Raw genomic sequence first — 72,089 nt, 5'->3', positions numbered from 1 at the left:
AAGGTTTCTGCATTTGCAAGGTTGTTCTTTCAAATACAGAGGTGGTTTTAAGGCAATAATTCATTCACAGGGTTCAATGGACACCATAATTCATGAAAATTTAGAAATGCCAGGTGCTTGTGAGATGAATTGCTGCCTTACGGCAATCTCTAATTATATGTTATAGATAACCTAAATGAAAGAAAACCACAATTAAGAGTAAAGAAAAAAAAAAGTGATTAGTGTGGATCCCATTCTATTTATGATACTGAATCCTGTACAAATTTCATATGCACACACATTAATTAGTATAGGAAAACGTGTTTCTTTTAACTAGTATGAAACTACTCAATCATAAGTTTCTTTTTCAAGTCCAGATTTCAGGACACTGCCTCTGTCTACTGTTTTCAGTCATGGATTTAATTTTCATGGATATTCTGCAACTCTGGCAAAATAGAGGGGCACTGAAGTGGGGGTTAAATATATTAATTTTCCTTAAAGATTTTTTTTTTTTTAATGTAGTGAGACTGATGTAAAGCAGTCTTTGTGTTAATATGTATCAGACCTCACACACAGACCTTTGTAACTTACTGAAAGCTTTCCACACATAGGATTCTTATGGAACTCTATAACACAGAGAATGTATGGACTGTAGACAATTACATGCAGAAAGTTTGGTTTTCAGAAGAGACTATGAAATTAAATGAAAAAAAAAAATCACAGATTTCAGAACAAGTAGTTTATTTGCTTTTAGTTGTTTCTCAACAGAGAGTAGAGGTATAAGGCCTTATGTTATGTGCTTACATACCTCTGATGCACTCTGCGGGGTTGTCTGTGATTCAGACTTGTCACCAACTGTTTATTAGGTTTTGACTGAAAGACTTTTGAAGGAGCTTGTGTATCCCCTGACACCCAAGAGGATATCTGGGAATCAGATGAAAGCCTGATCTAACCATCTGGAGGTGTTGTTCCTCTCTGCTAGCCCTCAGCCAGCAATGCTGTCTTTCCTGGCAGTTTACCCCCAAGAACTACACTACCATAACAAGTGATTATGTTTATACTGTTGTGTAGAACAGGGGCTGCTGTAGTACAGCTTTAATCTTTTTTTTTTTTTCCTCAAAATTGGACACAAGGCAGATTATGAACAATATATGTTCTGTATTTAAAATAATAATAATAATTATTATTATTATTATTATCACTTTTCTTCTTTCAGTGATGCAGTACCAAGAGATAAAGAAAGAATGTTAGAGTCAGCATATATCCCCCACTCTTAAAGACTTTCCCCTCCTCTATTATGTATTCCCGTGGAAAAAAATTATATCTGCCTAAATCAGGAGTATTATTTCACATATCTAAAACACAATATGAGAGAAATTCCATACGTGGTCTGAAAATTTTATAAAATCTTTACTAGTTGTTGTTGTTTTTTAATGGCTGAAGTGTATTTTGAAATGTCCCTTATCCAGTTGGTTACTTGGTCGCATTACTTTGACCTGAACAATCTTTTCATTATTAGAATGTTAATTAGATTATTTTTACCCTCCTAGTTTTCAAACAAACAAACAAATCCTCTTGAAAATTACTGCTGTTGACAGAATTTGGGATAAACAAGAAAGATACTTTTTAATAATGAAATTCTGCACTTTCTTCTGAAAATCTGCTCATTGCAGCATGATTATATTTTATGTCTTATTTTTATTTTTTATACTGTCAAAAAGAAAAACAGGAGTTAAGGTGGCTTTAAGGTTTTCTCACGTTCCAAGAGACAGGAGGAAATGCATAGGTTTTATAAATAAATTTTGATTTCTGATCTTGTATTACAATATTGTTGAAAATTGCCATAGTAACTTGAACGATATTTATATTTCAATGTGATTAAGTGCTTCCTACATTTAAAACAAATATTTTTATTTTTTTTATGATGAACTAAACAACATCAGTGAACCATTTGTACCCTTATTCCATGTTCAGAAATAAGACATAGAATAGCTTTTGTTGTATTAGATAACATTAGTCAGAGTGGCTACTCTTCATTTGTTAGGAACCCAGTCATTTTTATCAATATTCATTTATTCAATTGAAAAGTTCACCAAACACATCATCAAATCCAATCATGATTGCTCCCCTGAAGACATATATAAAGCCAAGCATTGAATTTGTTGCACCCAAATGTATGCGTTTGATTTAGCATCTGTGAGGCTGTTGGCCCTCCTGGTAATCTTGGGTCTCAGGTGTTCTTTGGAAGGCCATTGTAGCCTAAGTGGATCTTACTCCTAATGTTAATGCCTCACATCTCTAAAGTTTGGTGGGATGAATCAGGACCTCAGATTTTACAGGTGGAGTTGTCAGTATTGACAGAATTGTGAAGGATCAGGCTCTCAAATTTACTCTATGTAGAAGTCAATGGAGCTCCATATGGTTATAACAGTTTGCCTACAGGCTGCCGGTTTAAAACTGGGGCCTGAATGTTATCCTATCTCAAATCAGTGTGACTCTGTGCTGGTTCATTAGCTCACAACATGCTGCCAATTTGAAGATTAGGGTTTTAATTGGAATTTATTTACAAGCTAAATTGCTGCTACAGCTATTATTTTTTTTTTTCTTTTTGTACTGGTTGGGTGGACTTAAGGAATAAGGTTGAGAAAGAACATAGGTCATCTAAAGAAAAGAACGTGTTAAAAAGGAAGAAGAGTAATTCTTTTCTTCTTTTCTGTTCTTGTAATGGTCCTTCCCATGTATACACCCCTGCCTTCCTTATATACCTCTTCGTTTAGGTCATGAATTTGGGGCAAAAGAATTTTTACCAGATAAGCTAAGAAAAAAAAAAAAAAAAAGATGCTGCAGTTCATGCTATAGTAGCTGTTTTTCCTTATACTACATAAACCACCAACTCAGTTTAATTTTTCTTGATTCAAGAGGTTCAACATCTCACACTTAAGTAGTCTACCAGCATAAGGCATATTCAAATAACTCATTAAAGTAATTTCTGTCAAGGAGCTTCGGTGTACTTAGCCATGTATCATCAATCAAGTGCTGTCAGTCTGAGTCAGGTTCAGCTCCTGTGCTGACTCATGATACTGACACTAAATGGAGTGAGGATGCCACAAACACATATTGGGCAAGTCAAGGGACAGAGCTGTCAAAGAAAAATATTTCCATCCTGACATTGAAAAGAAAGGGAGTTGAGTGGATTTGATAATCTGGTAGCGACCTATTGTGTGTAGTTGAAGTAGTTCAGGATTTTGACTCACGCAGAAACACTGGGAGCTGTAATGAGGTAAAAAAAGCACAACCCCCAAATTTGTTGTTGTTCTATTTTTTGTTGTTACCCATGAACAACTAGAAATGCAAGAGTTGCAGAGCCAAAAGAGATGTGAATAGAGGCATACGTGTCAAACATATCTAGCAGGAGAACTAATTTGAAACATATGGCCTTTCCCCCTTTTCCATTTTATGTATGATGGTTATTGAGTCGAAAAAAAAAAAAAAAGCGGGGTGAGGGGGGTAAGGGGATAAAAAAGTGAAAAGTTAGACATATTCCCACCAGGTTGCTACAGAGCTCAGCCCTGATTGTGAAAAACACTGCAGCTACAGAGTTACAGTGTTAAATATGCATATGCTTGCTTGTCTTCTCATTACACAACTCATGTTTTTGACTGCAGTGTTATGGCTTTGAGAGAGATGAAGAACTTTTTACTTTCCTCCTCTTCAGGCCATAGGTAAACCAATGAAGAAAGTTCTTGCCAGAAAGGGAAGCGAAAGGCAATTTGGGATTGGATATCCTTAGAATAAGAAAGGTGGTGAAGTTTGGCCTTTACATTGTTTACAACAGCTTCAACCCCTGGCTGGTTATAAGTTGAATCACTACAGCTTTCACAAAAAAAGATTTTAAGCTTCAGATTTCTTGAGTTACAGGTCAGGACAGTTACCTACCTTCTTCAGACACATCCAGCAGAAAACATATTCCAACCTTTCTGACAATGGAAGCAAAGAAGTATTATTTTAATATTAAAAATATTTTATATTATTTGATGACTATAATTGAATAATATGAAAAGTATAATAATGTTGTTTAATTATTTAAACAAAATCAACAAGCTTGCATGAAAAACAACAACAACAGCAACAACACCATAACAGTATTGACATAAAGTACAAATACTATATAGAAGGGCACTAAAAGACCTACAAAATTAATGTTTTGTTTTGTTTTGTTTTGTTTTTCATTCCGTCACTTTTTAGTTACACACTCTTTTTTATTTAGGCCTGGATCCTCTCTTGTTCTTAGGTTTTGTTCTGGTGTTCTGATTATCTAACCAGATTAACGTACAATGAGCTCTAATCAATACCAAACAGCTGCACTCCCCAAAGAATTGTTTGTCAAGTAAGGATGACAGGATCACAATGTTTTCTGAGCATGTCTTTCCTTAACACTAGAGAATGAAAAAAAAAAAAAAAAAAAAAAAAGGAGAGGAGAGAGGAGAGGAGAGGAGAGGAGAGGAGAGGAGAGGAGAGGAGAGGAGAGGAGAGGAGAGGAGAGGAGAGGAGAGGAGAGGAGAGGAGAGGAGAGGAGAGGAGAGGAGAGGAGAGGAGAGGAGAGGAGAGGAGAGGAAAGGAAAGGAAAGGAAAGGAAAGGAAAGGAAAGGAAAGGAAAGGAAAGGAAAGGAAAGGAAAGGAAAGGAAAGGAAAGGAAAGGAAAGGAAAGGAAAGGAAAGGAAAGGAAAGGAAAGAAGAGAGAAGAGAGAAGAGAAGAGAAGAGAAGAGAAGAGAAGAGAAGAGAAGAGAAGAGAAGAGAAGAGAAGAGAAGAGAAGAGAAGAGAAGAGAAGAGAAGAGAAGAGAAGAGAAGAGAAGAGAAGAGAAGAGAAGAGAAGAGAAGAGAAGAAAAAAAAAATGGAGGCAAAGTCACAGTATTGTTACTGTGCTTTCTATTATGATATCTTTTTGGATAAATCATCATAAAAGTGGAAAGGGCCTTTTTTCATCTCTTTTACATTGTCATAATAGTGCCTTGGAGATAATTCAAGATTCTCTCCCTGTATTTAGGTACTGTATTTACGATTTTGTAGAGCTGGTTAATAAGCTAGGCATCTTTCCCTTGGAAAATCACAAATACAGGCCAAGTTAATTAAGTGTTATAAGGCATCAAGCCAAGGGTGGTGAGTTCTGCTGAACTTAATGAATGAGATTAGGAGTGCTGGCAAATCTGCTAACACCATTCTCTCATATCTACTTACTCAAATGTAGAATATCTTATGACCCATTTCCAAATAAGTCCAGCAACTGAAGTCAGGGGTATGTGTAGATTTTTAGGAACTTTATTTTACACATGTATTTGTCTTTATGTATTTCTGGATATTCATGATAGGTTCCTCTATTTTAAAATGGAGCTGTGTGTGATGTTTGACAGTGTTTACCAGATGTATCACATTCTGGTAACTTAGTTGATTATTTTGATTATTTTATTGGACTCAACATATATAACTGTTATTTTACAGCTGTCACAGCTCTTTCCAAGATGGTTGCTTGTGATCTTTTTTTTTTTTCTTTTGATGTATAACATTGAAATTATAATTATTATTCAGTGTTTTTTTTAAGACTTTTTAAAATTTGAATATTTATCATTTACATGTTCAATGATTTTCCAATTAACAACAAAGTGGCAATTATTAGTTTCCATAGTTAACGGCTCTGCAGTTATTTCTGACAGCAGCGATACTGTGTACACACAGGAACCAATTAACAAGACACTTAAAATACTTGCCAATTGAAGATATTTTGCAGCAGATATTGCAGGTTAATGTACATACATGAAATATATCTTCTGATTATTTGGAAGTTGAGAGATAAGTGATAACATGGAATTAATCAGGGGTGGGAGATCCTGCTGGGATTTGGGTACAGGAACTGTGACACACCACTGCCCCTTTCTATCAAGTGACACAGCTTTTGACAGGGCTTCATGGTGACAAAAATTTTGTTGTTATAGTAGAAGTATAGATACTTAAAAGTAGGATAAGATGACTTCTATTTATTTCATCTGTTACGAGTCCCAGTGTAAAAACTATTTCAATAAGGATGAAGGACTTTTTTTTTTTCTTTTTAAAATTGAATACAAAATTAGAATTTTCATTGCAGTGTAATGTTGTAGACCAAGAGCAACTTCACTGAGTTCAGAGATCCTGAGTCCCTTTTCACTGACACTTACTTGATATGAGGGTCACAGTCAGATCATAATTATGGCCATGTGACCATGCTCTGGTTGAATTCGTGATCTTGAGGAATATAGGCCTGGCAAAGAGAAAAGTCAGGACTGTGAACTTCCAAAGACTGAACTCCCGGTGGTTTAAAAACCTAGTGGACAGGATCCCCTGGAACACTGTCTTTAGGGACAAAGGAGCTGAACAGAGCTGGCAACTCTTTAAGGTTGCTTTTCTTAGAGCACAAGAACTCTCCATCCTCCTATGTAAGATAGCAAACAGGGAGGGCAGGAAATCAGGATGACTGAGCAAGGACCTGCTGGTCAAACTGAGGCACAGGAAGAAAATGCACAAGCAGCAGAAGCAGGGACTTGTGGTCTGGGAAGAGTACAGGGATGATGTCTGTCTGTGCAGGGATGGGGGCAGGAAAGCCAAGGCACAGACAGAATTGATCTTGGCAAGGGGTATAAATAACAAGAAGGGATTCTATAGGTGCATTGGCCAGAAAACAAAGGCCAAGGAGAATGTGTCCCCTCTGATAAACAAGAAGGGAGAACTGGTGACAGACATGGAGAAGGCTGAGGTACTCAGCAACTTCCTTGCCTCACTCTTCACTGCCAGTCAGCCTTCCCACATCTCTCAAGTCCCTGAACTTCTGGGCAAGGGCTGGAGGAGCAAAGTCTCTCCCAGTGTAAGCAAAGAGCATGTCTGAGACCACCTGATAAAACTGAACGGGATTAAGTCTATGGGGCCCAATGACATGCATCCCAGGGTCTCACGTGGAGTGTTGTGTCCAGGTCTGGAGCCCCCAGCACAAGAAGGATGTTGATCTGTTAGAGCAAGTCCAGAGGAGGGCCACCAAGATGACTGAGGAGCTGAAGCACCTCTCCCATGAAGAAAGGCTGAGAGAGCTGGGGATGTTCAGTCTGAAGAAGAGAAGTCTCTGGGGTGACCTCACTGCGGCCTTTCAGTACTTAAAGGTGACATAAAAAGATGGAGAGCGACTCTTTGCTCAGTCAGATAATGACAAGACAAGGGTGACCGATTTTAAACTAAAAGTGAGGAGATTTAGATTAGAGGTTAGGAGGAAATTTTTGACTCAGAGGGTGGTGAGGCACTGGAAGAGGTTTCCCAGAGAGGTTGTGGATGCCCCATCCTTGGAGGTGTTCAAGGCCAGGCTGGATGGGGCCCTGGCCAACCTGATGTAGTGGGTGGCATCCCTGTCCATGGCAGGTGGATTGGAACTAGATGATGTTTAAAATCCCTTCCAACCCAATCTATTGTATGATTCTGTGTTCATGATTCAATTATCATGATCACTGTTCCACAAGTAGCGCAATGCACCTTCAGTCTAGTAGATGAATGACTGGTGTATTTTATTGAAGGAACAGGAGTACAGGTTATTTTGGATTGCTGGTGATAAATGAACTGTCTGCAAAGTATATGCAAGTACCAGGAATATGACAAACACAATCAACTACATATAAACTACCTTATGAAACAGCTCTACAGAGGATCTTAGATTTCCCAGGGAAGCACTCAGTATAACCGAAGGTTCAAAACTCACCCAATAGTGGGGAAAGAGAGATTCAGCCTGTCAACTGATCCCAGAAGGTAGAGATGTCCTCCTGACTTGTCTGCAATATCTTCCCTAACATTTTTCCTCTCTTGACTCATTCTTATATTATTCTCTTACTTTTAGGTGGAGCTTGAAGTACTCTAGTCATACGTATCTTTAATATGATTGGTATAAATTTTCTCACTTTTGCTTTAAATATATAGGCCTAGAGAAATTCAGAGCACATGCTCACCCAGAGGACATTATTTGGTTATCAGTTAGACACAGGTCTGGCCATGAGTTCCATAGTATCATCAGGTTCCCTTCCTGTCAGTGATATCACAGAGCCTGGCCACGGTGTCTTTACTCTGCTCCACCCTCCATGCTATTACCCTTAGAGTCAGAACACCAAGCTCCTCTGGTGTTGCCAATATTGAAGGTTGCAGGTTATTTTCCCAAGGGGATTAACATGGATCAAATTCCTTTCATATCTGCTACATCCCACCCTGGAAGTTTCCTCAGTGATGAACCTTCTGTTAAGATGTAGACATACTTTTAGTCTCAATAAGTCACCTCCAGCAATTATTCCACAGTATTCTACTATACAATACAGTGTTGAATTAGATCTGTTACTACTGTTAGTTAACATCAAGCAACTTTTATAGTTCATAATATCTCTGGAAACTCTTAAAAATGTGAAATAGTTCATCCCATTTGTCTGGAAATATTCAAGTATTTATGAAACAGAGTCATATTTGTTGATTACACAGACCAAATAAAATGGCTTTGTTTCAGTGTCCCATGACACCATCCCCAGACTATTTTTGACAGCCAGTCAATGGAAGTTAAGATTGAAATGAATCACTTATCAACAATAAACTGTGAATGGTATTCATTTGGCCTGAGTTCATTCAGCTGTAGGCTAGATGTCTACTATGTCTACTCTTAAGATCTGCTCTGCTCTTAAGGTACATATTAAGGTTACTATTCTTTTACTGTGCCATTTTCCTCCTTTGACTAAAAGGAAATGAAAATAGTTAAAATATGTAAATAGTTTTAATATGGCCAAATATAGGCAAAATTAATACTCCCCCCTTTTTTTTCAATATGTAGTTTTACTTTTCCACATATTCAGAGACAATTCCAGTTTGAGAGACAATTCTAGCCTGAAAGAGAGAAAACTGATTACCTAGTCAATAGTTGTTCATATTAGACACTTACCTATGCTATGAAATTTAATATATTGAATTTAGAAAGGGAAAAGATAGTGAATACTGTTGGTTGGCTCAGAAGTCAGTGACATGATCTTTCTCAACTTCCTTTAGTGCCTGTCATTTCAACGTATTTCAAAGCAGAGAACACTGTGCACACTTCCCAATAGATAAGAGTGAGTGGAAGCTGAACAACTATAAAAACCTATAAAATCTACTTATATTTTAATGCTTTTTCAAGGGTGAAAGGTTTCTGTACATTTCCATCAAAAGAAAAAAAAAAATCTTTAAAAGTAAAACAATCGGGAAGGGAAGGGAAGGGAAGGGAAGGGAAGGGAAGGGAAGGGAAGGGAAGGGAAGGGGAAGGGGAAGGGGAAGGGGAAGGGGAAGGGGAAGGGGAAGGGGAAGGGGAAGGGGAAGGGGAAGGGGAAGGGGAAGGGGAAGGGGAAGGGGAAGGGAAGGGAAGGGAAGGGAAGGGAAGGGAAGGGAAGGGAAGGGAAGGGAAGGGAAGGGAAGGGAAGGGAAGGGAAGGGAAGGGAAGGGAAGGGAAGGGAAGGGAAGGGAAGGGAAGGGAAGGGAAGGGAAGGGGAAGGAAGGGAAGGGAAGGGAAGGGAAGGGAAGGGAAGGGAAGGGAAGGGAAGGGAAGGGAAGGGAAGGGAAGGGAAGGGAAGGGAAGGGAAGGGAAGGGAAGGGAAGGGAAGAGGCAAGGCAAGGGAAAACTCAAAAACTTAAAGCAGACTGCTTTTCCTTCTCCTTGGAATTCTGTTAAATGCCTAATCTGATCCATTAGAAAAAAATAAATAATAAAGGTGGAGTTTTAGGCAAATATTTTCCAGGTCATTTGGGTGAAGTTTACTGAAAGAACTTCAGCAGCAGGATCCAGACAAAATTAGACACAATATCAGACAAGTGGCTTTGAGTATGACTGTGCAAAGAGGTGGCAGTTTTGTTTAGCTAATGATGTAAGAAAAACTCGGAAATGCATTTTAAACCAAACAAAAAATATGTTCATGATTTCTTAACAAAAATGAGAAAGGAAAATAGGAAAAAAAAATTATTATCATCTCATCTCATCATGCTCATCTCATTTCTATGTATGTATTTCGAAAATTGTGAAGTATATATTGAACAAAAACATTCACACACACACACAAAACAAGCAAACAACAACAACAACAACCAAACAGTGAAACAAACAACAACAACAAAACAGGGAGAAGGAGGCATTTTCATCTTCTGTTCTTCCAGCCAGGACTACTGCTTAGGGTACTTCTCTAGGAGGTAGAATACCTACATTCATATTCCTCCTTAATTTTAAATCTTTAAAGATTTAATAAGTTCAAAAAAGGAAAATACTCGATGTCTAACAGTGTTATGTTTTCAGAGAAGAGAGGAAATGTTTTTTTTCTTACTTCATTGGTCGTTGTAGTTACATAAGAATTATTATTAGTAGTATTTCTTTAAACTATTGTGTATGGTTTTGTTGTTGTTGTTTCACCATTACAACTGGGGTGGTGAATTGGTAGGGGCGTGACTCTATAAAGTTTATTTACACTGTAAAAATCTGAGCAAGGGTTCCTTAGAAATCAGTGACTAATCCTGAGTCACTGATACTCAAATTATGTTTTACTAAAGGGATATGTGTGAGATAAGTTTTCTTCAGATAGTCAAGAATCTGGTTCAGCCTTACATTCTTATAATCTTGTGGAAACCAAATAATGATTTTGGAAAAGAGTCTGTTATTACTGTTTTATGTATTAATCCTGAGAAACATTTCCAGCAATATTTGTATAGTAGTTTTGACTTGAATTTGAATGCATTTTCAGGTAGGAGACCATAAATACATCTGTATCAAATAAACAAATAATAATTATTATTTTAATTAGAAAATAATCACAATCCTTACTATATGCTAGAAATTAAAAAAAAAATAAATGAAAAAAAAATACAGCAGTTGAATTTGGAAGACAGAGGAATTCCTAACAAATGTGCACAGAACGTTTCACCTGAATAAGGAATCAAAGAGAGAACAAACCATATATCACAAATGCTAGTCGCATTGCTTAAAGGACTCCTAAAAGGTACTCAGAAACTACACAGATGAAGCTGTTTTGAGAAAATATCTAGAACTACATACATCATTTAAACTGAGCAAGTAAAGAGCGGTAGACACTTCTATCCAGTTAAGAGGAACAAATATTATAATTAAGAAATAATTAAAATGAAAACTAGAAAGGAAGAAACTAGAAACAGATGCAAAGAGAGAGGTACTCAGGGAACATAAAATCTGAGAGGACAATGGGAAGACAATGAAAAGGTAATTAGAAATGTTGACTACATTTTCTCTTCTGCCTAAAGCAAGGAATATTTTCACTAACTAACAAGTCTTGCAATGGTCCTACTAGTGATCTCCAGCATAATGTCACCATTTTGCTGTCTGGCAATTACATAAAAATAAATATATATATATATATATATTCTCTTTAAAATCAATTGACTTAAGTCAAATCTTGACATGAATTTCTTCTTGACTTAATGGTGATCTGTATTTCTGCACTATAAAGAAAGTGGTAATAATAATAAAAAAAAAAAAGCTGAAAAAATCTTAAAAAAAATATCTGGTAATTTCTGAACTATATTTGACAGAAAAATATATATATATACTTATATACATATAACATATATATGTAAGTATATATAAGTATGTATAAGTATATATATATACTTTCCAAGCTTTGTTACAAGCCAGAAAATGTGTAATAAAGACTGATTCTGGTAGTTATTTAGCGAGCAGTCCACAAAGGAATTTTCTTGATAACCTCATGTTAGTATGACATTTGAGTCTTCAAGGTATCTGTATCTTCCAGAACCTTGGAAATATTTACTGTGTTGAAATTTATACAACCCAGCCATATATTGAAAAAAAACACAGCAATCTTGGACACAACAATGCAGTCATTAGCAATAAATAAATGAATAAATAAAAATTAGCAAATGAAAGCAAGCAAGCAAGCAAACAAACAAAACCAACCAACCAAAAAACTCACAATTCACATTTTTGTCTATTGCAGTCAGCACTTCCAAAGATATTTTGTCAAACAAAATTACTTTGCTGTACATGATCAGGAATATCCTGGGCTATACCCAGAATGCATTCTGAAACAACTCACAATTTCATTCTACTTTGGAAAACTTTTGAACTCCCTCCTACATCTCACCAAATATCTCATTTGTTCTCACAGAGATAAAAAAAAAAAAAAAAAAAAAAAAAAAAAGACATCCTGATTTTATATTCTCAGGAAGAAAAGGAAGAAAAGACTTGGCTGATTAACGTCTAGAATGGAACTAAAGTCATCGCGTCTGTGACCCAGGTCAGGATTATTCTTAATAATCACAGTTAATTTCTAGAGAGCAGCTTGTCTACAGCAACAACAGCTGTTCCTTTGACTAACTATCTACACTTTGGTAAGCAAGTGTAAACAGAACTGACTAATTTTTTCATTACATTTCATTTGAGTTACAGCATGAAAACTAAGAGCTGAAGTCAGTCCTAATCAGCATCTTTTGTGTTGTTTTTCTCTGTAGACAGATCTTTTGCTTTAATTTATGTTGTCCTCTTTTCTCTTTGAAGAACCTTTCAATCTGTGAGTAATAACATGGGCCAAATAATCCTCTCAAAGCCATGGGAGCTTTCTCCTTATTTTCAATATGAACACTTTCAAAGTATTAAAGGCAAATGGAAATTATGTGGCAGGTGGCTTTTTTTCCTTTCTTTCCTTAACAACAAAAAAAAAAAGTAGTTTCTTTGCTTGACCAAATCTTGCAAAATGGGTTCAGCATTTAATGAGTAAATAAAATCTTATTGGAGCTGTGTTTGAAATACATAAAACGAACAAATTTAGATGTCTGCAGATTGCATATCTCTATCTGAGCTGATCACTATGAGATCCCTTCACAGTCCATAGAGAGTAATAGGAATTTCAAGGTACAATGCACCTTATCAGCAGTGAATATATAGATATTTATATGGACTTGTCACACTATTTCTATCCACTGACTGTACAGGGACCTAGCATGACTAGTTCAGATATAGTTAGCAAGTTAGGAGAGATGAATCCCATCCTGACTGTTAGGACTTTCTTTATTAGAAAATTATGTCAAATTGAACATCATTGAATATGAAATGGACATGGAAATGGACTGATTTCCATTCTACCTTTTGTCTGATGCAATATAAAGCTAGCACTGTTACATTTTATTAACTTTTACTAAATTTGCTAGATCCGGTTGTGTCATATACTTCTTTCCAGGATATGGGGGAAAAGAAATTTAGAAAGATATAATCTGATCTCAACATCTTAAACAAATCAACATCTGTCAACAAATCCTAAATTTTGTTTACAAATTAAAAAACAACCAAACAACAACAACAACAAAAACATCAGAACCAACACAAATAAATTTTTAAAAGTATAATTTATCATAACTATTTCAATGACTACTGAAGAAATACAGTGTTTATCATTTAGAAGCCCTAGTTAGGAAAAATAAATTCCATGACAATTTAATGAGATAAAATTGCAATATCCAATATTACCGAGCTACAATATAACTCTCCATGCTGAAGAATGGAGCATTTTACAGCCTGAATTATTATTATTATTATTATTTTTTTGGCAGTTGCTGAAAATCCATAGTGAGCTTTCTCTGCTCTGCTATCCAGTGTCACCAAGGCTGGATCCCACTTTGTGACAGACTATTTGCAGCACCAGTGTAATCAAAATGCCCTTCAACAAGGGGAGTCAAAGGAGTCAAAGGTCTTTCTAGTGTTTTTGTTTGTTTTTGTTTTTTGTTTTTCCTTCTTCTTTTGCATGTGATGTTATTACACGCAAATTTATGGTGACAAAGTAACGTTTACTAAAATAAATATATATGCAAATAGGTAGATAGATAAGTACTGGATCAATTGATTCACTGTCTAACCTAAATGGGACTTTATTCAGTTAACTGATATTTTAAGGGTCTTAAATTAGAATAAAAAAGTGTAAGTTGGAAGGATGACCTGTATCTCTAAATCTTCTTTTCCTATCCTTTCACTCAGCAGTTCACCTGTGATTCATGTTCCTGAATTTCTTAGATCTTTATATCACCTCTGAACACATTTCCGTAGTATTTTTTTCATTACTTCATTTAATATCTGTGTATTATTTTGGTTAGGTCACTATTCTTCCAATGTATTTCTCATCATATTAGATGAGGTTAAATGAACAGTCAACAACCAAGACACAGACAATCTTCTCACAACCAAGCTTTACTAGCTATATTTACAATTTATGGAGATATCAATATATAAAGAAACTTGTTTTGGATTAAACCTGACTGGCTGCCAGGTGCCTGCCATGTTGCTCTCTCACTCTCCCTTCTCAGCAGAATAGGGGGGAGAAAATACAATGAAAAAACTTGTGAGACAAAATAAGAACAGGGAGATTACTCACCAATTATCATGATGGGCGAATCAGACTCATCTTGGGAAAAAAAATAAAAAATAATTTATCGTCAATTAAAAATTGAGTAGGATAGGGAGAAACAAAAATGAAACTAAAAGCACCTCCTCCCATCCTCCTTCTTCCTAGACACAACTTCATTCATCACTCCTCTACTACCTCCTCCTAAGTGGCTCAGTGGGATAGGGAATGAGGATTGTGGTCATTTCATAACTCTGCCAGACAAGATAATTCATTCGGCCTCTGGCAGAAGGGTTTCTGCTGTCTGTTCTTCCTTCCCGTGCTTGAGTATAGGCTCTCTTCCATGGGATGTAGTCCTTCACAAAATGATCCAATGTAGGTCCTTCCCATAGGATGTAGTTCTTCAAGCACACAAGATGTAGAGCTCTAGCATGGATCCCCCATGGGCTGCAATTCCTGACAGGAGCCTGCTCCTTCAGGGGCTCTCTAAGGGCTGCAGCTTCCTTCACACTGTATCCACCTAGCCACAGTGTGGATATCTGCTCTGACACATTCCTATAGGTGTTGCAGGGGAACAGCTTGGTTCACTATGGTCACCTCTACAGGCTGCAAGGGAATTACAGAATCACAGAATCACAGAATTGTAGGGGTTGGAAGGGACCTTGAGAGATCATCAGGTCCAAACCCCCTGCCAAAGCAGGTTCCTTAGAGCAGGCTGCCCAGGTAGGCATCCAGACGGGCCTTGAATATCTCCAGAGAAGGAGACTCCACAACCTTCCTGGGCTTCCAGTGCTCCGTCACCCTCCCCGTGAAGAAGTTCTTTCGCATGTTGGTGCGGAACTTCCTGTGCTCTATCTTGTGGCCATTGCCCCTTGTCCTGTCCCCACAAACCACTGAAAAGAGGTTGGCCAAATCCTTCTGTCTCCCACACTTCAGGTATTTATAAACATTGATAAGATCTCCTCTCAGTCTTCTTTTCTCCAGGCTGAACAGACCCAGGTCTCTCGGCCTTTCCTCGTAAAGTTCCTCCAGTGCCTGGAACACCCCCCACTCACCTTTCTTCACTGACTTTGGAGTCTGCAGGGTTGTTTCTCTCACATTTTTTCACCCCTCTCATATCTGCTGTTGCACACCATTTTTTTCCCTTTCTTAAATATACTGTCACAGAGGTACCACCAGCATTGCTGACTGGCTTAGCTTTAGCCAGTGGTAGGCTCCTTTTGGAGATAGATGGAGCTGGCTTTGTCTCACAAGGTGACAGCCCCATGTGTATTCTCAGAGAAACCACCAGTGCAGACTCACTGCACCCCTCATTCCCTCCTGTGAAAACTTTGCCAGATAAACTCAACATAACAAGATATCTAGTCAAATGACCAAACACCCTGGGAGTGCTGGGAGCTTGGAGACAGTGTACAGAATCACTCCATTTAATTTCAGCATCTTTAAGTACGAAGTGCATATTATTCACGTCTATAGTTTTTGTCCATTCTTTGTTCTTGTCAAATTTTATCAGTTTTCCAACTCTTTCTTTGAGATTTCCATGTCTCTACTTTTTGAGCTGCAGCTCATAGGTGAGATCACAGTATTATATCTAGAGGCACTTTTCTCAGGTTTCTTGACATCCTTCCATTTTAGATATAGAATTCCTAATTAAAAAAAAAAAAAAAAAGGCATTTTTTCTGTTTATTTTGTCAGAAAGGTTCAATCATGGATTATTTATGTTAATGGTTGTTTATCAGCTACAACCTAATTGACCTATAGTATCCCTGAGATATTTTCTTATGTGTATAATTCATTTATGAGGCATACAAAACTCCCAACTCTTTCTTTCCTTTTCTTCATACCAACAAATTCTATAAAAACTGGTTCATTTTCGCTTTACTTACTATGATTAACTCTCAGGAACCTGTTATCATGAACTGACTAATAACCACCTTTCTCCCTGAAAATAAATTCATCTTGTTGGTCTCTGTAGATCATAGTTTAAAATAAAAAGGTAAGTGGAAATCTACATACATTCCATTAAAAATACTGCATAACTCTTCTCCATAGTCAGTTTCTAACATTTCTCACAGTAAAGAAGATGCTTCTCTTTTGCTTCTTAAAGTCTTATTAAAGCTCTCACATACACATTACCATGTTGTCTAATATTGACAGATCAGAAGATATTTTTGCAGCAATCATAGAAGCATGTGTACAATTGCTAACTATCTTTGTCCTCAGTTTATTTACGAGGAACGTGCACAATTTCCAGTGCTGAAGTCATCAAGAATCATGTCCTACTCTTAGTCTTTTGATGTGTAAATACATTTTTCTTCTTGCCGAAATAATTTCCATACCTTTATATTCCCATTACTACAAAGAACTATCAGTCCAGCTCCCTTTAGAGACAAAAACTAGTCTGATTTATTTTACTTGCATGTGTATTACTGTGATGCACATTTGTAGTCTCCTGAATATAGATAGCCCTGTTGTCATTGCTGGTAACAGTCCACAGGCCCTTTACTAAGCTACAACACAGACCTCAGGTCAGGTACTGGCTAGCTTTACCTGGATTTGTCTTGGCTCTATTGTAGATTTATCTTAGCTGAGTTGCAACAAGAACTGTTTAATGAGTGGATGACTAATTCCTAGTTTGTGTAAAGACAACAAACAAGTGTCTAGCATGTACTATGTACCATGAGTTTTAAAATTAGAGGTAATGTGGAGTTTCAGATCAGTGCAGAAAAATCAAGGTATAAAATATCTGGGAAAGGATGATTTCAAGCAAACTTTGGAGAAAGTAGGAAGAAACTATCAACATCAGCATCATGCACATTCCAAAGAGGATGAGGAAGAACCACTCATCATTATCATCATTTGCCTCCAAGTGAAGACCTCAAAATGCTATTAAATTTCATAACATCCCCTGGCAGGGGGATTGGACTAGATCATTTTTCAAGGTCCCTTCCAATCCCTAACATTCTGTGATTCAGTGATAATATGTCTAACCCTCATCTGCAACTATCAACCTCAGCACCCAAATAACCCTGAAAATGATAGATACTAGATTTTTTTTTTCTTATTTATTAAAAATAAAATAGACTAAATATGACTGATTGATTCCTTGCCCCCACTATTGCTCCACTTGTGGGGTGGCATTAGGTGAAGGAGTTAAGTTGAGCCTGGGAATGGTATAGTTGTAATGTCTGTCTGTTTATTTCTCATTAACCAAATCTACTTTAATAGGCAATAGAATACATTAATTTTCCTCAAGTTGAGTCAGTTTTGCTGCTGACAGCAAAAGGTAAATGATCTCCTTCTCCTTATCTCATCCTGTTTTGTCCCCGTGTTCTGCTGAGAAGAGGAAGTGAATGAGTGGAGTCTGGCCCTCATCCAAAGGTGACTTAACACAACTTTTTCTCAAGGGAAACAGGACAAGGGATACATAAAAATATAAGAAAGGGGAAAACAGAACAAATCTGTAGCTGGCTGAACAACAGATAACCAAATGGTGAGCATGTAGCATTATAGAATCATAGAATCATTAAGGTTGGAAAAGACCTCCAAGATCATCTGGTCCAACTCACTACCGTCAACCCACTACCAACCACACTACCACCAATCTTTTAACTTCATGACACATGGCTGAGTACCCATTCAAAATGAATCAGCCAGTGCAGTATTCAACAAGATGAAAGAGTGACAGACTTCTGGATATGTAATAAGAGACCTTAACCAACCTATCATATGTTTCCACAACATAAAAGAAGACAGCTAGATATTATTGGCACTGTCTATTGTTCCCATAGTAGATTTTGTAATGTTCATGACTGTAAAATAGTTATTTTGTAGCTTTTTGTTTGTTTGTTTTTGTTTTTGTTTTGTTTTTGTAGTGTTATGGGATAAACTTAAGCACCTGAACAGTTTTGCTGTTTTAGCAGATCCCATTATCCCAAAGTCACTAAGTGACTTTGGCTAGGGTTCCTTCCTTTATACATTTCTAGAGGATTAGTTGTGGATATTAACTTCCTTCACAGAAGCTCCTGTGTCTCTGTTCTTTGCATTTATGTCTAAAGCACTGTTGATAACACACCGGTGTGTTCGCTATTACTGCATAGTGCTTGCACAGCATCAAAGCTTTCTCTGCCTCTTCTGCTAAAAGCTCATAGCTTGGGAGAAGGTAAGAGTTTGCACTGGGGCCAATGCATCCAATGTAGCAAAGCCCATACAGACCAAAGGTATATTCCATGCCATATAAAGTCATGCTTAGCAATGAAAGCTCAGGGAAAGGAGGAGGAATAGGGAATTGTACACGGCTATGGCACTGGAAGTACCAAGTGCACGTTACATAAGCTAAGACCTCACTTTCCAGGAGGTAACTGGACATCTGCCTGCCAATGGAAAGTAGTGAGTAATTCCTCTTTTTGCTTTGCTTTCACTGTTAAACTGACGTTATCTTAATTCTCAAGTCTTCTTGCCTTCTTTCCATTTTCTTCCTGTCCCAGGAGGGGAGTGAGCAATGGCCAAGGTCGGTGTTTGGCTGCTGGTGAGGACAACATACAGTCCAGCATATACATCCATATGTAACAAACCCAATGTATCTCAGAAGTTCCATTTTTCGTTTTGTTTTGTTGGTGGTGGTGGTGGTAGTGGTGGTGGTATTTTGCTTTGTTTTTGTTTGTTTGTTTTCTACAGCAGAAATGTATAAAGTAAATCTCTCCTTACTGCTTGCTTGTGCCTGAGATGAGACCTCCAATCAGTTGAACAATTCATCTAGAACTCAAGTCAATATTTGTGTGACTCAGAGGTCCTTTAAGAAAGGCCAGATGAATTATCTTGTCTGGCAAGGTGTAGCCATAGTTCTTGTTTTCAAAAAGTATTATATACTTTCCAACATAAAGCATACTATTGTAATGCATTGTTTAATATCACTTTTTTTTTTTTTTAATGTATTCAACTTCAAGAATGCGAGGTAAATCAGATTTCCAGCTTACATCAGAAAAATAACACTCAAATGATACTGAAATTTAAACGCGAAGACACAGAAATTCAAATGTTATTTTTCCACAACATTTAACAGTGTAAGAGGATTGTTCAGTCCTCAAGACTACAGCCTTCAAAATGTTATCTTTAGTTCTTAATTAATTATTCTTTGCTTCAAACTTGTGAACATTTATGATCACAATCTATGTGATTTGCAGATTTCTTCTGGGAGTCTTTCCAGGACACCTGTTTTTTCCCCTTGTCTGCACAGAGAATCCAGGAATTAGTTTACCAGTACTGTATTCCTGGATACATAAAAGGTGGGTGTAAGTCATTTGCTTGACTTGAACAGATTGAACCTTATACTAAATATGTGGATAGTTACATGTAATTAATAAGGTTATCCTGGAACATAATTGACAAAAAAAAAAAAAAAAAAAAAAAAAAAAAACAATTTTTTGTTTAGGGAATTATGGTCTAAACATGTTTAAATAATTAATATCCAAATATCTGTGTGCATTTGATAATAAAGCTGACACTTATAGACTACTTCAAAGACTATGGAGGTGAAATGAGGGGGAAAAAAAAGGAAATTTATTTTGTAGACGACAATCTGTAATGACTAATCTCCTGAGCAAAAAACTTCAAAAGTAGGCAATGCTGACATTTTAGGTGTATGGCTTTTGAGGCCTTGAGACAGTTATTCAGAGGAATCAAACATCCACAGGTCCTAACGACGTAATTAGGAAGTGAATGTGTATCACTGTGAAAAAGCTCAGCCTAAAGGATCAGGACTCTTGAAGTCTTTGAGTTGAACAGCCGAATTGTTATGGGTTTACTATCATGTAGAACTGTCTCTGTTTTTCAGAATGGAGGAAAAGAAAGATTCTAATCTTCATTAAAATGGGATTACCTTCTATAGTAAAGATGTATTTTCTTTGGAGGATAGGAAAAACAAAAGAAAAAGAACATTTGGCTTATATGAAACAGTAACATCAATTATACATGCTAACAATAATGATCATTGTTGTGGGCAGATGCCAAGGCATTCTAATTTTGAAGGAAGGATGATATCAACTGGGAGTCAAGCAAGTCCAGTGAAAAGGGAATACAGGTGCTAGGGACAACAAAGAGTGTGTTAAACAGAATACACAGAAAACACACACACACACATACATTTACAAAACAAGACAAGCAAACAAACAAAAACACCATCACCACCACCAAAAGAGAAAAAAAAAAAGAAAAAAAAAAAGAAAAAAAATACAATAAAATAGGTGCTTAAAAGCATACTGTGTCAAGAAATACAGAAATGTATTTTTCTTGTATAATAACTAGCGACCTACAAACTAGGTCGGGGTCTAACAAATGTTACATCAGTAGAGAATAATTGGAGAAAAATAACATTTGGATGTTCCTGAACCTACAAGAAACAGCTGATGAAACAATTCAAGCAACCTCATCATCAGCTCTCTGTGGACTTGGCCTTGGAAACAGATCCATTGGCATCATATGACCTCATCTTCTTGCTTATCTTCTGTAACAGTTTAGAAATTAAAAAATAATAATAATAAAAAAAAACTTTACCTCGAATCTCTTTACTAAATGCTCTTTCATCCAGCCTGAGTCAAAATGCTTTATTGCATTCTGTTTTGTATTTTATTTTTATTTTTTTATTTTTTTTTAGATCTTTGTTATAGGTTCTTCTCTGTTCTTGAAATTTTTTACAAAGATTGGTTCCCAGCATGGAGTCAAAGATCTGAGAAGGACAATGTTGTATATAGCTGCATTTCTTCAAAGGATAAGATACAAGATAATCTGAAACAACATATTCCGGTAGAGTGTCTGGAATATAGTACAGCTCTAAGAATAAATAAATAAATAAATAAATAAATAAATAAATAAAAGAGAAGTAAATATACACACATTAAACAATTAAATAATTTTTTTTCATCTCACTTCATTTTAGATGTTCACATTGTAGATACCCATATATGGTTAAGTTGTATACATGCTCTCTACAGCAAATAAGGGATAAAGTACTTCTAAAGCATAATTCATCTGGCTTCATCAGTCATACAGTGTTCCTTCATTTTTTAGCAGGTGTTCATTCATGTACTGAAGGAGCCAACCTAAGTAGTTGGCCTATAATTCTGTGCATGATACTGGAGTCAGAACTTCACTTCCTTCTGCCATGTAAGTGACAAAGAACAGAGAATAATCTTTGCTCAAACTTTCCTGCAAATAGAATTAACTGACTCAACCTTATGTAATATCATGGATAATGCATTTATTCGGTAAATCAGTAGTACTTTGTCAAAATTCAAGAGCTTTCAGAATTTGAAAGCAAAACCAAACCAAACCAAACTAAAATGGAAAACCCACACCTTGAAATTCTATACCTCAGTGATACCTCTTGGACTTGCTGAGAGAGAAAAAAATAATAATAATACAGCTGGGAAACATTACTTTTCCAAACTTTATAAATGCTTTGAAAGAGTTAAATGAGTTATTTTCAAAGTCCACAAAAGAAATATCAGCTCTTCTCTCCTATAAAAATGCTTTTCATGTCACTTTCTGCTTACTGGTCCTTGATTGAATTTATTTAGGTAGTTCATAGTCCTTTAAAGGCAAAAAACAGTATACCTTCTATAAAGAACCTGGTGGCCTTCACAGCAGCTCTTGCACTATCAGATTCAAGATAAATACTAGTAGCATAGGTTCTGTAAAGCAAGTAAAATGTCTCAATAACACATCTCTGGTTCAATTCTGCAAAGTTGCTTTTATGTAACTAACACCACTTGAACAACTGAAGAGATATTTCCATAGCAAAAATCCTGAAAAAACCTGGAAGTGGAATCATCCTGCACTGATCAGATCTGTGTACTAGCATGTTGCCATAAAGTCCCTGGCTATGTGAATGGCACCAGTTTATCTCAAACAGAATAAAATATATATATATATACATTAAAAATAATAATAATAGAAAGAAAAGTGCACTTGCTTATTTTCTTGCATACATTATCATCACCACCATCATCATTATTATTGTCATTATTAATTTTAGTTTTACTTCCTGCTGTTGTTCTATTGTTTTGCCTTTATAGACTGTCGATCCAGAGTCATGTTGCCTTGTTTTAAGAAGTTACCAAACACCAGCCAATGCATATTAACTGCCTATATGTATACTGTAAGCCTGTAATCAACGCAATGTAATTCAGCTTCCTGTAGCACATAATTGAAGGAGTATAAACTACATTAAAATACATTACATTTTTTTTCAAGGACCAAAAATGATCACACAGAGAACTGCCATGGTTTATGTGATGTGTGGTAACTTTTAAAACTGTGGTTATTTGACAATATGCCCTAACTCAGGACTGCCCTATTCTGATTTTTTTTGAGTTAACTTCCCTAATATTTACATCCTTGCAAAAATTCCACGTAGACAACAGTAGACTATAGTCATAAATACTTGATTTAGTAAGTTTCTCGTCAAAAGTAGTAGATTATTTCTGTGTGTCCTTGTTGGAACTGGATCTGTTTGTGGCCTCCCACTTCTCAGCTCCCTTTGCTTTTCTTCAAAATTGGTGAGGTGTTTCCACTGTTCACTAATGCAGAATTTTGAGTTTTTTCATACCTCCCACTTCCATCTATCCCCACCAAACACAAAATTACTTTCCTTTCTTTCCACACTTAAGCTATATTTTCAGATTATTCACTAGCACACTTTTCTTTATGGAACAGGAAAAGAGAAAGAAAAGAAAGCAACAAAGCAAAAAGCAAGCAAGAACCAAGCAAGAAAAAGAAAAAGAAAGAAAAAGAAAGAAAAAGAAAGAAAAAGAAAGAAAGAAGGAAGGAAGGAAGGAAGGAAGGAAGGAAGGAAGGAAGAAAAAGAAAAAGAAAGAAAGAAAGAAAGAAAGAAAGAAAGAAAGAAAGAGAAAGAAAGAAAGAAAGAAAGAAAGAAAGAAAGAAAGAAAGGGAGAGAAAGAGAGAAAGAGAGAAAGAGCGAAAGAAAGAAAGAAAGAAAGAAAGAAAGAAAGAAAGAAAGAAAGAAAGAAAAAGAAAGAAAAAGGAAGGAAGGAAGGAAGGAAGGAAGGAAGGAAGGAAGAAAAGAAAGAAAGAAAGAAAGAAAAAGAAAAAAAAGAAAGAAAAAGAAAAAAGAAAGAAAGGAAGAGAGAAAGAGAGAAAGAGAGAAAGAAAGAAAAAGAAAGAAAGAAAGAAAGATAGAAAGAAAGAAAGAAAAAGAAAAAAGAATAAGAAAAAGAAAGAGAGAAAGAAAAGAAAGAAAGAAAGAAAGAGAGAGAGAAAAAAGAGAAAAGGAAAGAAAGTAAGAGAAAGAAAGAAAGAGAAAGAAAAGTCAAGTTAATCTCAGGTGAAAAAATTGTTCTAATTTTGTAAAATTATGGAACAAGGTACATGTTTTATATATCGTCTTGTATGCTATGTTTTATTATTTATTTATTTATTTATCTATCTATTTATTTATTTTTAATCATTGAGCAAATTTGCTATTTGATCCTCCTAAACATTCTGGAAGCCCTTATGATTAACAAATAAGGAAAATCTAATTAGATGAGAACTTCCATTCAGATTTGAATGGTTTATTTAATTAGTACCTCATTCACACTTTATCACTTTCCCAATGCAGCCTACATGCTTCTGTAGTTCTCTAGTGTAAAACAGGTTAGATCAGATAAATTATTTTAATTTGTACTAACATAACTCACAGACCTCATTTATTCAAATATCACAACTTACTGGGAAAATGGTGGTTTCCAGTTTAGGTGGGATTCAACAATGTAAGTCACTCAAACTGAACCAAATGAGCATCCCTTGCCAAACCTAACAAGTCAACATGAAATGGTGACATTGGTGCTGATAAAGATGTTACTGCATGGCATAACTGACGAACAGCAAGGAAACAACTAGTTTGTATTAAAGACTCAAAGTAAACTAAAACAGGCCTTCCCTGTATCACCATTCATGAATGCTCACCTCTAAAGAAGACTCGTCAAGTCCATTGATAATACTACTCATTTAATAATACTACTCAGCCTGACTACTTTCTAGAGATTATGACGAAACTATTTCAGAAAGAAACATAATGAATGACAAGAAGACTGAGGCCTGATTTAAAGACATTGAAAATGATATTTGAAACATCTTTCATTTGGGAAGCTGAAGACAGCATGAGACCTGTCTGCTATCTTTAGATAGGAAATGGTAGCAAGAAAAAAGCTGTTCCATTGAAACATATTAAGATAAATAATAGATTGTTTTCTTCTTAGTTGCCTGGCTCCTGTAGCTAATAAAAAGAAACAGAATTTTCCTCTGCTGAGGTCCCAAGTTAAATCCATATTGGACCAAAATTCTTTTCCAGCTTTTTCACCTGCTATCTGAATTCAAGATGCTCAAATGTCAGCTTTTTCTAGCTTGTAAAATGTTGTGTGAGAAACTCTGAGAAACTGAAATTTTGTTGTGTACCTAGAAAGGCGTAATAACATCACTGTAATATAAATCATGCTGATCACACAGACTAGGACAAAGCTGCTCAGCATTATCAATCACTGTTACACAAACAAGTTTATCTGACATATAACTATATAATGTGTGTGCTTGTTTGTGTGTTTTAAACTACCTTAGAAACATGAGGAGCTATGTGTTTTGGGAGAGCTTTCCAAAAGCCTGTCACTGACTTTTAGCTCCAGATTGCAACTGAAAACAAAGAGATTACTGTCTGACTTCATCTGGAACACTGAAAATGTCCTGTAAGTTGTTTCATATACTTTGTGCTTCATTCCTAACCCAAAGAAAAATGTAAAACTCATCCTCAAGTAATCACTTTCTTTTATACCAAAATAGAGGTGGGGCAATGCTGTAAAACATTTACATAAATATTAATTCATGTTCTTAAGTAAGTTCATTTGAGCTATTTTCATACCTTCTTTGTGCTTGTTTTCTGTCAATATTGCTGTGAATGAGTCTTACTAGTGATAAAATTCATGAAAGATACCTTCAGCTTGAATGTTCATTTGCCAAAAGCAAAATTTGACTTGCATAACCCATAAGTGGTGTGGATTTCAAATATGTAAGTTAAAATTGCACTTCAAAAATGTAACTCAGTATGTGATTGAACATTCTCACAAAATGAAATGCAGTTCCTTAGTGTGGAACAAGACAAAGCTGCTTCATTGGCTATAAATAAAAGTTAAATGGAGGTCAAGGAAAGACAGTACACTGAAAGTTATAGAACAGATATTAGAATATATTTAAATGCAGATCACATTTATAGTTTACATTATCAAATTAAGTGATTGCTTCTATAACATTCACAGGCAGTTTAGGTATCAAATCAGTTTGCAAATTTGAAAAATTCTACTGAACATCTATCTTCATCTTTATGTACTCAAGATGGGATTAATCTCAGAATAATTTCTAATCAGTGGAGGGCTGGGACATTTTCCCTGTCTCTTTAAGGCATCTGTGTTAGATATGGTGAGTTGCAATCCTGCTGCATTGACAATATGTCATGACTGGCCAAGACTAGATATGTCAAGGCAAAAATTATACTTTACAAATCATGTTTTAGCAGAAACTCAAAATTGTATGAAATCTATAATATACAGTATAAAATCTACATAATTATACAGTACATACTTTACATACATTATACAGTACATAATCTACATATTTATACATAATTCAGTATATACTCTACAATATACAGTAATGTAATATAAGAGCAATAAATTGATCTTTTCCTCTTATTTTTTCCTTTATTTTTTGTTGGCTTCATAAGTCAGAAATGAAAAATACTGACTCTGCCATTTAAGTAAACAACGAACAAATAAATAGGAACATTTTCATCCATCCTCTTGCAAATTATATGTAAGCCTAGAGATACTGCATGGAAAATTTAAGAACTTACAAATAGTGAATATTAGAAAAGTTTCACAATTTCTGGTAAAACAAGAAAAGTCAGACTTTGGTCTGCTGGGTATCAACAAATCTATTCAGAATTTGTTAGAATCATAAGATTAAATATCCTGAAAACCAAAAAACCTCATGGTTCTACTAGTTACAGGACGAAAATAAAAATGCAGCTTTTCATAGTCAAAATTCTTGATGTTATCTTGAACTAAAAACAAACAATGATTTAAGTGAAAGAAATACTGATGCATGCTTTCCTATTATTAAGTGAAGATTAACATACCATAAATGTTTCGATAATTATATATATCCTCACTGTGTCATTTTTTTTCCATCAAAACCATTATAGGAAATCTTCACTTTCCTGTATTTACCTACAGATTTTCACTTATTTTTACTTTTAAACCCCTACCATTGTTGTTGTTGTTTTGTTTTGTTTTGTTGTTATTGTTGTTGCTGAAAGATTTAGGACTGGGACAAGAAAGTACTTATCAGTGATAATAAAAGCCTGCCTGCCTTACTAAACATCAAGATGACCCTTTATGTTATTTTGGGGCATCTTCCATTGTTCCTTATAAAGAATCACAGAAGAAAATCATATTAAAATTTAATCCTTCCATGTAGTCACCATCTGGGTCCTATAAACATTAGCAAAGGTCCCCCCAGAAATGTCACAGCCTAAAATGTTCATGGTGAAAACGTGGTTGCATTTAAGTTAATGTTAAAGTTTTTACTGATTTCTATGGACCAAGGAGCTCATTGCAACAATAAGCATAAATCAATCAACAATATGTCATTAAAAATTTTAATGCAAAAAGCCAGCAAAGGGTACAGAAAGATTTTTTGTCTCTTTATACATTACTTTTAACTATTACAAGTCCTCCTGTGACCTCAAATTTGAGCTCCTGAGCAGTTCTGATTATTCAGAGCAGACTCTACCATAGAAATGGCTTACACATCTGTCACATTCCCCTAAAAGGCAGATTTAAAGCCTATACTGCATTTATTATGCTAATTCACTTTGAAATCTGTGGTGAAGGTCTCTCATGCCTTTCAAACTGAGTTTGCATAGTAAATTTAGCATGGGTTGTGATGGTCCACAAGCATTATCCCTGAAGCAGCTTTAGTGCCAAAAGTGTGTAGTACACACACTAAAATACATATGCAGTGAGAAAAAGGTGAGCAAAAACTACGTATTTGTTTTTTGCCCTCTAGCATTTAACAATTGTAAGGCTGATGTTTTCAGTTAGCTAGTTAGTTAGTTAGTTGGATTTAATTGGTTTATTTTAATTAATTCATTAATTACCTTGTTTTTAACACTTTGGCTGTTGTAATCTGGACATCAGAAGGAAAAGCACTTAGCAATTGTCTTTTTTTTTCTTTCTTTCTTTTTTTTTTTTTTATAAAGGTCTGCTTTTTGAGACTTTTCCAGACTTATGTGTAAAAAGTTTTTTTGTTTTGTTTTGTTTTTTCCAAACAGTCTATTTTCTTCGGGAAAAAAAAATGCACACCACCATCAGTGACAAAAATAAAATAAAATTAAATAAAGTGATAAAGAAGCCAAATAGGTGTTTAATTCAGTATTCTTGTCTTTTTTTACACCACTGCCTACAGCAACACATAGCCAGATGAAATATGTCCTAAAAATTCATTTTTTTTTAATACCTGTTAAAATACAATGTTATAGTTAGTTTGACAGATGAATATGCCTCCCTAATGTACGTAAAGTGAGATTACAGTAATCTGTCTGGCTAAAAAAAAAAAAAAGCAATAAAATGAAATTCAATTTTTCTGTACATTCACTAAATAGAAGTGAAAAGAATACTTAAATGCACTAATTATCCTTTCCAGCCAATCATTACAAGACATATAATTTAAAATTTAAATTTAAGAGAAATATAATTAAGTATATAAATGAACAATTAGAGAAGATAAACAACACTAATGCTGTTTAATAGCAGCAGTTCTGGCTACAATGTAGTAGTCTGTTGACCCAGGTTAGATTAAAGTTATTTTTAAAATATGCATTTATTTCACTTTTTTCCTAAATGAGTCATCACAAGGTGGATTTGAAGTTGTTTTGTTGTTTTGAATGCAGTTCAATATCAATTTCATAGACATTTTACATACATAAGGATTCATAAAACCCGCTCTGCTGGTTTGATTTGTGATCTTCATTGAGTCGTTTCCTTGTTCTACTCCAGATGTCTTTAGATTTTTAGGGGATGCACTGTGTTAATGAACACTATTAAAGTTTTTAGAGTCCCTGTTCCACTGTTTGCACAGTGTCTCTTAAGTAGCAAGAAGATCATCAAATATAAAACAAATAATGAGTAATTAAAGAAGAAAAAAAAAAAAAAAGGATACATGCTTTAGAGGTTTTGTTAAAACTGAAGGGTATATTTTGTAGTTTCTGGTAAAATGAATATTTTGGGTTGGAACAAAAGATCATCTAGTTCCAATCCCCCTGCCATAGGCAGTGACTAGAACAGGCTGCCCAAAGTTCCATCCAACCTGATCTTGAACACTTCCAGAGATGGTGCATCCATTATTTCTCCATGCAGTCTATTCCAGTGTCTCACCTCCTCACAGTAAGGAATTTATTCCTAATGTCTAATCAAATCCTATGCTCTTTCAGTTTAAAACCATTCCCCCTTGTCCTCCCACAACATGTCCTTGTAAAAAGTCTCTCTCCATCTTTCCTGTAGGCCCCCTTCAGATACTGTAAGGCCTCTATAAGTTCTTCCCAGAGACTTCTCAAGGGGGAGGGAAGGCAAGGGAAACAATCACCTTTCTTGACCTGCTAGCCGTACTTTTGATGCAAGCCAAGATACAATTGGCTTTCTGGGCTGTAAGCACATGCTGACAGCTTATGTCCAATTTTTCATTTAGCAGTACCTCCAAGTCATTTTCCACATGGCTGCTCTCAATCCATCCATTCCCCTTGTCTCTACTGAAGTCTGGGATTGCCCTGATCAAGGTGCAGGATGTTGTACTTGGCCCTATTGAACGTCACAAGGCTCATGTAGGCCCATTTTTTTTGAGCTTGTCCTGGTCCCTCAGGATGGCATTCTTTCCTTCTATTGTAACAACCGCACCACTCAGCTTGGTGTCATTTCCAATCCTAGTGCCTGTGTAATTAATAAAGATATTAAACAGTAGTGGTCCATATTGGGGCCAGTACTGTTTCATAGAATCATAGAATCATACAGTAATAGAATGGCTTGGGTTGGAAGGCACCTCAAAGACATCTAGTTCCAACACCCCTGACTTAGGCAGGGATGCCACCCACTACATCAGGTTGGCCAAGGCCCCATCCAGCCTGGCCTTGAACACCTCCAAGGATGGGGCATCCACAACCTCTCTGGGAAACCTCTTCCAGTGCCTCACCACCCTCTGAGTCAAAAATTTCCTCCTAACCTCTAATTTAAATCTCCCCTCTTTTAGTTTAAAACCAATCACCCTTGTTCTGTCAGTATCTGACTGAGCAGAGTCACTCTCCATACTTTTATAAGCCCCTTTAAGTACTGAAAGGCCGTAGTGACGTCACCCCGGAGACTTTTCTTCCTCAGGCTGAACATCCCGAGCTCTCTCAGCCTTTCTCCATAGGAGAGGTGCTTGATCATCTTTGTGGTCCTCCTCTGGACCTGCTCTAACAGCTCCATATCCTTCTTGTGTTGGGGGCTCCAGACCTGGATGCAGTACTCTAAGTGGTGCCTCACAAGGGCAGGGGAAAAGGGGACAATCACCTCCTTCCACCTGCTGGCCACTCTTCTTTTGATGCAGCCCAGGATGCAGTTGGCTTTCCAACTCATGTCAAACTTTTCATCCATCAGACCCCCCAAGTCCTTCTCTGCAGGGCTGCTCTCAATGAGTTCTTCTTCCAGTCTGTACTTGTGTCTGGGATTGCCCCGACTCAGGTGCAGCACCTTGCACTTGGACTTTTTGATCCTCATTAGGTTCACAAGGGCCCAATTCTCAAGCTTGTCCAGGTCCCTTTGGATGGCATCCCTTCCTTCTCTTGTATCAACTGCACCATTCAGCTTGGTGTCATCTGCGAATTTGCTGAGGGTGCACTCAATCCTACTGCCTATGTCATTGATAAAAATATTGATCAGTCCCAGGACAGACCCCAGAGAGACACCACTCCTCATTGGTCTCCACTTGCACATAGAGCCATTGACCACCACTTTCTGGGTGCAACCTTCAAGCCAACTCCTTATCCACTGAATGGTCCACCCATCAAATCCATATCTCTACAATTTGGAGACCACGATGTCATGTTGGTCTGTGTCAAAGGTCTTGCAAAAGTCCAGGTACATGACATTGGTCGGTCTTCCTTTGTCAACTGATGCAGTCACTCCATCGTAGTAAGCCACCAAATTGGTCAGGCATGATTTACCCTTGGTGAAGCCATGCTGGCTGTCTTGGATCACCCCTTTGTCTTGCATGAACCTTGACACTGCTTCTAGTAGGATTTTTTCCATGATCTTGCCAGGCACATCAGACAATTTACTCTATGTGAATGCATCTCAGTTGGCCCCATAGATTTACATATGTTCAGATTTATCAGGTGGTCGTGCTCAGTTACAGTGGAAGGGACTTCACTCCCTCAATTCCTGCCTTCAGGTTTAGGGGCTTGAGAGACTTGAGAGATGTGGAAAAAGTGATTTCCCAGTGAAGACTGAAGTAAAAATATATTGAGTGCTTCAGTCTTCTCCATATCTGTTGTCACCAGTTTTCCCATTTGTTTATCAGAGCAAGTACACTCTCTTTAGTATTCCTTTTATGGCTAATGTACCTGCAAAGTCGCTTCTTATTATTCTTTGAATTGCTTGCCAAGTTCAGCTTTAATTTTGCCTTGTCTTTCCTGATCCCATTCCTACGCGTTCAGATGGTGTCCCTGTATTCTTCCCAGGTCACATGTCCTGGCTTCCACTGCCTGTGCATTTGCTTCTTACACTTCCATTTGACCAACAAGTACTTAGCCATGCTGTTTTTCTGTCTTCCCTGCTTAATTTCTTACATATGGAAATCAAGAGGTCTTTCACTCTAAGAAAATTGAGAAGGAGAAGGAGAGGAAGGAGGAGAACTCCACAACCTCCGAAGGAGAAGAAAAGGAGACTCCACAACCTCTCTGCCAACCTTTCCCAGTACTCCAATCTTGAGCTCTGTTATTAGTTCATCTTTGTTGGTGAGCATCATGAGTTTTTCCACTGGTTGGGCTATCTATTAACCAAGAAGTTATTTTTGATGTACTCCAGAAGTCTCCTTGATTGCTTACAGATTGCTGTGTTGCTTTTCTAGCAGATTTGCCACCTTTATTCAAAAAGCAACATCAAATGTTGACTGATAGCTTGAGCAGTACAAATATTATTCAAAAAGATGTGCTGCATGTGGTTATTTCTACTTCTTGGTTATTTGGTTTAAAGGCTGGATATGTCAAAGTACAAGCCATGTAAAACATGGTTCTCTTTGTAATTGACCACATTTTGAAAACAGTAATAATTGAATAAAAACTTAGAAATGCATAATGAAAACCTAAAAAATAGAGATAAATGCATTCTATTTTTGGAAATATAATTCACCAGTCAGATGTACAAGGTACACATTATGGTCTTTTTGTTATGTTTTTTCCAAAGCAGTCATGCCCATTTCACATACCTGTAAAAATTGATACCCCTTATCTCTACCCATGCAGTGAAAACATCTGAATAATAAAAGAAACATTATTAAATGAAAAATATTGATATCAGAGAAGCTAGACAAGAACTTAAAAATAATAATAATAATAAAAATGCAGAAAACAACAGGTTGGACGGGTTTTCAGGTTGGACGAGGCCCTGGGCAACCTGATCTAGTGGATGGTAGCATCCCTGCCCATGACAGAGGGGTTGGAACTGGATGATCTTTAAGGTCCCTTCCAACCCAAGACATTCTCTGATTCTATGAACAAAAAAGCAAATATAAAAACATTTCTGCCTCACAATTATCACATAGATTTTATGTTTGGGCTAGTGAGGGATAGACATACTTAGCATACGTGCATTTTCAGGTCAGTTATTTTTCTCTGTCTTCTAAGCTGGTGAAAAGGTGAAAATTATACCTTTTATCTTGGATTCCGATTTGTTTTCTTTGTTGTCATACATGACAATATGGAGTAGGTGTTTCTTTTTAATTACTGTGGAAATGATCATACTTAAGGTACAGGTGAAGAGATCAAGTCTGAGATGAGGTTTACCATTCAAATTCAGTTCATCTGTTGTCTTATATTAGAGGAAATAAAGAGAAAAAAAAACTGTGTTTGGCTCAGATTTTAATCTCTCATAATACAGCAATTAATATGTATTCTGGAAAAATGTTATTTCAGTCATGAAGAAAGTTAATCACAATGCCAAATTGTATGTTGTTTATATATTGAGATGTAGTTAGAAATCCTAATGTTTGCAGTATAAAAATGATGATTTGAACAAAAAAATATATAATCTTTGCAATTGAAAGTTCTTAGGAAAAAAAAAAAAAAGGACATTTTATACACTAATTTTGCCACTTTCATTTTCTCTATATCTATGTACATATGTATATATACATATGTGTATATAAATAGATATGTGTGTTTGTGGGCATGTATAGACAAATAAATGAATGGAATTCCTAATTTATAAGTGAACATAAAATAATAATTTCATTCTCAAAAGTGTCTTTCCTTAAATTACAATCATCCCTGTAAAAAATGCATTAGTTTCCCACTAATACTAACACTAAAAGTTGTTTTAATATCATTTGTAACTGGTTAGATATATACAATGATTACCATTAAAATGCAAAAAAAAATTGTCACAAAGAGTCTCAATGATGTACAATGTATGTTGTTTTACTGTATATTACAACTTCTGTAAAACATTCAAATTTTTTAATGTTAATTTAAGGAAAGAAAAATAAAGGGCTTATACATCATGAATACAAAGACAACACAAAACCTCTGAATAAATGCAAGAAAGGTTGGTGGGTTTCATGGGACATCTTAAGGCAGAGAAGCCACTTAAGGATATGGCTTTCTTTAAGGATGGATGGCCAATCATGTTACTTTCTTGCAACCCTGTCAGTGAGGGAACTGCAGAGGATGTCTCTGAAGAAGAAAGTAGGCAACCCTGCTTCCACTTGCTTATATAGCAATGTTTTGGTAGCAGGGGAGGGCTGTAGGGGTGGCATCTATGAGAAGAGACAAGCCCTGTGTTAGAAGGGACCCAGTTCATGCCAGCTCCAAAAGGTACCCTCCACTGGCCAAAGCTGAGCCAATGGGTGATGCAGATTGCACCTCTGTGGTGCATTTAAGTAAAGGAAAAAACAGTGTGCAACAGCCAGAGAGAGGAGTGAGAAACAGCCCTGCAGACACCAGGGTCAGTGAAGAAGCAGGCGAAGGTGCTGGAGCAGAAGTTCCCCTGCAGCCCATGAAGAGGACCATGGTGGAGCAAGTGGATGTGGCATGAAAAAGGCTGCTGCCCCTGGAGATCTGCAAGAGCAGACTTTGGCCAGAACTGCAGCCGATGGAGAGGAGCCCATGCAGGAGCAGGAGGTCTGGTGGGAGCTGCTGCCCATGGAGGACCTGTGCTGGAGCAGTTTGCTTCTGAGGGATGGACCCTGTGGTATGGAGCCATGTTGGAGCAGTTATGTTGGAGCAGGGGCAGAGCATGACTGTGGTGGAGTGGCAGAGTTGAAGCATTATAGACTGACTGCAACTCCTATTCCTTGTACCTCTGCACTGCTTGGGTGGAGGAGATAGAAGAGGGTGGATGGGAGTTTGTGTGTGTGTTGGGGGGGGTGGGGGGTGGGGGGAGGATGTTTTTGGTTTGCTTTTAGCAATAGGTAATAAATTACATTAATCTTCCTTGTGCTGAGACTCTTTTGCCCAAGATGGTGACTGAGGAGCCAACTCCTTGTCCTTAGCACAACCCTTGAGAATTTCTTCATTTTCTTTCTCTGTTATTTTGAGGAAGGGGGTGAGAGAGCAGTTGTGGTGGACCTTAGCTACTTGCCAGTGTTAAAACCACAACACTGAAAGTTTTATTTTTACTATTTATAAGCTTTCTGGTTTAAAGGAAGAAAGAAAATCACTTGGTCTTCAATAAGATTTATTATTCACGACTTGAATGATGGCATTTTGTAAGATGTGTCCCAGTTCTGTATCGAACTTTCAGGGCTGCACTGAGACTGCCCTATTCTTTAAAAGAATATGTTGTGAAACATATTGTTTCACATGTTGTGAAACATGTTGTGAAATGCTATGAAGCCCTTTTAGGACTCAGATATCCTAACAAATTTGTTTCTGTACACAGGAGAGCAAAGTGATGTTAAGAGGCCTTCCTCTGAGGCAGAGAAAATCATATTGCTTATGGTTTTGGAGTTACTTTCCCTAGTTATTTAAAGTGTCTTCTGTAAAAGAGTGTGTTCATATATCCTGAGTATTGTGTCACACCACAAATAATGAGATGTTTTAACTTAGCTCTCTAAATATGAATTTTTAAGAAGCCCATATTAGGCAGAAAAGTATTTCTGTATTTCTCTGAATTAGTTATCTAAGAACAGAGTATTATTCAGGTAAGTTCAAACACTCTAGATGATGGTACAATATCTGTATGAATCTGAAATGTATTGACCTTTCAGAATTGCCTCAAACTTCAATATCATCTTGCAAAGAACACAAATGAAAATGGTGCTTCTATCAGTATCATATTCTGCAGAATTGTCTTACAAGAAACTGGACTGTTTCAAATTAAAAAAAAAAAAAAAAAAAAGAATTTCAGCTTAGAGGATAAATAAATAAATAAATAAAAATACAGTGAGCCCAAACTCAGTCTTCAAGCTTTCTTTCAAGCTTTCTTTCAAGTAAAAAGATTTATTTACTACGATATATGATATATATAATATATAATTTCATATTCAGTATCACAATATATTTATTACAAACATAATTACAAACAATTAAACATATAGTTCTGTAATATATAGCTATGTATATTATATATAATAATAATATATATAGTAAATATTCATGTAGACCTTTTATTGCATTAGAATATGAATTCCACTCTGCTGAATTAGTTGGCAGTTCCATTTTTAATCTAAACTGAAAACCAGATGATATATAATCTCTCTCTGGCATACGTTCTCAAATTCCAGCAATCATCTGTTGCCTACTTCAGAAATTGTATCCAAATTGTTGGTTTCAAAAGACATCAATTGGGCCATGCCTCATTAACCTGTCTAATCCCTTTCAAAATTCATGTAGACTTTCAGTCTCCACAACCTCTACTGATGACATATAAGTATACGCTGAGAGACACAATTTTTTTTTTTTTTGTGACGTAATAAGAATTTCCTTCAGAATCTCCTGCCTTCAACATATCTCTAAATTCAGCTTTTATATATCTTAATTTTACTAGTTTCTCTTACTTTGTCTTCACATTCCCTTCTACCATATAATTTCTATCTGCTCTGGGGAAACATCATTATCACAACCCAAAATGTTTTTTTCAGGGAACTGCTTGAGAGAGTCCAATGCAGAGCCATGAGGATGATTAGGGGAGTGGAGCATCTCCCTTACAAGGAAAGGCTGAGGGAGCTGGGTCTCTTTAGCTTGGAGAAGAGGAGACTGAGGGGTGACCTTATCATGTTTATGAATATGTAAAGGGTGAGCATCAGGAGGATGGAGCCAGGCTGTTCTCAGTGACATCCAATGACAGGACAAGGGTGCAATGGGTGCACCCTTCCTTCAATGATTTTGTTTTAAATGTATTCCCTTCCCTTCCCTTCCCTTCCCTTCCCTTCCCTTCCCTTCCCTTCCCTTCCCTTCCCTTCCCTTCCCTTCCCTTCCCTTCCCTTCCTTTTCCTTTTTAAAATAGTTACATAGTCAATATTGAGGAGTTTTATATTTCAGTTCTTTCAGAATTGATGGGCTTTCCTAAGGTCCTTCAAAATACAGTACAGATGATAAAAGTAGAAAGAGTCAATGATAGGTCCTACTTTCAGAGGGGTGATTCTCTCTGATCTCCAGATATCATAGAAACTTTTTTCCTCATTGTTGTGTGTTGTGGTTTAACCTGTTTGGCAGCTAAGCACCACACAGCCATTCGCTCACCCTCCCCCCTCCCTCTCTGGGATGGGGGAAAAAATCAGAAAAAAAAAAAAAAGAAAGCCTGTGGTTTGAGATAAAGACAGAAAAGAAAGGAAAAGTTTCATTGGCTATGATGCACTTGGGGCTTCTCTTTGCTGTAGAAGTGTATTTATATCTCTGAGAAAGTTGGAGGTATGCAAAGCCGAGAGAAGATGCAGATATAAGAAACAAAACAAAACAAAACAACAACAACAAAAAAGAGGCATAAGTTATCAGAATAATTATTAACTTCAGAAGCTTTTTTAATACATGTGCTTGATTTTACTACTGTAGTCCAAAAGCAATGGACAACACTATCATCTCTAGAGATTTCATAGATCTCCACAAGCTTGTCTTATTTTTTTTCTTCCCAGACCAACTTAGAGACTTCACTTAAGCCATTAAAATAAATGTTCATAACAGAGTTTGTGAAATACAGTACTTCCATTTTTTTTTTCTGTCTCCCAGTATCTCAAAGGAAAACTAAATTAATCTGTTTTACCTATCAGACATCAGGTTTTCAGAATATGTTGCTGATACTCTATGACTGTGCTGTTGTATAAAGAAATTACCATAGCATCAGAAATTAGGAAGGTAAAAAGCAGATGGTAAGGTGGAGAAATGCATAACCACAGTCAAATATTGTGTGTATAAGGCTTTTGCTTAAACTTTCTCCTTTTTTTTTTTGTTTTGTCTTGTTATACAAATGTCTGTATTTCTGTAGAACTTCTATGTCTTTACAGAATCAAATATTTAAATAAAATAAACAATCCATATCTCACAGCACCTATGCCATATTAGCAGTAAGTATAATGTGTTCTGGAGAGATAAATATTTTCCTAGCTCTTTTTTTGCTTGGAAACATTACTACCTTTTTTGCTTGGAAATGTTACTACCTTCATTCCTGGAGGGCTATCTGTGTTACTTGGATCTTCCTAGCCACTTAACGAACTGCTAACTTATATTTAAGATGGAAGCTAACATGTAAAGGATGTAAAAAAACATTGAGGGGGAAAAAAAAAAAAAAAGGATGGAATGGCACTTCTCGTTCTCAGTAATCAAGTATGTTTTCCTATCTGTTACAGGCAACCAAGTATTATCTAATTATTATTGGGGGGTCACAATGTTGATCATAGGGCTGGAGCACCTCTCCTACGAAGCACCCAGCTGAGAGAACTGTGGTCTAAAGAACAGAAGGACTGACATTATTGCAGCTTTTCAGTACTTAAATGGGGCTTATAAAAAAGAGGGAGAGCAACTTCTTGCTCAGTCAGATAGTGATAGAACAAGGGGGAATGGGTTTATACTAAACAAGGAGAAATTTAGTTTAGATGTTAGGAGGAAATTCTTCATTCAAAGGGTGGTGAGGCACTGGAACGGATTGCCCAGAGAAGCTGTGGATGCCTCACCGCTGGAGGTGTTCAAGACCAGGTTGGATGGGGTCCTGGGCAACCTGATCTAGTGGGTTAGGTCTATGGCAGAGGGGTTGGAACTAGATGACCTTTAAGATCCCTTTCAACCTGAACTATTCTATGATTCTATGATAACAAAGTTCACATGAAGGAGCAAACTCTTAGCTGTCTGTGTGCCACCACAGCCTTTGCCCTCTTCCTGCATGGGGAAAAAAAAAAAAAAAAAGGCATATTTGGCAGATGTGTGCAACATAGGATTAATAACTGTCCTACACCTCTTGCACAAGGCAAACTGTAAGTCTCTGCATGTGCTTATTGGTAATAGTCTATATGTGAATGGTTATTTCAAGTTATGTTTAACTTTTGATGTATTATCTTGTCAACCTCTTTCAAGGCCTTTACTTAGCTGCCACATAACAGGGATGCAGTGGATCTTTTTTTCACCTTTCTGCATCAACTAAAAAGCTGACGCTTTAAAATCCTTTTGTGATGATATAGTGAATGATCAGTACAGATAAACACCCACTGAGTGTCCAGCTCTCCAGTAAATCAGAAAGAGGAACACAATGGGTGACTGTATTTTCTAAGTAAGTCTAAGTAAATGTCTAGAAAAGTCAATATGAGTCATCAGCTCCAGGGAGATGGTAAAACCTGTAACAGCATTATATATAAACTTTTGTATAGACAACTTAAAAAAATGAAATTAAGGTAAAATAAAATAAAATAAAATAATAAAATAAATAAATTAAAATAATAAAATAAAAAAATTAAAATAAAAAAATTAAAATAAAATATTAGTTTGTACCTTCTGCTCCCATTGCTTTTATTTTTAAAGATTGCTGCTCTGATCAGTAAACCACTTTAAATTTGCATCCTGAATTCATGGACTCTTTATAGCCAGTTGTTGTGCCAGAGGGTCTATAACTATTACGCACAATATGTCATGGATAAATGTTAAATCAGCTCAGATTCAGGGCTGCGCTGATGTGTTCTACATATAACCTCCCTACAGCTTTTAATACGTATGTTCTCAACAAAATCTTCTTTTACTTCTCATTTATGTCATTCTTTAGCCATTTCATAATCCCAGCACAAGTTCTTTCTTCCCTAACTTCATATACCATTTCATACATGAAATACTTTTTTTTTTTTTTTTTCATACTGTATGAGTGTAAAACCTACTACATTCCTATTGCTTGGAAAAACAAGTTAATTTATTGAGGAAAGACGTGGTTTAAACTGGCAACTTTGACCTTCAGTAAATTCAAATATAATTTTTGATTTTGAATTTATTCAAAATATATAAAAAGCTTTGGACAGTATAGAGTTTGGATTAGTGGCCATTGCAGTTGAGAAAATATGAAAAAAATATCTTATCCCAGACTGAAATCCTATTGTTGAGGACTTTAGATTTTGTATACTACGGTGTTTTTTTTTTTTTTTTTTTTTTTTTTTTTTTTTTTTTAAGTGGGAGTCATTTAAAGGTGATGATTCCAATGGTACAGTCAGATTTATTTGTCTGATATTGGGATGTGGAGAATTCCACTATTTTTTCAGACACTAATGTATTCAGTCTGTTACAAAAAAATACTTTAATCATAGTGCTACACATAATTACTTGACCTTTTGAACTTGTAACAAGATGTATCAAACCAGAACAACTCAAACCAGAACAATTTATTTCACTTTCTTCTTTTCTTTTTTTTTTTCTTTTTTTAAATGTTGTTCTCAAAATAATATTTTATATTGTTGGTCCTAGAAGAATTTATTTTTTTTTTCCTAGATAAAAACAACAATATAAAATGATGCATGACCAGGATTATGATGCTGTCAATAAGAAACATTAATTAACAAATTAATTAGACATAATATGTTTCTTTCCCTTATGAGAAAAAATAAGAGTTTCTATCTTGCTAGAAAACATGCTAAATAAAGAGAAACTTGCATATATCTGTTTCCCAAATACCACAACCTTAATAAACTTCCTCAAGGGTTTCTTTCTCCAGGGTAGATACAAATTGTTTTCTTAAACTGGCTCACCCATCCTTTATCCACAGTTTGCCAACATAATTTACTTCCACATTTTGTGATGTCCTAGCAACTGCAGAAATAATATAACCTCTCATGGCCCTCACTTACATCTAAACCAAAACCACTTTGATGCAATGGAATAATTTATTATGAGCTACGTTTCCTCAGGCCGGGATGTATAGTAGAGTATATTACATGCCTTGCCCTCTGTCTTGAAAGTGTTTTTTCCATTGTAAATAAACACTAAAAATATCTGATTCTTTCCTCTTTTGACCTGTGTCCCTCCTTAAGGTTAAGTGCATGTACATATTGTAAGGGTAAAAAAACAAATAATCAAATTTAATAATAATAATAATAATAATTTAGATTGTTTTCCCGTTTTTTTTTTTCAAAAAACATTTATTTTCAAAAAAAGTGAAGAAATCTTACAAAATATTTTTAATATTATTACTTAACTATAATTATTCTTTGAATGTTTTTTTTTTTCATAGTAGATGTAAGTCTACATCCATAGATGTAAATTTACATTCATAGATGTAAAATCAACAATGCAGTGCAATTCTTCTCTGTTTTCTATCTCTTTTACCTTTTACCTATCAATATTTTTTGTATGGAGTCATTCTTTGAGTAAAATTAGAGGATGATACAATTGGCAGCACTGGTTTTGGTCAAGGTCAAGCTCTGAGATTTCTGAGTCTGAAGTAGCTATTTTTCTTTGAGTTTTCAGTAATCTCTAGAGTAATATAGGAAGGCAAACTGATAGGAAGGAACAATAATGCATAGACAAGAATTATTTGGAATTATAGTTTTATTTAAAACTGATGAGAAATTAACCACAAATAAAAATAACCAGTAAAACAAAGAATGACCCATACATCAATCTCTTACAGCATTAGCATGAGACATTCTTTTTTTTTTTTTTTTTTGAAGCACTCTGTCACTTCCACATTCTAATAAAATGTTCCAAGCACCAAACAAATAAATAAATAAATAAAGAGAAATAAAATAAAAAGTCTATAGAAACCAGTTTGAAAATTATGAGAGGTACTAGAATGGCATCATCATAAAATGAGCCCTGAACTAATATTGTATATCTGTGTATCCTTATGTATCAATATAATTGACACATATATGTATATTTATACATATAATTTTCTCTATGAATTTATATATATCTTTCATATATATATTTCTGTACAGTGCTGTATGAATGCCATATTTTAACTCTTTAGGAGAATGGCAGTTAAATTTAAAATCCAAGAAAGCTTTCCATAGCTTAGGAAAAATACATAGAGGAGACAAAATTAACCAAAAGGAAATAGGACTTCTAGTAATCACTACTGCAGTATCTGACTGCTATGCAACTTGCAATTGTATGTATTCTAAAGGTCTAAGAACTCATATATAATAACGCCAGAAGAGGTAACCTGATCACTGAGTGGAAGGCATTCGAAACAGCTGATTAGGAAAGTTACAGAGATAGAGATGAATCAGGTATTTAACAAGTTTTCAATATAGGTACTTAAGATTTTTTAAAGGAAAAATGTAATTTCTGAAGGCCAAATTCATATAATCTAACTGAAGCTGTAGGAAAGACATTTTGTTTAAGCTGTTTTTTCAAGAGCTTCTTTAGTTGTTGGAAAAAGTCTCTACCACAGAGCAATTAGTCCCATTTACAAGGTAGACATTGTAAGATGCTTAAATTAATGGGATAAATTGCCCTCTAGAGAAACCTATTTAACATCATTTATCAAGAAGCCCTAAAAAAAAACTAGTTTAGCATAGGAATCTTGTTCTAAGCTGTAGTGGGGTGACATGAATCTCGACTTAAAAGTTATTTTCTTTGTCCTAAAATAAGAAATACACATCTGATTTTTAATAGTTTTATGTTTTTGAATGGCTAATGAATAAGAATTTTGTTTTACCTGAGGAAGAAAATATTTGATCTTACAGCTGAGAAAGTACGACAAAATGTTAAGGGAAAATAAATAGGGGATTAAAAAAAATACTGAAGTGAAGAGAGAAGAATGAAAGTAGTAGCTGTTTTTAAAATGCCACAGAGCTTTTCCCCTTTCACTTTTTAATATTTAAATAATTGTTAAAAATTAGTATGCAGAAGAATGTGTCTGTATGATGACAGTGGAGCTATAAGTGTCAGAACTGATCATACTGCCAATTACTTTATACCTCTCACTTAATAAATGACCAAAATTTTACAGATTAATCCTATGCTTTGTGTCTTTATGTTTCCCTGTTTACTTTTGATTTTCCATTAACTGAGCTTTACTGTAATACCAATGAACAATACCAGAATATTTGCAAACAATATAGTTCAGAAGCAGATAAGGTAGCAAAAGATCAATTAAAGAAGGAATTAAAAATTAGCAATGTGAAAGCTAGAGTAGTTTAATAAACACATTAATTATACCTTAAAGGCAGAAGGGATATCTCCCTTTCTTCCTATATAAGTATTTTTTCCCAGCCCAAAAAGTTTTCTTCCAGTTTTTCAATAAATTATTATTATGTCATTATAGATTTTTACATGATAGTGGTAAATAACAGAAGAAGAAGAAAAGAAGAAAGAAGAAGAAAGAAGAAGAAAAGAAGAAAGGAGAAGGAGAAGGAGAAGGAGAAGGAGAAGGAGAAGGAGAAGGAGAAGGAGAAGGAGAAGGAAAGGAGAAGGAGAAGGAGAAGGAGAAGGAGGAGAAGAAGAAAGAAGAAGAAGAAAAGAAGAAGAAAGAAGAAGAAGAAGAAGAAGAAGGAGAAGAAGAAGGAGAAGAAGAAGAAATATCACCATCCTCATCGAAACCGAGAACTGGATTTTTTCATAGCAGAATGTACTGCATATTGTGTCTAAAATAGTATCTTGACTCAGCAAAGTTTGAACATAGAGGTAAAATACTATCTACTTTTGTAACCCTGATGGCTGTCAGGTTATAAGCCAAGATAAAAAGTTCATGCTTGAACAGTATTCCCATGTATCACAGCCTTGCCTACTACGTAAGCAGCATGCTACTGTAATCAAATTGCTCTGGAATAGAACCTTGTTAGAGCTATTAAATGTCTCAACTGGAAACACCCCATATGGCTAAATTGAAAGGTGGCAACTAAACAGGCTGAATGAACATGTGCTCATTTAAGTAGCAAGCCCCAAATTCTTCCATCCCCAAATAGACAGTTTTCAAGATCACTTGTTTACTGAGATTTATTTTGAGCAACCAGCTGATTTCTCTTAAGATCTCTGTCAGAAGTTCTTTTCCTTATAGTGCAAAATGTTGCAAAAATGTCACCGCACGAGCAGTCAAAATGTTCAGGTTCAAGTGATCTTCTTTTGGGTCACAGACCCAATAATGATTTGAAGTCCAAAGTTGGGTTTCCTTTTCACAAGCAACATTGCTTTACTAAATAGCACTTGTACTGTATCTCCCCTCATCTGATACAACTTAATGGGAGGAACAGATGTACTAACAATCTATTCTTTAAAATGGAAGCAGAAAAAAGATGTTGTTTGCCTAAAGAAAAATCTATTATGGGATGGGGTTTGTGGGGGGTAGGGATACATTTTGTTTGTTTTGTTTTCTCTTGTGTTGTTGTTGTTTGTTTGTTTGTTTTATGGATTGCCCTTAGTTTTGACCAAGTTCTTATTTCCTGGCCTCTAACCTCATTGAAAGAACTTTAGACAAGAACAGATGTAGGTTTTCAGTTGCTGTTGTTTGTTTGTTTGTTAGTTTGTTTGTTTTTAATGTGTGTATGTGTGAATTTATATGCATCCATATAAAGAATAATGCACTTTACAGTTGGATTTCTATCTCTGTTAACACTTCAAATAATCTGCAAAACTATACCTAGAAGAAAAATAAAAGCAACTATCATTAAAAAATACTAAAACATCTTTTTAGAATTAGAAAAAAAAATACTCTAAAAATAGTTTAATTACTAATGTGTTTCACCATAAACAGATTAGTTCTTCCATTTACTTTAATTCAGTGTGATGGATCAGAATCTGTATTATCAATCCAACTTGAAATGAAACACAAAATCTCTAAATCTTGGGTTGTTGTTTAGAGTATAAATTGGTCAAATAAGACTTTAGATGGCTGATATGAATGTTGCTGATAAATAACATCTTAAGAAAACTGCACTTTAAGAACTTTTAGTAAAATAAGATCACTTTTTTACAAATTAAGTATACAGTGATAATTGAAATTTTGATTATCTATATAAAAGCAGGTAAGGTGTGGGTGTGTTTTTTGTTTGTTTGTTTGTTTAGTTAATATTTTTATTTATATTTTTATTAACACTTTTAGTAATAGTAGATGTATTCTATGTAGCAGCTGTTCTGAACAAAACCCATCTAACTTTAAGTCCGTATTCACAACATCATGGTCTTCTTAAGGAGAAGGATTACTATTGCCCTTCTCTGAGATGACCTCTTGCCAACTTTTCTCTCTGCCTTTTCATGACGTTGAAAGCTGGGCCTCATGCATGGGCTAGCTTGCATCAGGTTCTCTAGTATGATGGTAATCTTCCCTGTTTTGGGCTATGATATTCTTTCTAACAATTCTTCCCCCCCTAACCACACTCCCTTTAGTGACAATCTTTGCTTTTAAATTTGACCTTTTCTTGATGTCTGCTAAAATTTTGAGAATTATGAGGCATTCTCAATAGCTTTATAAGCATCAACACTAGACTCTGGGTAGTTGGTTTTGACCCTCACGAAACTTTTGTTTTCTCTAGTATTTTATCTTCTGTTGCCATTCATTACTACTTGTCATTACTTCAGAGTAATCAATATGATTTAACAAAAAAACAACAAAAGCACAAGAAAACCCCACAACAACAACAACAACAACAAAACACATTAAGAGTACTGAACCCTTGTACTTATCAAAGTCTTATAAGCATCAACAGGATATTTAAATATGAACCATAGATAAATACGATGAAGATTGGCCTTCTAAAGCAAACCTCCTACTGACTTCACTGAGGCTATGATTTCTTTTCCAGATCAGCTTGCATAAGTTTACAAGTAAAAAAAATAAAAAATAAAAAAATTGACAACAAATATAGTTCAGAATGAATAATTCAACCAAGTCTATTTAAGAGGACTGTCCAGGAAAGATTTACACCATTCATTTTAAAAGAAAGAAACAGAAAATTATAATAAATGAGTCGGTGACTTTTTTGAGCTATAGCTATATAAAAATATTTCCCTCTGGATAGAGGTGTTACTTTTATTGTGCAAAAATATTCTTCAATCTTTGGCTTCAGGCATTTTATCAGGATCTGAGTAAATGATCTACCTTTAGGACAATATTTTATCATGATTGCCCTTAAAACTAGCTACTACTTATATGACAGACCATTCAAAGTTTTGATGGTTTGGCTCATTGGACATAGTCATGCTACTGAATAGCCAGCAGCGACACATATAATTTCTTACATCGAACCATTAAAACAAAAAGCTGTTTTATATGGAAGAAACTGAGTGTTTGCCAGGAATGCTAAACCTGTTCAGCATTCTGTTCCCTGAATCCAAAGAATATTCGTATCTCTAATCTGAAAAACACACAATGGAAATAAACAAAACAGAAAAGCTCAAGTTACAGTTTTTTGGTTCCTCAAAGAGAGAAATTGGATAGGAAATACAAATATCAAGTAAATAAAAACAGAGAAACAAAATGTGATGTTCACTCATCTACAGAACGACATGCTACTCTTTGAAAGCCAGAGATCAGCCACAGATTTGAAAAACTATAAAGTGTTCTGAAGTGTGAACACAAAAGATGTATATTTAAGATTTTAAAAGAAAAAAAAAAGAAAAAAAAAGGAACATAATGAAAAATTGAAGTGTACATATAACCACATCATCGTACTGCTCATATTCTCTGATATTGTTAAAACAGTCAATTTTAGAACTGTAGTGAATTAATAATGTTCACTAAATTCTGATTAGTTTTGCCATTGGCTAGTACAGACTTCTTGCAGTGACAGAATATGCTTACTAGTTCTTTGTAAATACAGCACTTTAAATTATTATATTAATAGAATTTTACTCCTTTCGCTGTTTTCCCCAGTGCACCTGTTCTTTTCACTCTACTACAGTGTTGTACAATGAAAAAAAAAAAAAAAGAAAAAAATCTAGAGACCCGAGAATGACAAATTTTGTTAAGGGATTCATTCAATTAAAATTAATGGGTATTAAGGGAGGAACTGGAAAGTCTAATTCCTTCAAAGAAATTTTATTCACAACAAAGGTTTTAAAGCCAGACTAGATACTATCTGCTATATATGACATCATCAGAAAATGCTTGCATCACTTAATATATATGGAACAACCAAAGTTTCTGGGAAGAGTATATGTGCCAGTAGATTACAGGACCCATCTAACGTAGCTTTAGACCTCTACTGCGCAAGTGTCAAAATCTGAACTTGTCATCCAATGGCTGCATTTGCAATCAGTGAAAGGAAACAGGGTCCTTTAGAGCACTTCTGGTTTACTTTACTTGACTGAAGATGAGATTAATGACTTAATCCCACATCATCTATACAGAGGTGAGAATGAATAGCTCAAGTAGGTGCCCAGCTGTCTATTGCTCATGCTTCAAGCTGACAAGTCAGCTTGAAAAATCTTTGAAATTTCTTTAAAGACTAATGGCTGACCAAGCTGACTTTCACTATGTGAAAGTATAATGGAAGCTGAGCTAGCAAATTCTGTAAAATGGTTTCCAAACTTCTTTGATTGCACACCCCTAGCAGTAAAATTTTTTGAGCATGCACACCCCATATATATGTGTGTTTACTTATAAAGTATATACATTGCATCTTAGGTTCATGAGGTAAAGTTTTCATAGTAGGGTTGCAGGACTTCAGGGACAGCCTCTGTGAGATGAAAAGGCCTGACTCCATGGCAGACGGAAGCAGTTCCAGACAGCTCCAAAATGGGCCAGCTGCTATCCAAAACTGAGCCGATTAGAGATGGTGGTGGCAGCTGTGTGGTAACATATTAAAGAAAGGGTAAAAATTTCTGCACAGCAGCTGTGAGAGAGAGGAGTGAGAAAAATGTGAGAGTAGCAACCCTGCAGACAACCAAGGCCAGAGAGGAAGCTGTTCCAGGCACCAGAGCTGGGATTTCCTTGGAGCTTGTGGAGGGGCCTGTGGTGGAGCAGGCTCTCCCCCTGCAGCCGATGGTGTACCACCCTGTAACAGATCTCCACGTTGCAGCCACTGAGGACCCTACAGCTGGATATGGCCTGAAAGAAGCTGCAGCCCATGGAGAGCCCAGGCAGGAATAGACTCCTGTCAGAAACTGAGGCCCATGGGGGACCCAGGATGGAGCTGTTCTTGAAGAGCAGCAGCCTGTGGGAAGGACCCACATTGGAGCAGTTTGTGAAGGACTATGTCTCATGGGAGGGACCCCATGCTGGACCGCTGCAGAAAGGAACAGTTGCAGACTAACCACATCACCCATTGCCCACCCCTACTACACCCACTCCCCACAGTACCCACCTCCCATGCCACTAGGGGTAGGGAAGAGGTAGAAGAGTCAGGATTGAATTAGTGAAGTTAAGACGGGGAAGAAGGGTGGGCTAAGGAAACCAATTTTAGTTTTCTCTTTGTTTCTCACTGTCCTACTCTATTTCTAATGAACAACAAATGAAAATAATCTTCCCCAAGTTGAGTCTGTTTTGCCACAAAGTTCATTGGTGAGGGATCTCCATGTACTTGTCTCAGCCTATGAGCTTTTTCATCTTATTTCATTCCTACTGTAGTGGGGTAACATAGCAAGGTTTTGGTAGAAGGGGGCCATAGGGCTGGCTTCTGTGAGGAGAATCTAGAAGCTGCCCCATGTTTGGTAAGGGCCCCACTGCTGACCAGAGCTGAGCCAATAAGTGATGTTATTTTACGCCTCTGTGAGAGCATATTTAAGACAGGGAAAAAAAAAATGCTCCGCCACACAGCAGCTGGGAGAGTGAGAGGAGTGAGGAACAGCTTTGCAGGCACCAAGGTCAGTGAAGAAGGAGGGGGAGAGGTGCTCCAGGTGCCGGAGCAGAAGTCCCCTGTGGCCTGTGGTGAGGACCATGGTGAAGCAGGCTGTCCCCCTGCAGCCCATGGAGTACCATGGTGGAGCAGGGTTCCACGCTGCAGCCCGTGGAGGAGACCACGGTGGAGCAGGTGGACCTGCACTGATGGAGGCTGCGGCCTGTGGAAGACCCTTGCCGGAGCAGATTCCGGGCCAGACCGGTAGCCTGTGGAGAGGAGCGCAGGAGCAGGTGACCTGGCAGGAGCTGCAGCCTGTGGAAGACCCAGGTTGGAGCAGTTTGCTCCTGAGGGATGGACCCCGTGGTATGGACCCATATCTGGAGCAGTTCTTGAAGAGCTGCTGCCTGTGGGAAGCCCACACCGGATCAGTTCAGCAAGGACTGCATCCTGTGGGAGGGACCCCACAGCACAGGGAACAAGAGTGACCGAGAAGGAGCGGCGGAGAAGAAGCGCTATAGACTGACCACAACCCCCGTTCCCCCCATTCCCCTGTGCCGCTCAGGGGGAGGAGGTGGAAGAGGGCGGATGGGGGGAAGGTGCTTTTGGTTTCCTTCCTTTGTTTCTCACTTCTCTAGCTTGTTAGTAATAGGCAATAAATCTTACTATCTCCCTATGCTGAGTCTGTTTTGCCCATCACAATAATTACTGCGTGATCTCCCAGTCCTTATCTCAACCCTTGAGCCCTTTTCATTGTATTTTCTCCCCGTTTCTTGTTGAGAAAGGGGAGTGAGAGAGCAGTTGTGGTGGAGCTCGGTCGCCCACCTGAGTAAATCCACTACACTATGTCTTGCAGAGGAGGAGTGAGAGAGTGGAGTGAAAGAGTGGTTGTTGAGCACCTATCAGCCAGCCAATGTCAATGTACCACAACATATACTAACGTATGATGTATATTTTAAATTTTAGATTGATGAGATGTGGATGAAATAAACATTATTTTAAAATAAATATTGTTTTAATTTCATTTCATCTAGAAATGGTGCAAAAAATATTTTCTTTCCACACCCCAATGAATTGTCTTGTGGAGTCTCTGGGGTGTGCACATCCCATATTGCAGACAAATCTTGTAGAAAGTACTCCTCAAGTTTTGCAGCTTACATTAGTCTTCTGTTCAGTTTGTGCTATTAAGGATCAAAACAGTATAGGAATATACATAATGAAGTAAATTTCCACTCAGTTTTAATTTCTGATTTAATAGATTTATCCCAGGATTTTTCTGATTTGATATGAATATGGCACCTTCAAAATCTTCCATTTTCTCACAAGAAAACCAAGTTCTTTTAAATGTGGTTTTGAGCATACACCTCTATTAATCCTTCTCCAGGTTTGAAAAGCTTTATTTCTGACTTATAAGCAAAACTGAATGTTAAAATTCACTCACATGTTGTTTTCAGTACTTTTTCATAACTTATGGAGGAAGTAGGATTCTCATTCTGTATGACTAAAAAGTGTTTAGTTGTGTATTTGTTTAATCATTATATGGTCATTCAATTCTTTCTTTTCCACCACTGATTAAATAAAATATGTTGGATAAATAAAGGTTCTTTATCTTTCTTTCAAGAAATGTGGAAGGTTTTCCTATTAGGGAGAACAGCAATGGAAGGAATGTGGCCTTGCTAAAGTGGGACCAGAATACTGTTTCCAGGTTAACATCTATCACAGGAAAGAGCATAGAGTAGGAACATTTGAGGAATCCTGAGAAGATTCTTCACAGAGTGAAAATCACAATAGAAGCAGTGAAAGAGGTAGACCACCAATAGTAATGCCATTGGCACCACCAAGGAAGAAAAGGTGTGAGTCTCCAGAGTATTTCAACTTGCCCTGCAAGGCCATCTTCTATTGACTCTGTAGGAAATCTTTGTGACTGACATCCTCAGTCAGCTACAGGTGACACAAATCTCCTGTAAACATTTTATGGTATGGTCAAAAGAGAAGCAGTGGAAGTTCTTTGTTTGCTTCATCTCATTAAAAGCTACATCACTCATTTTCAATCTTGAAATACTTCTGTCGCATAAAATCTCGTTTCTCTACTGCTTATTGATTTGAGTTATTGATATTATTTGTCACTCATTGTGAATGCCAATGTCACACAGCTAAGCCAAACGAGATGAAAGTTATGCCTGCAGAGGGAGCAACAGGGGGAGCAACAGTGCTTAATGTACATTTGAGTATGGAATCAGACAAGCTCATCTCTTTATAAAAGGCATTTACATTTGGTGCTTCATTTTGTAAAAAATATATGTAAGCTAAAGGAGCAAACTGTATAGAATATTTTGTTATTTCTTTTTAATAATATACACATGAAACTTCTGTTATAGGAAAAATTAAAATAGAGAATTAAAAGGCAGTTTAATTAGCACCTTAAAGGAAAATATATATTATTTTTTTCTAAAGTATAAAAACAAAACAAAACAAATAAAATCAAATCAAATAAAATAAGTAATAATAATAATAATAATTTTAAAAATCTACAATCCAGTAGTGTTATCACACAACCAGTATGTGTTATCTATTGTTTTAAATGTAGACTACAGCAGTACTTCTGATTCCGTTTGTGGATTTTTAATTTATTTATTTTTTGGCGTTTCTAGTCTTAATGTAGTGTTGTCCATATTTCTGTGCCCTTTTAGTTTGCCAAGCTTGCAAATTTTCTCAAATATCAAATTTCTTATATCATCTGTTGGAAAAGTAAAAAAAAAAATCCTTACTAAGCCACGACATCTATTACCAAGTTTGTCATTTCTGTCATCACTGGTGCTTTCCAAAGTTATTCACATATTTAAAAATATCACCGATATGGTAGTTACTCTCCACTTCAGTATTTACTTACATTCAAAAGAGCATTTGCTGTTAACACAGTTTATGCAATATAGTGTAAACAGAACATTAAATAAGACTAATTTTAATGAAGAGACTTTTAAAGACAGCTTAAGGGAGAAACAGAGGATCTAATTCCATTATGAAATTCCATTTATGAAGTACACAACTAAGAATGGCCCTTGGTACCACTATAATTCTATTTCTCCACTGGCAAATTAAAGGTCAGGATAGAGCTGGAATACATTTATATGTTATTGTAATACGTCTTCAGTTTGTTCATTGAAGTTTCCAACACACAGCTCTGTGCCAGTGTTTTATGGTGACAACATTTTGTTGAATGCAATATAGGTACAAGAAAAATAACTGTCTGAAACTTTTTCTGTTTAGATATTAGATGTGATCAGGACGTCAGACCTGCTCATACTACTTACATTTCCAGTAGTACTTCAGTATCCAAGTATGAACTTGGAAATCCAAGGAAATATTTTTGCTGAACTGTTTTGTTACTTTGTCTTTCCACCTTCATTCTTTTTTAGTTTGTGTTTTTTTTTTTTGTTGTTGTTCTTGTTGTTCCTTTGTTTCTTTGTTTTTTTTTCTTTGTTTGTTTTGTTTTGTTTCCTTGTCATATTCTGAAATACAGCATAAAATATTCAGAAGTGCCTAAGGGCCATAATAAAAAAATAAAAATAAAATAAATAAATAAAAAAAAAGGACTGAAGTATCTGTAGTGAGACTTTACAGACAGCTATAATGATGAGTGTGATGCTTAAAAGTCCTGTACAACCTCTGCAGGCATCATAATATTCAAATGTAAAGTTTTCTGGGCACTAGAAATATATACCCCAGAGTTCCTGAATCTTTACAGGGTTAGGTTCAGCATCTGAGTTTTTCGTGGATATAGAAATCAGATGGTCCTCTGCCTAAATCTCTCTGGAGTTGGCTTTGAGATGCAATCTCAGAGTATGCATAATACAAGAGAAATAGAACTGATGTCTTTCAAACTGCCTTAGTATTTTCCGCTCTCTTTTGAAGTGTTGGTGTAAGAGAAAGAACCCTTTATTTTTTATATCTTGATCAGAAATTTCACCAGGTTGCTTCATTCCCTATTTCCATTTTTTAGCTTAGTGAAGAAGACTTGCATCACTAGTTGACACACCAGATGGGGTGATCACCTTCTCTCCTTCTTTGCAGAAGCCATGATACAATTCAGACTTAGATTCATTTGACTAGATAAAGGGAGTTAAAGAAGCTATAGGCTAGCAATTACTGTGATCTGGAGTCCTTGCTTTCAAGAACTGATTGGTATTTTAGATTAGACTTTCCTGGCCTCCCACTTGATTTATCTGAAGAAACAAGCTTTGTTTTGATCTCTCTTAAGCACTGAAGAGGCATCCTCTTGTTTATATTTTAATGACTTGTGGGGGAATTAGTTTCGTAAATCACATAGGAACTTCTAAGTGTTTACTTCTATACATTAAGCTATAGGATAGGTACTCATTTGCTTATACTAATCATGAGCAAAAAAAAGGTGTTGTCATATTGAATCTAATAGTAAAAATGAATTATTAATATTTATAATATATATAATAAATTTATAATAAAGTATTGGTTCTTTTTTGAATCTTCATAACCATTCGCCTTAGATCATTTATCTTTTCTCTCTCATTTTGCTGTATGGATCTGCTAATGGTGCAAGAGCATCACAGAGTGAAACCCAGACTGCTGTATGCTGCAGAAACAGCAGCAGGAGTTCCTACGTGTTTCTTTTCAGAGAGGATGAGCAGTAGCCAAATTACTCGCCTTGATCACAGAACTGGCACTGTCTGATGCTTGAGCTTGTCAGCTTCAGGTAGAGAGGAAGGACAAACTGAATTTTTTTGTGTGTGCGGAGGGGAGGTGACAGTGATGGGGACAGTATGGAACCTGACTATTTCTAGCAATGTATAAACCATACAAATAAAGATTGGCATGGCAATAACTTTCTGAGCAAAGCTTGCCTGAGGCTTGAGTGGTGGCAAAAGTAGTAGTCCTGTCCTAAGAGAACGGCTCCTTCAATTGAGTCACTGTTGAGGTTTTTGCATTGATTCACACATTTTGTTTTCATGCCATTAATAAAAATGCAGAAACATGTTAGTTGGAGAACTTTCCTTTACAAGAATCTCTCTTTGATAGCTAAAAGCAGTGACTCAAAAGTTTATAATTTCTTATTAGAAGACTAAGTAAATGGATGAGACTTCCTTTGCCAAAATTTTTACCGAGACTGTACTTTAACTTTTTGTTGTTGTGAATATTGAAAGCTGTATTAATTTCCTAATAATGAACAAGGGTTAAAAAGTTTTCCACAGCAGTAAGTGATGCACAGTGGAAACCTTTTGCTAGGCCAGAAGCTTTGATTTCAAATAAAACTTTTATTCTTTAATACTGTCTATGTTAGTGGGGGGTATTCATTACTGATAGTGAAGGACAGCAAGAAGTTTCCATCCTGTGTGCAATCATTGTAAATAATAATTATAAAAAGACCTACGACCCTGAAATAAAAGTTGTGCTGCATTTGTATTTTTTGAGAGCAAATTTTAGCATGAGCCCCTCAGGATTCACATGAGCAAGACCAATATAAGATTACTGCTGAGATTTGACTACTCAATGGCTTCAATACGTCAGGGAACCAATTTGAAGTGAAAAATGATTTTAGAAAAAAAAAAAAAAAAAAAAAAAAGCAATGAAGTCAGGGAATTTGAGAGCAAAATTTACAAAATGATTTCTCATGCAGTTCACCCCTGTGTCATTCCCTCCCTTGAGTATCAGGCAATGTTATGAAGTGTGTTGCTATAACAACACTAATTAATTATAGTGGGATTTCATGTGTTGCAGTAAAAACTCAAGCCACAGTAGTCCTATTTTATGTCATAGCCAGTGGTGTAAAACAGAGCTGTATGATACTGAGATCAAACATAGTGCAGTAATTACCAAGAATGGCTAGCTTGTGTTGAGGCAGTGCATACATATCTATCTACCTTTATGTTTCGGATACATGAATGATCCTCAAAAATACTGACACATTTCACAGTGTATATTAGAAAGCAAGTTGAAACTGTGTGAAATTTGTGCAAAATGGTAAAGACTTTGCAGAGCTATCTCTCTTAAAGATCGTGTTTGTCATGCATCCAGACTTCTGCTGAATCAAAGTTAGAAGTTAAAGTACACCAGGATTTCTGAAGTGAGTGTGAAATCTAACTTGTGACAGATGGTGATTGGACCATTGCTGGTCCAATCATAAGATTGAAACAATACGAATTATTACATATCCAAGAAATATACCTGAGAATAGCATTATCAAGGTCTCTAATCAGGCTTTACTATGCTAAGATATTACTGCAGCCATAAAGATACATGTTTGTTCAGGGAAAGCTGACGGTCCCTTTTCATGATTGTTACCAATATTTTTTGTTGTTATTTTTTGTTGTTTTGTTGTTGGTGTTTATTTTTGTGATTTTTTTTTTTCTTTCTAAAAGAACTTGTGCTGTGAAAGGTTTAGATAAATACTGCTCACTATATAGATTAATGCTTATGGAAGAAATAACAAATATCAGGACTGCCCATAATACATTTACATGCCAGTGGCTGAAGCACTGAAAGATAGAGGAGAAGGTTCATATGAAAAATCATGATGCCAAATTGATAAAATATATTTGATAAAACATAAATATATCCCTTTAAGTGATGCTTTTTCATTTTTTAATATATATTTTTAGGATGAAAATCTAGGGTGATCTTTCTATATATAGGAACCTACATTTTCACTTGTTGAAAGTCAAAATAGCTATTCTATGTCTTTATTCATGATAGCATGACTCACAGCTGTTCTGGAAAAAGAGCAACAATAAGCAAAAAAAGACACACAGATGCTTGTTTTTCTGCTTTCTGCAATCTCATTAGACAGTCTTAGGTACATTTTGGGTTGCAATGTTCAGCAACATTACAGCCTAAGTTTTCATTTACACCAGTGTAAGAGGAAGAAGCTAACCAAAAGTGATAAAGCAAAAATAAGGCAGAAGCCTGTAGAATAACACTGTAAGTTTTAGTACTTCTTTGCTTATGCATTGGACATTAATATGGGTGTGATCCATTTTCAGAAATGATGGATACCTCACCATTTGTTCAATGCTAGCTCCAAAGGATGTAGAAAGACACTGTCTGGATAGAAATAATAACTCTGAGGGTCATTTAGAAATCTAGGGTAGACCATAGAATCATACAATTGCTTAGGTTAGAAAAGACCTCCAAGATCATCAAGTCCAACTGTTAACGTAGCAACAGACAAGTCTACCACTAAACCATGTCCCTAAGCACCACAACTACAGATCTTTTGAATATCTTCAGGGATGATGACTCAACTACTTCCCTGGGAAACCTTTGCCAATGCTTCACAACCTTCTCTGCGAAGATTTTTTTCCTAATAGTCAACCATTGTGACACCACTTGTGACCAGCCTCCAGCTGGATTTAAATCCATTCACCATGGCTCTTCCCAGATTTAATGAATTATAGTTTATCAACGGAGCTACTTTAATGAAGCACGTGTTATTATAACCTACTGCAAAAGTAAACTAAACCCATTGACTGAAATTACCAATGTTCCCTCAGCAGCTTCCCAGAACACCTTTTCATTACTATGTAAAAAATATATCAATGACAAAGCAACTTGGAAACAGGAAAATAGGACAACAGATGTGAGACTGTTGTAGACCCAGATCTGCCAGTCTAAGAAGTTCTCCAGGAGCTTCATTGGAGGTGTATAAATTCATCTTGCTAAAACAAAGATGCTATCAAGACTTTTATTACCATCAGGACTAAAAACACTTCTCACTTTTTCTGTATTTCTACCTCAGACTTGCATAAGTGGTCATTAAGAAATTCTAAGTTTGGGGAAAAACAAGTTCATTAGTCAAAAAAGTTACAAAAAGGAGTACAAACGTCAGTTTTGGTCACTCCTGCAAACTTGTGTCTGATAAACAGGCAGTCTTATGTTTAAAGTTAAAACAAAACAAACAAACAAAAAATGTAAATTTTGTTTGTTGTTGACATTTCCTGTACTGAATTGTGCTTTTCATTGAAGTTACATATTCTCACCTTTTTAAAGTCATACAAGTCTGGAGTATTCTGACTGTAAGTTTGCACAAGCCTTTTTGTGTTAACTGTGAAGAACAAATGCTGCCAATTCTGGAATTACTATAATAGTTATAGTGTTGCTTCAGGATATTCAGAACCATCATACAAAGACTAATCATTAGATTTCACATCAGAACTGTTGTTATTCTTGTTAATGAGAGGGTATGTTTCTTCATTTGTCCAGGTGGTGAGTTTCAACTATGTTTGGACACTTTCTCCACCTGATATCACAACAAACAGATCAGTTTATTTGTATCTGATTTCAGATCACAGTAATCAGAGCCAGCAACAAATCTAGGGAATAAATAAATACATAAATAAATAATCAAGGGGCAAGTTTCCAAAGGCCAAAAACAAAGATGCTTGTTTTGCTAGGAGAAAAACCTCTATAATTCATTAATTCATTAATGAATATCAATGTCGACTGGATATTTTAAGGTACTGGAATGCATCATTCCAGTGATGGATGTGACTAGAAACACTGACCATCATGAAAAGTATACTGCATTCTAGTAAATGTTTATTTCCTGAGACTAAATTATGGAGTAAGCTCCTTTTGGGGGAGAAAAAAAAAAAAGAAAGAAAGAAAAAATAAAAAAGAAAAAAAAAGACTTCCAGCAAAACTTAAAAGAGGATTCTAGTCTTTTGATCAAAATACCTGGAGTGTTTTTCCAGTGGAAAGGGTATGAAGATGACAAATTAATGGTCTTTTGTCTTTGTGCTGTCACACTATCCAACATGTACATTAAAGACTCTTTTTTCATTTATTCAAATGACATCTATCTCGGTATCCATGCTTGGCCATTCTCAGAATTAAACATTGAATACCAATGCTTGAGGTGCCTTCATCTTCAGCCAAGGACAATGAAAATGATACCTAATATGTTTATCTTGTCTAATATTTCACCTGTTATCCAGTTTTAAATGTGTTTGAATCTTAAGATACTTTAGCATATGGCATCCTGAGATTTTACAAATGCTTAAAAAGTCCTTGTTGCCAATGTTAAAATTGACTGTGAACTTCTCAATAAGCTAGCTGTCTGAGCATGAAATAAATATGCTTGCACGATCCATCTTATCTGCCACTGATCGTTCGATTTCAGATTATAACCTGAAAGGGAAATGTTCTGTTTTTGCTGTTGTTGCTAGTGGTGGTTGCTTGCTTGCTTTTTTTGTTTGTTTGTTTGTTTGTTTGTTTGTTTTTCATTTTATTTTACTGAAAATGGATTCATTGTTGTTTGTCTTACTGAAAAGTTTCCTGTTTTCGACCTTTCACACTATCACACTAGGATAAGCAACTCACGGAACAGAACACATTTACATAAAAGGGGGAAGTAATTCAACCTGCCATGCAACTTGGAAAAGAGAAAGCCATGAAACAGCACTTTGTAGAGAAGTGCCCTCTCTGGAGCTTCAGTAGCATCCAATTGACTTTGAACACTTCCAGTGAAACACCTGCCACTTGGCTCGACAAGTCCTGCATTCACTAGGTACACGGATAAGCCAGGATGCACTTTTACTGTATGGATGATATTTTTTCAGTCTGCAGTATATTAAATTCCAAGCCACAAATGTATTTGTTTAATTCTATTTAAGTTAACAATACTTTATTTTCCGTCTATTCTTCTGTATAAGGAGATTCTTTATTTTCTGAAAACTACATATTCTGGTATAGATTGATGAATCTGCTACAGATGAGCAAGAAGCCCTAGGTGACCCATTTACCCTTCCACAGTAGAGTACCAGCTGCCAATTGCCCCCACTCTGTGATGGCTTGTCCTTCTTCTCACCTTGTCATCAAGCCAAGACTGCACACTGTAGGAGCACAGGTAAGCATCTGCCTCTCTAATCACTGCCAACAGCTCTCTATTATCAGCTGCCGGGGTTGCTTCAAAGAAATGTGCACAACTTCCTCCAGATGCATATACCAAGTGTTTTTATGTCTGTAACAAATTCTGCCTTTGCAACACAGGGAAAACTCAAATGTCAAATTGGTTTCCAAAGTTGCATTTCAGCTCACCATGAAACATAATACATTTTAGTGAACTTTTTTCCCACCTTAACTAACAGACATTCCCAGCTTGACTAAGTGCACAAACTTCATCTAAATAATAGAAATATCTTTTCTGATGAGATCACGTTTTTCAACATAAAATTAAAATGATGAGATCAGCAGCAACTGGTTGTCATTAAGAACTTATCCATTGTTCCTTTGATAAATGGAGAAGGATCCTTCTTTGTCTGCTATGTCTCTTCAGGTATAGCATAATTTACTTCAGATATTCAGAAAAATAATTATCCAAGCTGATTTATTTGTCTGTGATCATGTAAAAAGTGTCCATGTACTCCCTTCTGCTTTCATACAGTTCTGCTGACTTCATGCAATTGTAAGAGCTGGTACCAGCAGACTGCTATGCAAAATAAAGGTCTTTGGGATATGAAAAATATATATATATAAAATAAATTGCAAGTTCCTACTGTAAAAACAACAACAATAAACCCTCAAGAACCTGAAATTGAAACCCAAAAATCTCAAGTAATGAGAAAGTATAATGAAAAAGAATCTCAGGAACAACCTGATTTCGATATCTGTTTTCCACAGAAAAGTCAAATTGAAATAATAATTTAATTATTCTAACCTAACTTGTTATGCCACCCTAGCCTTCAAAAGCAGAATGAATTTTTTTTATTTTTTTTTTTAAGTAAAGGAACTGTTAGACTGTTAGTACTTGTGCAAGAATATATGCAAAGTCTTTATTTCCATCACAAAAGAGACTATAACCTAACAGTCTTCCTCAACATATAATGTAAAACATTCTGCTTGTTATCATCATCATGATTTTTTTTTTTTTACAACACAAAGTCCCATATCTCACCAGATGACAAATCACACAATAAGTACAGTTTGAATCATCTTGATACACACTTCTGCCCAGCAATTTTTCACACACTCATTTTGATATACTCAAAATGATGGAAACATGCTGTGAAAAGTTTTAGTATTGAAACTGTCAAAATCTGTGGCAAAAGAACAAATGCAAGAAATATTTTCATAGGCAGAGTTTTAAAATTTAGCTACATTTCAGAATGATCAGGAAGAACTAAGAATTTCTCTTCTTTCATCTCCATTTTACAAAGAAGCCACATTTCTGAAACAGTTGATGAAGACTTCTGGTATTTTTCTTTGCAGTATTTGGCGGCTTTGGGCTTGACACACTGACTGCTGTGAATACCCATTTACCTATCAATTAGAAGTACAGAGGCCATCAGAGTTTGTCACAGCTTTTAATTATTACCATATTAAGGGTTATAGAACATAAGGTACTTTGTTTATTGTATGGTCAATATTCAGCTCTTTGTGGTGATATCAGTAGTGAATATACAAGCATTTTTTCTTACAGTGTGCCAGGGTATAGTGAAATGTAAACATTGGGCATATACAATTTCTTTATCACTTTGAAAAGACATTCTTTGTGAAGCTTGACAGTGTTGGAAATATGTTTTATGTACTGCACAGTATGGTTAAAAATTGCCTTATATTTTTCTGCTTTCTATAATTTACAAAGAAAAAAAGAATACATTTTTATTGTTTTTTTTCCCCTATTTTTTTCTGCTTTCTGTAATTTGCAAAGACAAAAGGATAAATCTTTTTTCCCCCTAAGTTTAATCTCCTTTAAGCACATACTTGTTTATAATTGTGAATATACAGTTATATTTGCAGCACATTTAGAATAGTTCTGCAGGTTTTTTACTACTGCTACTACTGCTATTTATTATTATTATTATTATTATTATTATTATTATTATTATGTTTGTTTGTTTAGAAAATGAAAAATTATTGTCAGTAAAAAAACAGCCCTCCCTGAACTCTTACATATGCTGGATAAAATCATTCTTATTACGATTTCTCAAAGCTCTTATCTTAAATTTGAGTTTATTTCGTGTAGGAATACATTAACATGGATAGGTATCCAGGTCTCTCTTAGAGATATTGATAGATGGTATCTGTTTCTGAAGTTTCAACTTTTCTAACAGGAAGCAGGTGTAGCCTGGAAACAGATGGTGTCTCTTTTGTTAATTCACTAGCACAACAGATGCTTTTTGCTCACCACCATATTTCCAAGTGGAAAGGTTGAGTTCCCATAATATCTGCCTTCTTCAGAACTTTTATTATTGTGTTAATACTTCTGGTTAAACACAGCTAATAATGTAGGGTCTCGGCATCATTACCTTGGTTTTGTTACAGCTCTATAGAGCAGAATTAAAGTGTGAGTAGCCTAAGACAATTTTCTTTCCTTACCAGGCATGAGGGAATAGACCATAAAATGTTAAGATGAGCTCCAGTAACTTGGTAGCAAAATAAACAAAACAAAAATTATGATGGCATAGTCCACTGTTAATTTCTATATAATTCATGAAGAAACAGTTGTTCACAGGACCATATGTATGAGACATATAGTTTCCCCTAATGGACATAGTGATATTCGTCAAAGTTGTTTGACTTGTAAGAATTATCCCAAGAGTTGATACATTATTCTTTTGTTTTAGAATTCTCAGAGAATAAAAAGGAAAATATTCCTTTATACTTTTTTTTCCTAATAATTGTTATTAATTTTTAAAAAACTAATAGTGAAGTGAACCAAAAGCCAGTAAATAAAGCTATGTACGAGCTTATTCTAATTGTTGTTACTTACACTGTGTTGCTGGCTCTCTGCTGAGACAAAAGAACATCATGTGAGGGAGCATAGCCAAGTAACATTACATCATACCAGCAAAGGGAGAGTTCGGTCAGTGGCACTCGGCAGGATGGAGACCAGTGACTGCAGACAAAAAATAATGGGTGTCAAAAGAGCGAAAAGGCAGAAGGGCAGCGTTCAGACAAAGCCTGGACAAAAAAGTTGTCTCAGTGGGTAGGCAATGAATTACTTGAGTAAGGCTCAGGACAAAGCAGGTATTTTTTGTTTTAGTGTTTTTATTTTTTATTTTTTTGGTTGGTTTGTTTTGTTTGCTTTGTTTTTCTTACATACACATTTTAGGATACATGTTCCTTAACAAAACTGTTTAAAAAATGTAAATCAAAAAAGTAAAACATGGAGAAATTTTAAATCAAAGGTAGCAGTTCTCTAATGCTAGGGGTTAGGTGATGCATTTTTCTTTGTCAGTATCTTCTCTGGTCTTGAATACTTAGGGGGGGATTTATTTGTTTGCTTCCTTGCCAGCCCCTCCTATTTGCTCGAATTCTTTGTCCATTCCTTTTTTTTTTTTCTCCTTTTCTTTTTTTTTTTTTAATATACATATATATATGTATATATATATATGATTTAATATGCAAAGATTCCAATATGGTTGAAGGAAATGAAGAGTGATGGCAGGAACGTTTTTAGATGATGTAGGTGAGTTTGCTTTTGCACATGCACAACCAGCAAAACTATGAGGAATGATTACGTGACACATTTTAGCTCTTTAAACAGAATAACACTTCTGTCTTTGTACCTACTCTGCCACCCCTATAATAATCCACTACTTGAAAATAAATTCATCTTCTACTTTTTTTTTTTCTTTTGTCCTTAGAAAATAGCTCATGATTTCTCAAGCATGAATTATCAGTGGCCCTGCTGTTTGCATGCATTCATCTCAAAGATATCTTAATGAGACCTCCTACATGGCATTTTTCTTATGTTGTACTCAGATTCTACTCCTATTTTTCTTCTGTGGATGTAGTTATTAAAATATTTATGTATAGTCAATTTAAACTTTTTAAAGACAATAAATACTTGCTATCACTTTTTAAGCATCAGCTATTTCATAACACAGATCATCAAAATAAGAATTACCTTTTCAAAAAAAAAAAAAAGAGCACACAAAAAAACATTTGCTTTCTCAAAAACAATTGTAATTACTGTTTTTCTTTTTCCTAACTTGATTTATATTTGCAATACATATTTATAATACTGTGAAAGAAGAACTAAAATACTGATAATCTCAGGTCAGAACAGGAGGTCTTTCACTCACTGTTTATACAATTAAATGCACAACTGAGCAAAAGAGAAGGTGTTCTTCTAGTGTACCATCAACAAAACAATGGGGGATGTAGCCTTTAATGTGGAAAAGAGGATTAGCTGTCATCAGTTTCAAGACCATATCAAGAGGGAAATCATGATCAACCATCGTTATGTAAAATGTTTTATTATTTTATTGATATTCTATCAATAAATTAAAATGTATCACATATAGGTTGAAAGATTTGCAACAGGAACCATGAAATCAACACAGAGTCCCTTCATCATTTTAGCACACGTCAGTGCAGTGACTTCCACTTAAACAAAATTAAGCTGTGTTAGTTGCATAGTTTTTTTTTTTTTTTTTTCTGTTCTATGACAGCATTTAAAACCTGTAATCTAGTACCATGTCCCTAATGTGTAAGACACTAAATATACAATAAAAGAAAGAAAATTCTTATCCATAAGTACTAAAGTTTAATAGGGGGGATAGGGGACAAACAAAAAATATAGAAAAAAAAAAAAACAGGTTGAACCAGAGAAGGGAGTATATGGTGTTAAAAAGTGTCATTGATCAGCGTAAGCTCTTTGCAGAAGCAGTTTGTGATTTTGACTAGTGATTTTATCAGGCAAATCTACATTCTTCCCTTGTTAAACCTTCTTTTGAAATTGTAGCTCTTGCATTCGTTATTGAGGCAGCAAATATCTTATTTGAAGACTTCAAAAACTAAAAACACAACCTTATTTTTCTAGCCTTTTTCCTTTTCATTAAAATTGTTACTGTCAGATTTGTTTCCAGAGCAGTTTATTCTAAATTACTGCTCTGAACATTTCAGATTCTGTCTTCCTGCAATCTGGTCAAAGAAGACTGAAATCTGATTTTCTTGAGTGCTGCAGCAAGTCACATTGAGGTATTAGTCTTTCCAGTTTCTGAAACAAAAATAAATTTTCTTTATACTTAAGATTTTTTTTTTCCTTCTCAATCTTTCCATGTCATGAATCACAAAAAAAAAAAAAAAAAAAAAAAAAAAAAAAAAAAAAAACTTGAAGGAAAAAGTGTATTGAATTTCAGTGTAAGACACAGTCCAATTATTTCTGCAAGTACATGTCCTCAAGACATTGTGTCGATGAATGACTGAAAGAATGATGACACAAGGGATTGGTAATGACATCTGAAATCTTCTCAGGATAATAGTTCCAGCCCACTAGTCTTTAGTAGTGCAAAAGTTGTTAATTACTACAGGATCTTTCATTTCCAGAAAACTGTTCTCTGACTCTGCCCTTGCGGATAAGTGGCCTCATTGCAAAGACTCTGCCCTTGCGGATAAGTGGCCTCATTGCAAACTACTCTCATCCTTAAATGTGTTTTAACAGAGGACATGGGGCAAGCAGAGGCCCACAGTGGGGGCCTGCAGAGCCATCCCGGCTCCCAGGTTCTACTGTCTGTTACAGCAATGTAACAACTGAACATCCCAGAGATACACTTTAGGTTCCAGACTGCACAATTCTTTATTGCCTTTCTGTGCTATTCCTGCATTTTGGACAGTGAGGTATCTGCACCTCACAGGACAGCTTATTCACCCTTTTTCACTACAGGGCTTTTGAAGGTGAAGCTGATCAAAATTTATTTTCTTATTTAAAGTATATTTTTCCATTTAAAATGGCCTTTGTCTTCAAGGTCAACCTTTCTGTGAGGACAGCTTTTAAGATTTGCCTGTATATGTATGTTTTTCAGTCTTTTGCTGAAAAAAAAGTAAAATGGTACATAATCTTCTTCACTGAGGCCTTGAAGTCTAAAAATATGAGTACAATCTGAGCACAACATTAGAAAAAGATAGGTCTAAACAAGAGAAAATGGAGATGAATTTGAAAATGCAATTTTGAACATCTTTTTTTTTTTTTACTTTTTTTTTTTTTCCACCCCGCCCCCCAACAAATGTTTATAGAATCATAGAACCATAGAATGGTTTGGGTTGGAAAGGACTTTAAAGATCATCTAGTTCCAACCCTCCTGTCATGAGCAGGGACACCGTCCACTAGATCAGGTTGCCTCAAAGCTCTATCCAACCTGTCCCTGAAAAATTACAGGGATGGGGCATCCACAGCTTCTCTGGAAAACCTGTTCCAGTGCCTCACCACCCTCTGAGTAAAGAACTTCCTAATGTCTAATCTAACTCTGCCCTCTTTTAGTTTAAAGACCTCCTATAACTACACTCCCTGACAAAGAGTCCCTCCCCAGCTTTCATGTAGTCCCCCTTTAGGCATTGGAAGGCTGTTGTAAGGTCTCCCCAGAGCCTGCTCTTCTCCAAGCTGAAAAACCCCAACTCCTTCAGCCTGTCTTCATAGGAGAGGTGCTCCAGCCCCCCTAACACCTCTGTGGTCCTCCTCTGGACTTGTTCTAATAGATCAGTGACCTTCTTGTGCTGGGGGCTCTAGAGCTGAACACAGTACTCCAAGTGGGATCTCACAAGAGCAGAGTAGAGGGGGAAGATCACCTCCCCTGACCTGCTGGCCACACTTCTTTTGATGCAGCCCAGGATTTGGGTTTCAAGTGCACATTACTGGATCATGTTACATGGTACATAGGGACATGGTTTAGTGGGTGATATTGGTGGTAGGGGATGGTTGGACCAGATGATCTTGGAGGTCTTTTCCAACGTTAATGATTCATGAGTCTATGATTCTATGTTGAGCTTCTAATCAACCAAAACCCCCAGGTCCTTCACCTCAGGGCTGCTCACAGTCTATTCTCTGCCCAGCCTGTATTAGTGCTTCAGATTGCACCAGTGCAGGTGAAAGACCTTGCACTTGGCCTTGTCGAACTTCGTGAGTTTTGCACTGGCCCACCTCTCAAGCCTGTCAAGGCTCCTCTGGATGGCATCCCTTCTCTCTAACATGTTGACTTAACCACACAGATTGGTGTTATCAGTAAACTTGCTAACTGTGCACTCAATCCCTCTGTCCATGCCACCAACAAAGATGTTAACCAGTGCCAGTCCCAATACTGACCCCTGAGGTACACCACTTGTTACTGATCTTCACTTGGACATTGAGCCACTGACCACAACTCTTTGAGTGAGACCATCCAACCAATTCCTTTCCAACTATCCATCCATCAAACACATGTCTTTCCAATTGAGAGACAAGGATATCATGTGGGACAGTGTCAAATGCTTTGTACAATCCAGGTACATAACATTAGTTGCTCTTCCCCTATTCATTTCCAAGAGTCCGTCCCCTATTCATTTCCCCAGTTCTTTTCCAACAGTCCATCCATCAAACCCATGTCTTTCCAGTTGAGAGAGAAGGATATCACATGGGACAGTGTCAAATGCTTTTTACAATCCAGGTAGATGACATCAGTTTCTCTTCCCCTATTCATCAGTACTGTAAATCCAAGGTTATCTGGGGTTTTGAAAGAATTTAGTAACACAGACATAGAAATATAACACATACAAATGTTTTTTTGTGTTTTTTGTTTGTTTTTGTTGTTTATTTTTATTTCTGTTTTGCAAAAAACACCCTTTTACTTCACTCATAATTTTGGAGTAGCTTTATCTTTACCTCTTAAAATGCTGAAAGAAATTTGTATATAGCTGAGAATATGGAGATATATATAAAATTGATATAACACATTCAGTGTAAAATTATAGCCTCTAGCAATTTGGCTTATCTTCAGGTTTACAGTTCTTCCAAAGCTTCTTTTTACCATTGACTTCAACCAAGTGAAGTGAAGATTCTACCTGCTTTAGTTTGGACAGGACATTTGTTTTCAGTGGAATTTTTACTGACACATAGCTCCACATCATCACTGACTGGATGCCCATGTAGATTTTGGGGCAGGTTTTTGTAAGACATTTGCATTTCTAATTGGAATTTTTACAAGCAGGAATTTCAATAGTTGAAGTTTAATTAGCTGTGCCTCTTCTTCTCCCAGATTTTGAATAAACAATTATTTTATTCATTTGATTTTATTTAGAGAAATGATTTTCTGTATTGTGCCTTCTTTGAGTCTGGTAGATAATTCCATATTCTGTTTTACCTCTTCCTTCCCTGTAACCCTAACAATGAGGTGGCCTTTAAAGCTTTCTGGAAATACATGTTTTTGCTGCAACTTCAGTGAAGCATAGAATCATAGAATGATTTGGTTTGGAAGGAACCTTAAAGATCATCTAGTTCCAAATAGAATGTTGTGTTGTTATTGACTCCAGCAGAACAAAAGTCACTAATCCAGACCAAAGGCCACTAGACCAGGTCCAGAACATACAACAAGCCCTTGTTTCATCAGAAATACCATGGCAGTAATGACCAGGACATTGGTCCCATTTTAGGGTGCAACAATGGAAAGTAATGTTGTGGGAGGGATAATACATCATCAAGACTGCATGAGCGGAAGGTCTGTATTTTGACAGAAAAAAGTGTGCTTCAGCCTCTGATTCTTTCCTATCACTATTTTTACATGGTTTGTTGTGTTGAAGTTGAAATACTGCTGGAAGCTGTATTCAATTTTGTTATGGTAAAGACAGTTACTATGTGTTCTTGTCTGTATCTTGGTTAGAGCGATGTTGAGGACTGTATGCTTTGGTTTTAATTTTGCATATTCTTTACAGTCGTGGAAGCTGAAATGTTATAGGGAATGATTGTATGTTATTTTAGCATAGATTTCACAGCTGAGCTAAGGAAATTCCTGCTTCTGAGCTGAAAGAACGTAAGATACACATAAGCATCAAAAAAAGAGAGACATGAGAGAATTTTCAGTAATGGATCCTTGAAGACAAGAATAAGGATTTAGAGAGTGATTGTGAAAGGAAGTCAGAAACCAGTATGGAACTCAGGTAATGGAAAGACATCATGGAGAGAGGACACGAAGAAACAGCTTCTAGCTATAAAGTGTTAGAGGGACTTAGGGGAGGGAAAAATGTGAGAGTTAAGAAAGAATAAATCTGCAGGGGGAGAAAGAACTCAGATATTGACTGAAGATTAACAATAGGGGAGGTGAGCTAAAAGTGGGCTTCGATTGTAACTGATAAAAAGAACTGACAATACTTTTTTTTTTTTTTTTTCATTTCCTTGATCTGCCTCTTATGCTATCTTCTCACTTACCCCCAGCAGAGTTTTGCCTTGAAAGGTTATGAGAGATTTCATGTGGCCTATGAGCTTCCGTTACAGTTACGATTTGAAAAACACTGAAACATTACTGTCAGTTGACGAAGGTGCAGTAAATATTAGCAGTGTCTCAACAGACTAATGAAATTAAGAAGCAAGGTGAAATGGGGAGAAAATTTGAAAGGAGAGTACCTCCATAAACTAGGCAAACTTAGATAACTAGCAGATTTATTATATTTCAGACCTCAAAGAGCACTATGTATAGGCACCTTGATTTTAAATTATTTGAGTATCTCCATAACTGGGGTAGGGGGAGTGAGGGTGTGGCGAGGGGCACAAAAAAAAAGTTCACATTTATGAGCTGTTCAACATATTTTATATGCCACTTTCTCAAGTAATTTTCATTTGCATAGACATGCGCAGATTATTTGCAAAGGCATCAGCTAGATGCTTGTCAGGATAATTTAATTGCTTGAGTGTCAAGCTTTCAGCCAGGGAGTCATATACAACCACATGCACTATTTAATACCTCTGGCAAGACATGGATTAAAATCTACCACTTTCCATTAATCATGCTGTAGTTCACAAACCATTCACCACAGTCATCAATCAGATCTATATGTGTAGTTTAATTTGTAAAGGGTGTATTCATGGACCATATTTAGTTAGTTATATTAAGTTATATTAAGTGTGATAATGTCATATCCCCATCCTTCTCCAAATTGTAGACAATTTTTATCAGTGCAGACATGTTCATGGGATCACTGTGGTCATCAGAGTCTTAGGGAAAATAGTGTATTACTTTTTTTTTTTTTTTCTGGAAAAAGGGAAAAGTGATGCTATAGAAGACTACTTCTGGATGTGCTGTCTACTCTTTGTTCTTCTAATGTTTCTTTCATTTTGAAATGTGTACATCTGTCTAAGTTTTCAGTTTAGGGGACACTGGCCATGACAAGATGTTTAGTTCCAGATAACTGGCTTTGATTAAGTGTTCAAAAAAAATTTTTTTTTCCTCATTAGATATTGCTGTCACAGAAATTGGAGCTTTTGCCATTTATTTCTACTGCATGAGGTGGGCCATTAAACCACTATTCAACCAAGTAGTTTATGGTGAACAGTTCTTTCAATGAGGAGGTTGAGCTGTACAGAGACACCATACTGTAAATTGTCAATTCAAGTCTTCACTGGACTTTTATGGACAATTAAAATGGTGCAGAGATGAAATTTTATCATTTGTCAGAGAGCTACGGGATTTAACTAAGCTACAGCTGAAGTCGCTTTAAAAGACAATGTGGAACGTAATAGTTTATGTGTTTATTTATTTATTTTTACATATTTGTGTTATGTTACTATGGTTTTAATTCTTTCCATGTATATTAAAGATTTTCTAACCCATTTACTGTTCAAAGTGAATCCTGGTCCTTCTATTTTCAGCTAAGTATAGCTAGAAATGGAGGGCAAAACATTTCCAAAGGACCACAGGTGGACAAAAACAATTTGTTTCAACTCAGAAAGTCATCAGCCTGAAGTACTAAAGCTTTGCTTGGAAGTATCCCCTGTCCCAGTGCTCTGAGAAATATTTCTAAACAAATTATTTATATTTATATTGTCTGTCTCTCACCCTGAAGTTTTTTTATTTCAAAAAGTAGAGGTTTAAGTTATTTTTATTTTTAATCTAACTTTTAAAATTCTAATCCTTAGCAGTGGTTGTGATGTGCTTAACTCAGAGGAAAACTTCAGACAGATCCACTTTGATGCTCTCTGGTTTTGGGTCTTTTTCACATTCACTTACCAGCAATGAATTTGAGAGTCCAGATGAGTGGAGTTGCCAAGCTTCAAAAAGATAAAATAGAAGTAGGGCTTTATTAATTTTATTTGCAGGCCAGATATAAGAGGTAGAGCATATGTGTATGAAATAGATTTATTTATAACTACATTCGATACCTCTGGAAAAGGAAAACTGGTAACCTCTTTCACCAATCCAATTTACCCTTTCATCAAGTTTGTAGAAATAGGTTCCTGATGAGCAGTTTTGTAAGTGCAAAATTTCCCAAATTTTCAGAAAAGTACCTGGAAAAAAATTATATTGTAACATATTGAATCAAAATACATTACACTTAATCATCATAAGTGGCAACCACATCTTTGCTTCTTAAAAGGAATTTACTTGAATCATATCAAAGTAACAATCCAAAATGAAGATTGATCTGTGTAACTGTGATCCCTGTACTTTTCTGCCTGTCATGCTTTAATCCCATAGCTATGAAGATGCAGGAAACAGATCAGCTGCCTGGTTACATTTTACCTAGTTATACTGACTCTTCATTTCTGTTTGAGAGCAAGTAGTCCATAATTTTATCAAAGATGTGAATATGTAACAAGTAAAAAAAGCAAGAGAGAAGGGGCTAAATTCTTCAAAATAGAATGACCTCTTCATTCCTCATCATGTGTTTCTCCCCTTCTGTTTAAATAGTTTACTACCCTTTAAGTTAGGAAATTAAGTGGTTGACAGACAAATCCTGTCATTTGAAGGTACTAAAATATATACCCCTGAGATGCAAGGTTATTAAAATGTCTGTGTGGTACCTATTCCTCTAAAAAAGAGTGGAAAAAAAAATCTGCTCAAATGAATTGGTCTTTTTAGGAAAGCCCTGATTAATTAATAAAAACTAATCATATACTATATATTCCTATCAGCAAAACCTACATTTGCATTTTTATACACCATTTTTACTTCCTCAGTAAAACTCTCCAGTTCTATCAATGTTCAGAGGTGGACTGTCTTGGGAGATGATGAATATGTATGCTCTAGAGATATCAGGTTATTAAAACTGCTGCAAAGCGATGAGCCTGAAGCCATGGCCATTGCTATTGCCTAGTGTGTGTCCATACTTTGGACTCTACTTCTCCCAGTTGTACCTCTGCTGTTCCTCCCATTGGTACATCTTTTCAGGCACTTGCCAGGAACTTTTCATTTTCTCCTGCTCTACAATATTTTCCCCCTTGTCTAAGATTTTGTCCGTTCCTGTTTTTATTTTTTTTTTTTTTTTCTCTTTCTCTCTCTCTCTCTCTCTCTCTCTCTCTCTCTTTCTCTTTCTCTTTCTCTTTCTCTTTCTCTTTCTCTTTCTCTTTCTCTTTCTCTTTCTCTTTCTCTTTCTCTTTCTCTTTCTTTCTCTTTCTCTTTCTCTTTCTTTCTCTTTCTCTTTCTCTTTCTCTTTCTCTTTCTCTTTCTCTTTCTCTTTCTCTTTCTCTTTCTCTTTCTCTTTCTCTTTCTCTTTCTCTTTCTTTTTCTCTCTCTCTTTCTCTCTCTTTCTCTTTCTCTTTCTCTTTCTCTTTCTCTTTCTCTTTTTCATAGTGAAAAAAATAGTGTTTGCATCCTGCATCCTACTTTTTCAACTGTCCCTCATTAGTGTATGAGTTCTGCTTACATCTCTAGCCAGAAGACTGGAAGAAAGAACAGGGGTTGAATGTCTTAAGTAAGATGTTATTAGGCCTTGAGTAGGTCCATATCAAATGGATGAATTTCATTACTCATACAGTATCTTATTGCTGTTCTTTTGAGGATGTGGTGTCTCAAATCAAGTGTTTTTCTTTTTGTTTTTCTTTTTTTTTTTTTTAATTGTCATGTAAAAAGTTTCCAGTGGTGTGTAAGTAGAACTTTTAAACGCTACACAGAACCCAGAACCAGAAGCAGAAGAGGTATGACAGTGCACCTGGTGTAAGATCTCAGATTAAGCAAAGTACTAATTCTATTCTACCTTCAGAACTATGGCAATATCTGTGAATAGCATGACACTGTGTCATATAAGCAGTGCTGCCTTAGATCAGCATAAACCTGAGAATTTTTGCAATAAGCTCGTGAATGCAATGTTAAAGTAAAGTTCGAGAGGATGCTTTCACTTCAGTAACTGCCGCATCCACTTTTTTTTTCTACTCTTTTCCAGTGAGACAAATATGCTTTTGTGCTACCTTTTTCTCTTATTTTTTATTGAGGAAGTCCTTAGCAGTGTCAGTCCTATTGCTTTTTAGCAAATCCTAATTTATTAGAAAATCATAGAATCATAAATTTTGGGGGGTTGGAAGGGACATCATCTAATTCCAAGCCTTCTGCCATGGACAGGGACACCATCCACCAGACCAGATTGCTCAACGCCCCATCCAACTAAAAGTTGGATGCCCTCCAACTAAAAGTTTTAGTGGAATTGTGCACATGTACTTGTGTCTGCTCAGCCCAAGCTGCCCTAGCTGCAACTTGCCCAGTACTTGGGGGTGTAGTCAGAGTCAGCTGTGGGCCAATGAAGTATTCTGCCTCTTCATTTCTGCTGTGGTTATTGCATTGCTAGAATTGGTGCTGATCTCTCTTTTGTGTAATTACAGTTCATGTAAGACACAGAGGTAAGAAAGAAGGGATGCTTAGTTCATAGGACATGGGGACAAGCAAATTTAGTAAAATTTGTAAGCAAATTTAGTCTTCTGCTATCTACAATGACAGACAAGATACATTTCACAGAACTCTATGCATGCCTAGTATAAATACAGCAAAAGATATTTAGCTGCTTCTCAGACTGTAAAGTTGTTCAATCTGTTGTCAAAAAAACTGTATCTGTATCTAAACAATTAATATTTTTGTTTCCAATGTGAAAAACTATTTGTTCTGAATGTTAAATGATTATCAACAAACACAAGCATTTTTGCAGTTCAGCCACAAATCATGCTCTCAAAAGGGATGGCTGATGCAGCTATTGTGCTAGTAGTCATGACGATGACTGAAAAAAGGCCTTGTGATTCTGAAAGGCAGAAAAAAGAGTCTGAAAATTTTCCAAAAGACCTAATCTCAGAACAAAAATGCCTGAGTCAGGCAAGTCTATCCTTAGCCCTTTCTGATCCTAGAATATATTTATATTGATTCTTTGTATCACTTAAGCTTCCAAAACTTCAGTTAGAAATGTACAAAAAATTATAAAAATCTCATCTGCTTTTAGAACTCCTCTCAGCTGGAGTCATAGCTCCCCATCTGACTGCATAACAGCAGATTCTTTATCTCCATG

The sequence above is a fragment of the Cygnus atratus genome, chromosome 1, assembly GCF_013377495.2.
Source record: "Cygnus atratus isolate AKBS03 ecotype Queensland, Australia chromosome 1, CAtr_DNAZoo_HiC_assembly, whole genome shotgun sequence".
In the NCBI taxonomy this organism is placed as follows: domain Eukaryota; kingdom Metazoa; phylum Chordata; class Aves; order Anseriformes; family Anatidae; genus Cygnus; species Cygnus atratus.
The sequence above is the reverse complement of the archived record's forward strand: the minus strand, read 5'-3'. Positions refer to the sequence as shown.